Source organism: Athene cunicularia (assembly GCF_003259725.1).
Source record: "Athene cunicularia isolate RWA chromosome 3 unlocalized genomic scaffold, athCun1 chr3_part1, whole genome shotgun sequence".
NCBI lineage: Eukaryota > Metazoa > Chordata > Aves > Strigiformes > Strigidae > Athene > Athene cunicularia.
The window spans coordinates 40780125-40838491 of record NW_020799097.1 but is presented as its reverse complement, the minus strand read 5'-3'; the positions used below and the strand labels follow the sequence as shown (position 1 = coordinate 40838491).

Sequence of the window (58367 nt, the reverse complement as noted above, 5' to 3'; positions counted from 1 at the left end):
ACCTGCCCGGGGGTGCCTTCCCCGCGGGATGCTGCGGCGGTTGGCACCGGGGAACAAAGGCGGTGTGGCTGGGGGCGGAGGTGCCAGCTGACTTCTGCCAGCCGGGCGCCGCGTCCTGGGGTCTTTAAGCGGGATAACTTTAGTCAGGACTTTCATTTTAAAGTTTCGCCGCCCATTTTGCCACCCACTTTAGTGTGGGTGTCAAACGCTGTCACAAGAGCGACCTCTTAATTCTGCTGTTTCTTTCGGGTCATTGTGCCCCAGCTTTCTCCTTCTGCCGCTGAACAGAACTGAACCACTCTCTGTATAGTTAGCATACCAGTGTTATTTGCTAGATTTACAGCTCTGCTAGCTATAAGGACGTACATTTTTTATTATTATTTTTTTCTTAACGTAGGCTAGTGATGTAGCACTCGTGGATCTGTAACGTTCCGTTTGTGACTTGTCCACGTTACCTAGGAAGTGACATTAAGTTGTCATATAACAGTTAGAAGCAAGTATTTCTTCTTCTGTAGTTCTTACTTTCATATTAAAATTGTTGCCTTAAATTCTTTGAGGCTGAAATGCAATGCATTAAGTACAGAGTTTAGTAGGTACCTGTCGTCTGTCTGGATTTCCTGTGAAAAAGTAGGACGGGTGTCATCCAGGATACCTTATATGCTTTACTCAAAGGCTCAGTAGTATGTCTATACCACAACGTTGTTTAACTCTCAGAATCACACAAAAACATTGCTTCTGTTTAGGTTTGGTTTTTTTTTCTTCCTCCCCTGCTAACATCTCTACAGGAATGAAATTGCTTCATACAGATCCATAATGAATTTGATGAGTCCAACTTGGACCTAACAGACACCCAAAACTGCTTAAACAGTATTTATCTTTTATTCCTAGATTAATATCTTTCTCTTTCAGTAGTAATTGCCCTCTTTTTCTTAAATAGTGCATGTGGAAATGAATTTAGTTTTGTGTGGTAGCTTTTATAAATATGGCAACCAGTGTCTCACATTTTTAAAGTGGTTTGCTAGATACTGGTTTGTTCATAATTATTATGGTGGGCTCTTGTGGCCTGGAAGAGTTCACAGAACATAAAATCTGCAATATTTTCATAGAACACCATGGCGCTTTCAGCTGTATTTAAGTAGTATTGTGGTAACTTTCGCTTTCATCATAGAAGACACTGGAAATTCTCAGAAAATAATATTTTTCTGAAAGATGGCCTTTCCCCTTTCTGTGGGCAATCATGAAGATTTTTGGCTGTAAGTCTAATCGTTCCTCTTCCCTTTATTCATTTAATTGTACAGAAGCGAGAACATTTATGGTGTTTGGGAACTGAAAGTATTTTTTCATTTGATAATACGCTGACGTTTTTGCAACACTTACTAATGTACAGGGATCAAATCACATGCTTTGGGAGAAATGGCTTTTCTCACCCAAAGAAGAAAATAAAGTTGATAGGAATTTATCCATCAGAAAAACATGTCCAGTGATGGCTTATAGAAGTGAGTAGCACATCTAATATGTTAGATATAGCACTTTGAATTAATAAAATATCATACAGATCTTTAATCCTCATGATAACCTTGGGAAGGCTGTTAGCAAGGATTATACTGCTATGTTTTATGTAGGAAATGTGGAGCTGCATGGTGTGTATTTGGTATGACTAGAATTTATCATTCTAAGGTTTAGCGTTCAGGGCTTGACTATGTTCTACATACCTGTATAGCACCTGCTGAGACAGGACTATATGCTTGAATATATATGTAGAGAAGATGCCTAAACAGTAATTTGTGCTTTAGTTAATGTGATTGTGGCATTATCCTCAGAGTAGTATCCCTGTTGGAGATATAAGCAGGGGAGCTCTGATAGTGTCCTCTCTGTGAGAAAATCTGATGACAGCTGGTGTAGCATTTTGAGTTGCACTCAGTATACCTGTCCTACCAGAAATTCTTATATGCAGTGGGGATACCATAGAGCTGAATGCAGTCTAAACATCATTGCACAGAGGAAGAAATAAGATCTACTTTACAGTAAAACAGGTGAATTAAAGACCATACCTAGACCTCGCTTTTCTCAACTGTGAGTGTTGACCTCTTAGTTATGATGCAGTTTCAGCACAAATAGTCAACTTTGCAGTCATAACAAAATATACATTGCTATTGAGGATTTTCTGTGCTCTCACTTCAGGATTGGAAGTTTTCAAGGATTTTTAAATGACTGTAAGGATTCAAAATGGTCAGATTTTAATATGCTTGGCAAACTTAAGATGTTTCAAAATGGAGTGTCAACAGATCTACACTGGGAACTCAAATGCTTGTATAATCATAGCTTTGCTGTTGTATTATCAAGGCTGTCTTGTCAGCAGATAGCAGTCCCACTCTGCCACTGGTTTATTAATAGATATTGAAGTTCTGGAATACTTGTAGGCCCTGAGTCCTTGCTAATAAATGAGAGATCCATAAAGCATGCTTTCATTTAGGTTTGGTTAAACTCGTGAATAATATCAAGAATATACCATGCAGTGTTTTAGCTACCATGCACACGATGAACTGTACTGTAGTGATACTTCCCACCAGTCAAACATGTCTCCAATGCCAAGCTGCCTGTAACTATCTGAAGTGCTTAGGTTGAAGTAAAATATAGATATAATAATTATGAATGAGTTGGAGTCAAATCAAAATTGATGTGACACAGTGGGACCATCTTCAGAACTAGAAGGGGAAAAACAATGTAAAACTTCTGTTCAACAGAAATGTTCCCTACTTTACCATGCAAATTTTTGACTGTAAGAATGTCCTCTCTTGAGTTTTCAGGAATAAAATAGACAAATTGTTAGAAACTGAATAAATGAATAAATAAAACAACAGAATTTATCTGAAAAGTTAATGTAACTGAAATCAAGTTAACAATAAAAAGCCTAATAACCCTGTTTTTAAATCTAGCTTAAATACTCTTCCTCCCAGAGGAGCTTTCACATCTAAGCGATGAACAGACTTTGGTTTTGAATTGGTCTGACAACCTGCTCCCTGCCACTCTTTCCTGAAAATCCCACAGCCCTTCCTCCTTCGTGTAACTCGATAACAGTCCCATACATGACCAAAACGCAGACCTCTTCATCACATGATGTGTGTATGCCTTGGATTGCATGGCCAAAAGATGCATGTCTGGTCATGCATGCTGTGGCCCTGCCCAGTCACTGTTTGATGTGACCAGGTTGAAAACCATTGCCATACTTGCATAGTTGCAAGCTACTTCTGAACAGTCTGAAAGTGTAAATTATTTGAAAACCGTTGTTTAATGGTCTGTTGGTATACTGTAGTATACACTGAAGTTTATTTTTAACAATCTATTTGGGCAGTAGTTAATTCTAAGGGATTTAGGGTAATGTTTTCTTTAAGATGAACAAGTAAGATTTCTAAATATTTAATTTGGAAAACCTAGTTAAGGTGCCAGCAACCAAAGAGATGCAATTTATGGCATGTTCGCCTACATTTTTGAAACGGTTGAATAATTTCATTAACTGTCTGAGAAGTATGCTAAGAACTGCATGTGTTCCTTGCAGGTATGGAGCAGAACAGTTCAGAGACAAGAGAATGAGGAATACAGTGAGACAACTGGTTTTTGCTCCCCTTTCTATTAGTTAACTTTTTAAAAGTTAATGAGATGCAGTGACTGGTTGTGTCCATTACACTACAAGGTAAAGCAGATTTGCATAAGCTGCTGCTGAACATGGAGTTGTTACTACTTCTATTGTTTTCATGTCGGGGGAGATGGTGTCCAGTTGTATAATACCATTCTGCAAAATTGGGATAAGTTTGGATGAGAACTGCAGGTGTGATCTGAGATCTGAACAATATTCTTGGCTATCTGACATGAGCACAAAAGGCTCATGAGCCAAGGGTGGTAGTTAGGAATCTGTCTGAAGTCAGTCACATCTACAATTTCTCAGCCTTTTCTGGAAAGTGAGCCTTCAAGGTGTGAAGTTGCGCATCCAGAAGCAAAGGCAAAAAATTAGTATGTGGTGAAAACTTACATCAGAATTTTCTGTGGTTTTACTCTAAATACATTTCTGATTTAATTCAAATCACTATTTAATTTTGTTTAGTTATTACGAATGTAAGATTTTCTTTATTCATCTACATAAGAAAATATCTGAATTGTCAGCTGGAGTGTGAATTTATAGTGGAAGTTACACAACACCAATTTCATGGGGATGAAATGTAGTGTGCAGTAAGTGTTAGAAGATGGCTAATAAGCTAGTTAAACTGTTAATGTAATGTAAGACTTTACACTTATTTCTAGACATACAGATTTATTCAGTGAATCAATTTGCATCCGGTAAAATAAATTCATCTTTTACTCTCATAAAGAATGCATGGGAAAAACCTCACAGGCTCTTCTATTCCATTGATGAAAGCAAGATGTGGATTTATGAGGAAATAATAAAGTTCCAAGTCTAATGCATCAGCTAAAGTCACAACTGAGTGACAATGTAATTGCTGTCAGAAACTGGGGGGTGCTGGGAAGGCCTCTCCCTAAGAAAAACCAAAAAAAAAAAAACCAAAACCCAAAACAAAACACAAAACGAAAACAACAGAACAAGCTTCGCATATCCCTTATTTATCCCACCCAGTGGATTCTAGCAGTATTTTGCTGACCACAGAATGCTTATTTGTTTTTCAAAGACCAGTAATTTTAGACTGTGCCAGCCCAGCAAGCCCAACTCATGTTGGAGTCCTTCACCCTGAGTGCCTCATTACCCAGCATTTTGTGTCTAAAACTAGAATCTCCTGTCTGGGCTGCTAGAATGGAACAAATTGATTCATACTAGAGCATCAGACAAGTGTTTTGTTAATGTTTTTAAATTACTGGTAATTAAAATTAGTTCAGTTCTTGAGACAGATGTGTAAAAGGCTATCAGTATTTAAAAAGCTGGAATGAAAGTACAACCTGATAAATGGTTATCTTTGCTTGAGATGGACACATTTCTTAGAACGACTGAGCTATCGAAAGGGGTTGGTTGTGTGTTTAGAGCAAAGGAAGAATTTCTGGAAACACCACTAATTCTAGGAAGATACATGATGATACTTTAATTCTCAATAAATATGCTCTGAAGAAGTTGAAAAGAGAATGATTTCTTAAAACAACTAAATTCACATAGCCAAGTCACTAAATAAAAGCTGCACAGGATTGTGCAGACATAAGAGATGATGCCTTAAATACAGACCAATGTATTAGTTTGTGGCAAGAAGTTATGTATATTTGTTAAGAAAGTAAATTGATTTTTAATAACCAGGTTTTTTCATTGAGATTTTTTTTTTTTACGATGTTTTGCATAACTCAAATTGAAACTTGGAAACTAAATCTAACCTCAGTGACTTATTTTACTTAAAATTAGTGGGATTGGGGGGGGCAGCAGTTTTGGTGTTTGGGATTTTTGTCATTGCTGTATGAATCCCAGAAAGGGAAAGGGACGTTTACAAATGAGTTGCGTACCAGTACAAATAAACTTAACCAGTCAAAGAATGTAGCTGTAAGAATTGGCAGATCTAAACTCCTTCCTAATAGTGCTGCCAGGGTATTGGCCACAGTCATCTGTGGCACGGGGCCGATTTGCTTCAACCTGCTTAATAAAGCATAGCACACACAGAGGAAACAAAGTTGGAATTTGAGGCTGGTTGAATGAATGATAGAAAATGTAGGCATATTATTTTTAGGGACTGTAAACTGTTCTTCATGACCTCCCCACCCCCAGTATCCCCCACCCTTGCATTGTGTCTGAAGCTTGAGAGATCTAAAAGTCAGTTTGCATAAACCTTTCATTTACAAATATACCAGTAACCAAAGGAACATAGATATTAAAGATAATTCAGAGGCTGCTGTCTGTTTGGAAGCATGAGGATTTTTGGGTTTGTGCTGGGTTTTTCTTTTTGGTTGCTGGTCTTGCTTCCCAAAATCGTAAACAAATTTGTCATGTAGATACTGCAAATTATGAATATAATTCTCCAAAGAATACTGTATCTGCTAACCAGGGAGCTGTTATATTTTATTGCTGTCTTACATACACAGCCAGGGTTTTTTAGAAGGAAAAGCACTAGGTATTCAGCATGCAGAGCTAACTTAACATGGAAACCTCATGGATAGAGGGAGAAAACTTTGCATCTTTATACTTTTGAGTGAATAGAGAACTTGTGCAGTTAATACAAAGTTGAAAATAATTCTTCCAAAGTTTTGACATCTGATAGGGTAATAGGGTGCCCTGAATAAACAGAGATGATTTTTGTTTTGGGGTGGGGGATTACTGGTCCCATCCCTTAGGACAAGATACATCCTTAACATATCTGCAGTCTCTATTTCCTGCATGATTTCTAGTCTACATACTTACCAGTCAGTATAGTCTACATACTTACAAGTCAGTATCATGTATCTTTGTTTATGTACAGCATTTGATACTATTTGTACACAGAGACAATGTTTGTTCCAGAGTTCTTGTATGGTTCATATTCTTTAAATAATACTCCAAATATATTATCTGGAAAACATGCAAACAACACTTTCTTTTACCATGTCACACAGTAAAACATAACTGTTTATTGGTATGAATTTTATGGGGAGAAGAATAAAGTTGTATATACTTTCCAATCTTTAAATCTTTAAGAATTGTTGCCAGTTTAAAATATGTCTGTCTCATGTACTAACCAAGTGGTTCTTGACAAACTTCATTCTCTTTTGTGGAAAAGTAGAAGTAAAAGCACTGGTGTTCTATTTCTAAACATGTCATCTGCCCTATATTTTCCTTTTTTCTCCTAGAAGATATTTAGAGGGCCAAAATCTTTTACCAAAAGAATGTGTTTATTTTTAGATCATTTTCCAACCATACACAGTGCTACAGATCAACTGCTGTTTATTGATTTGTTGTGTCAATAATTCCATTAACTGTGCTTCATATAATTCAGAATATGCACTACTGCCCAAACATATGGTGTGGCACCAACAGCAGGGGACAAGAAGGAATGAGCATGAAGAAACTAAAGTTCAGGCAGCGCCTCCCTCCTGTGCTATTAAATTACTTAGTTCCAGTACACCGTGTTGAAGGAAACAACGTAGTGTGTAAACTGTTCAAACAAATTCTAAGACTTACTCCTTTAAAGAATAAGCTCAGTGAAAACTTAAAGGAAGAAAATGAAATGTGAGTGGAATCCACCCACAGGCTGCATTCTGTCAATTTTAAAGGATGTTTTTACGATAAATAAGATACTTTCTCCAGATTAAGTAAGAAAACCGTACTGGGCTTTCACATATGATAAACTTCAAGTTTGTATCAGATCCATCATTGCTTCTGATGGTTGCTTGTTTCATATGCTGTCCAAGAGTGTAAACTGCTTTAGTGGAGGGTTGCCCTCCTCTGTTTTCCCTGTATCCTAGGTAAATATTCAGTGCATTTGTGTCCTCTTCTCAAGTTCAACCCTCTGCCTAAGCAGGCACCAAGTCACTGATAAATTGTTATGAAACCTTGACTGCATAGTCATTTGTCAAACTTTTCACCAACGGTAAAATTTATGTATCTGATGGTCTCTCACAGCTTTCTACTACATAATTAAGATTTAGATTGCCTGGTAAACTCTTCCTCTTGGTATCTGACACTTGATTACGGGGTGGGGGGAAGGGGAGGTTTTTTTTCCCCAGTCATTAGCAGGACTTCAAAAAGTACATCTGATTCTTGGAATTTATTCCACTTTTCAACTAGAGCCCAAGTATTGTGACATCCATGGCATAATGTAGAACATCACATTGGGCAGTATACATGTCAATCTTAGTTTCTTCATTGAACAAAACTGTTATTGAAAAATACATCAGAATTGAAAAATGATGGTTCCTCTAGTATATGAACTAGAAATACATGTACCGATTCTTGGTATTAAACTTGCAAATAGCCATGGATTTCTCTTCAGGGGAACAGTATGCAATTGTATTGACTTATGGGCTGAATTTGACCATGTGGAATTAAATGCAAGAGATACTAGGGCTTTTTTTTGTTGCTGTTATACATGTGATATTTTTATATATATGTGAAAAATATTTAATATATCAAAATATACATAGTACATATTGCATAGTCATAATATTAAAGTTATATCCATAATACATAGAATACGTTTGTATATATGGACATATATGAGTCTTTTCAGCAAGGAAAGATATGACTAGCTGAAGAAAGTAAGCCTGATCCATCACAAACCGTTGTAAATTATTCAGGCTAAGTAAAAAAAAAGTCAAATTGCTTCATTCAGTTTTATCAAATGTATCTGAGACCAGTCTTAACTGTCAAATATACAGTTTTCAAACAGCAATATTTTTTATTCATCACTGGATTAAATGTAACAGAGCTGTAGTCAAACACCATGAAGGAGTATGAGGAAAGGTGCATTAAGAGGAGCCTTCTAAAAGGAGCTTTGCTCAGCCTTGAACTGTAAGGCTAATTGTATCCAGCTAGGAGAAACTATATGCACACCTCTTCTTCCTGAAGTGAAGGGGACAGTTCTTCCCAGTTTGGGTTCTTTGATATTGTAGGGGAGCAGCAGACCTGGAACTGAATTGCTGTTGCCAGTGCACTTCATCCTGCCTGAGTTGCTCTGTGGCATACTTCTCCCCTTAACTGACTGCCCTTAGTACTTCTCAGGTGTGAGCAAGATGCTCTTTTTAAGTTACATGTGCTTCCACCATGGATGATTTCAATGTGCTCAGTAAATCGACACTTCTGTGAAATGCAGATTTAATGGGGCACACACACAGACTGATGAGATTTTTCTTAAACTGTAGGTCTGGTCATGAGCTGTGCAAGGTGGGTAGAGGGGTTGTAGTGCACAGCTCTCTTATGTGTGTAGAAGAAGGTGGGAAGATGACAACCCCAGTGAATTGGGTAATTTTATTCAAAACATGGTCTGAGAGAGAAGAGGAAATATCAAGGGAGACTATTTGGGGACTTTTAGGTCTTCAGGTGACTCACTGTTTCCAGTTTGTCTATATGCACTATTTTCATAGGCTGCTTGACTATCATTCCTATGGGTTGGTGTTTCTAATCTCAGTTATGGACTGCAAGAAAATAGTTGGTGTGTATTATATCAAGAGAACAGTCAAGGCCATATACTGTAGCTGGAGGAGGAGGTTACAATCAACAGGTTCCTTTGTACACCGGGCAGAATGGGGCACGTTCTGTGGATCTGCTGTGGATGTCTTGTGGTAGACTCAGTCTGTGAACCACTGTAGTGAAGAGTAAAGGTGAGAAGCCAGGAGTTAGTTCCTGGAATGCAAAAGAGAAAAATACTACTTTGTATGTATTAAGGAAACCAGAAGAGGAAAATGCCATTGATCATCGTGGCTGGGCAGCCATCTCATATCCTATGTGAGATTTCAAAATTATTTCAAAAATATTGGGTATACTTACTGTTTTATCATCTTTCGTAATGCAAAATCTTGATTATTTTTTAAATTTATATTTTTCCCCTTTTCAAACTGGATTCTTGATTGCAGACTTTCTCATATTCATCATGAAAGTTTAGCAGGTCTTGAGCTATGTACCTGCAGCCTTTTCCACCCCATTCTCAGGAAAAATCAGCTTCACTGTTTGTTTATTTATTTATTTATTAGGAAAGCATGTAGTGAGAGCCTAACCCAAGCACAGTTTACATAAATGATAGTCAGTTTGCTTTGGTGTGGAGCCTTGCCAAGTACAGTCTGATGCTTGTACATTCCTGTCTACCAGGTTGCCTTCTCTGGACCAGCACTCTTAATTTGTATTCTGGATTATTGCTATATTGGGGGGCATCTAAAAAAAAAAAAAAAAAAAAAAGAGCATTCAGGCAGCAGGCAGTTTGCTTTGTTTCAGCATCGTGAATGTGTGGTTATTCACTGATCTCCTACAAATCTTCTAACACCACACTTTTCTTTCAAGAAACCATTCTGTTAAGGAGTAAATTCACTGGTGAACCTATAAAATTCAGTGTGACATTTATAATGTGGATGTAATATGCCTGAACATTTTGTGGGTCTTTTAGTTATGTTGCATCTCTATATTTTAACTTTGACTATTTCTTCCTATGCCTCCGACCCCAAGAATCTTTTCCAATTTTTATTGGATAAACTCATTAGTAACTATGACTTTCTAGTGAAGAGCTTTGTAATTTTGTGAAGTGTGTTTTTCTATCCAAGATAATATTCTTGTTTGTGCATTATCTGTTTAAGGAAGACAATCAAATCAAATTCTGCCCTAATAAGCTGCTATGATAATCACATTTGTAAATGCTTCCACTCCGCCCTCTCCTCACTCCCCTTCTTTTCCCTTGTCTTCTTGTTCATCTCCCAGGAAAGTGTTTTATTTCATTAGAGGTGTCTGCTTTGTTCCTCGGGATACATATATTACTTGAAGTCAATGACGAGGAACACAAGCACAGAATGCCTTTAAAACCAGCGCAGAAAAAAGGCTGCTAGGGCCAAATAGAGAATCCAGGACTAGCACACCTAGCCCCTTGTTTCTCCCTCACCCCTATCCTTCTCATCTGCCCTGCCTTGCAGTTTTTGGAGTTGGAGGAGGTCTTATCTTTTGTATGCCTCCCATTTCTTCCTCCTCACCACCTTTCTCTTGGGCATATGTGTAACAACTTGCTTGTCTGTGCTTTCCTGGAGTGGTTACAAGTCACTGTGTTGGTGACACCCTAGTTTCAACTTTACATTGCATATACATGTTTTGTTGTTATTTCTGTATGTTGCCATTTTCCTCCTTAAGAACTCAATTAAAATAAGTGAAATTTCAATTAACCATAGGTTATAACTCACCAGTAACTGGAAGTGACCTCATAGAAAAAGGACATTTCTCTCTATCCTGCTTTTGGTTTTGTGCTTGGTTTTAAGGAGCTACTTCAAATAATGGTAGTGTTAGAGCTTCTTCACATTCAAGGGTTCTTGAATAATACAGTATGCAGAAGCTGCTACTACTGCTTCTGTGAAGTTACACTGATGAGTTGACTTGTCTGGTTTTATATAGTTTTAGGCAATGTTAATTCCAAATATATTAGAAATCAGACCTCGACAAAAATAGAGAAAGCATGGTTTATACAGACACTCCTTATTTGGAGGACTCTTAAGAGAATTTCCTGCTCTCATTACTGAGGCATCTGTGAGAAAATTAAAGGATCATTTTGAGCACATTAAACACCTCATCCCAACTTCATCATAGTCCTGTGCAGTTGTTTGCACATGCATTTAAATTGCAGTAGTTTGAATTCCTATTAGTAGCAAGAATAAACAACAGCAGATAGATATCATTTCACTGGTCAAATCTGGAAAAAAAAATTTGCCATCATTCCTCTGCTTTGTGAGCAAATCTTGTTTGAAATAATTAAGATCATATTTTTCTGAAATACTGTCCCTGCATGTTAATAATAAAATGTTTTGTATGTGTGTTTCCAATTCTTCCGTAGATGATCTCTGGAGGAAGCTTAGCTAAGCAGCATTTATGCTTTGACAGCATAATAGTAAATTGCTGCTGCAAAACTCAATTCTGTATGTCTTCAGTCTTCTAAGTTAAATTTTCTTTCAGTTTGAAGTTCCGTGCAGCAAATGAAACCAAGTTTTAACTAAGTGTTCCATGTTTTGTTCCAGGTTGTTGGAAGAGGAGCCTTTGGTGTGGTCTGCAAGGCAAAATGGCGAGCTAAAGATGTAGCCATCAAACAAATAGAAAGTGAATCTGAAAGAAAAGCCTTCATTGTAGAGGTGCAGTAAGTTTGCTGGAAAATACAGGGTTTGGTAGAACTTGTTTTCTTAAATTCATGGGTGCATTTAGCATACGAAGCTATGTCTGTATTGCAGGGTAAATGCAGCCATGGTACCTAGTACAGGCCTGGGCCCCCTGTTGTACAGAACAGGACACCTGTCAGAGCACATTGCAGCTCCTTTAGTCTGCTTCCCATAAAAGCTGGAAGGCAAGGCAGAGGAGAGAGGAGGGCACACAATTGGCACACCAGTTCCTAGATCCTGTCCCAGTGTGGAGTCAGGGTGCAGCTGAAATACTTGCCAAAATCTTGAAGCTGATTAACACTTGCAGGGGCTACAGCATAGGTTCTTCAAACAGTCAGGTCCATACTTTAAACTGGTTTTTAGTACTTTCAGCAGTTCTAATAATTTTGTTATTTTTTCTTACATATGAATTTATTAATACATGTAACTCATTTAAGGACAATCACTCTTTCCATTCAGTGTCTACTTCAGGAAGATCTTGAGTAGTTCAGATATAATGATAAACTTTCCAAGATACATAACATTTTCAAGAATCAAAAGTTAGCTGTGTAATGAAATATATTGTCATATGCTGCTTAGTATTTAATCAGTAAGAATCTAGGATGATCAAGATATACAGTATATGTTAAAAACAAATCTTAATTTTGGATCCAAAAATGTAATGAGCTGAAGGGTTAAGGGAAACATTTGTAATAGGCCTCTCTGAGTAAATATTTGTATGTTGTTCATTGCCATGGAAAGTTTTTAATGTTATTAATCTGAGTGTAATTTAATACTGAGTAGATTTGATCAGTCGCTTAGCATTTTTGTGGTCGAAAGAGATCTGAGAAGATAATCCCACAAATACTTCAGTAATTACTGGGATTCAGGAAACCCTACACAGTGCATCAGTTATAATACTCCAGGTTTTTTAGAACTTCTGAAGTGTACAGAAAAAATACTAGCTCTCTAGACAATGAACAGCATAAGATGCCTCAGAAGTCTGTGTAAAGGGAAGAAAATTCCTTTTTCCTTCCCTCTTACCTACTGGTAAAGAAAAACTCAGTGTGAAATAGTCTGATTGTCAGTACAGGCAGTTCTTGGTTCTATGAATTAGGTTCTTGGAACTATGTCACATTATTATTAAACTGGCTGCTTATAGGGTTGTGGGTTTGGGCTTTTTTTTAGAGCAGTAATCTTCTATTGTGAATAAAGCCAATATGAATCAGATTGTTTATGTAGTCAGACAATCAAGATTCCCGAATTTGGAGGTTCCAGGAAGAGCACCAAACCTATAAAGGTCATAACTGTACAGTGCTTATGACTTGAATGATTTTACTACACCATGAAAAAAATACTTTCTTTTAAATTTAAATTTCTTCAAAATTTCTTTTTAAAATACAGTTTCAGTTAGATACAAACCTAATTACATAAATTAAAATGCAAACAGGGACATCAGTCATGTAATTCCTAAAATCACCATCTAGGGTTATGCAGACTTACAAAACTGTAATTGCTGTTGTGGTGTATGATTTATAGATGTGAAAAATAAAGGAGTAGCCTTTTTATCCCATGGTTTGAAATGAAGTGTGGTTTATATTGCAGCTTCGACAACTGTCACGAGTAAACCATCCCAATATTGTCAAGTTATATGGAGCCTGTCTAAATCCAGTAAGTTACACCTTTGTCAGTATGACAAAAGGCGACTAGCTTAACATATGCAAACATCAATTCACAAAAAGTGTATTTTATATATAGTTTGTATGGTTTAGCTATAATAAGAAAACATACAGATACATAGATTGGTTGATATTTTCAGGGTTTTGGATTTTTTTCTTTTCAGAAAAAAACAAAGCTATTTCTAAACACGGATTAAACTTCAGTGTGTCAGAATGGCTTCTGGTGTATTACACACATAGCATCATTCATATTTACAGTCTTATTAATTGCAAATCAGCAATACAAAAAGAAAATACATTAGTGACACATGATTCACAGCTTGTAAATCAGTTCCTATTCTCATATATGCAATTTTGAGGATTTGCTTTCTTTTTGCCACAGCTGCAAACAGTCCCACAGATTCTCAAAGCAGAAAAGCAAGTACTGTGACGGGACAGATGGATCCTTAGCTAATTCTTGTATGGACTATTTAACTGGTTAAAATAATGCTGCATCCATTTTTTTCTTAGTATTAGTGAAATTCTTTTGACATGGTATTTAATATTTTTTTGTAAGCCATTAAAAAAAAAAGTAAAGGTGAATGAGTTGCAGTTTGAAGATAGCATTTGCTTTTCAAGACTAGGGGGGAGGGAGGTCATTTTCTTCTTTCCTAACTTACAGTGGGAACCAGATACAAAACTGATTTCTGTTTCTTATATGTAAATATGTACCATTCAAACTGACTCTTTACTTCATAGATAAATTTTCCATTAGCTTAGGTATGGAGACTTTGTAGTTCCTCTCAAAGAACTTTCCTTTCAGTTTAGAAAATCTGTTTTCCACCCCTACATTTAAAATATCCCTAATTTTTGTCCCCTCCACCCCCCCCAAAGGTGTGTCTTGTTATGGAGTATGCTGAAGGAGGTTCTCTATACAATGGTGAGTATCATTTCAACATAGTGTCTTCCTGGAGCTGAAGTGCTAGTGTTAGAGCAAACGTGATCTGAAACATAGTCATTTCATACATATGTCTCCATACTTGGAGATACTTGGAAGCCACCTGGACATAGTCCTGGGCAACCAGCTGTAGGTGGCCTGCTTGACCCTGCTCGATGGACCTCCAGAGGTCCCTTCCAACCTCAGACATTTTGTGGTTCTTTGAAATTCTTAAAAATATTTTAAGGAGAAAAGAGTGTGCTTTTAAAAACCACTTTTCAGTCCACTGGTTTGTTTGTTGATATCACTTTGTTATATTTTATAGAAGTCACTTAAGGTTTTCTAGTGGAACATCTGGAAAGATTCTTCTTTAACTTGTAAATTCCCTGAGCATTTGTTTAACATAGACTTTACCAGCGAAAGCAGTACCTTTCATATTAACATCAAAAATTATGAAAAACATACTAAAAAATGGAAAATATTTTGACATTTCCATTATTTTAACAGTCTGCAAAAGGTTATTTCAGTTGCAGTAATGGGGCATTGATAATTAATTAGATTCCATAGAGCTTTCTGATTGGTATGTTGTTAACTCCATTGTATCTGTTGTAATATGCAATAAAGTTCTTTTTAGTTTGTGCCTTTGTTTTGCAGTGCTGCATGGTGCTGAACCTCTGCCTCATTATACTGCTGCACATGCCATGAGCTGGTGTTTACAGTGTTCCCAAGGAGTGGCATATCTCCACAGTATGAAACCAAAGGCTTTAATTCACAGAGACCTGAAACCACCAAAGTAGGTTTATGGCTCATATTCCACATTTTCTTACAGTTGGAATTTAAGATAATTTGTAATAATTTCATTGCATTTGAAAGAAGTACCTTTCATTGATACTGAATTTATTGAATGTACTATATTGTAAATGAAAGCTGTGCATTTGAAGCTTCAGTTACAGAATAATGGTGCATAGTATATGCAATGAACTGTACTCAGTTACTTTCTGTTAAACTGGAAAACACATCCTGCTCCTCTCCTGCATCATGGAAGAGGATTTTGATAGGGATTCTAATCATAGGCATTTAAAATGCCCGAATTTTACAATGAGTTGTGGTGTTCAATAAGAGACCATCAGGTAAGGGGATTGTTTGATTGCTTGATTTTAACATCATGTTTAATCTGATGTATTAGAGCTCTTACCCCACATGGCCATCCTCTTCTGTCCCCTCCTGCCTGTTCCACTGCCCCTGCCAAATCTCCCATCACCTTCCACTGAAACAAAAATGAATAGTTTTCTGCCCAGTCAGTTTGTTCATCTGACTCATTTTACAGCTTCAGATCTGGCTTTGCAGATTAGGTGGAAACAGAGATTGTGGGAGATCGGGAGGATTATCCCCTTTTGGTGGTAGCCTGCAGTTATTACCAGATAAAACTAATGTGAAGCCACGCTTTGAGTGCTTTCATTTAAATAAGTAGCTACATTGACTGACATTAATGGGAGTTGATCATTCTTCTGATAAAATTGTTACAGTACTTGCTGGTTTTCAACCTTTGACATCTGAAAGACTAATTTTGTTTTAGTGTTTTACTATGGCTAAAGATACTTATTTAAAATCTAGCATGTAGGAATATTAATAAATTACAATCTTCAGATTATGCACAAGTGACCATACTTATTTCTCAAATTATAAAAATAAAGCACAGGGAAGCAAAGCCTTAGGTATTCAACTATATTTGAATGACTGTTGGGATTAAAAAAAATCAGTGGTTTATTACCAGACTCCTTCATACTACTTTTTTTTTTTTTTCTTTGACAGTTTGCTCTTAGTAGCTGGGGGGACAGTTCTAAAAATCTGCGATTTTGGTACAGCCTGTGATATTCAAACACACATGACCAACAATAAGGGAAGTGCTGCTTGGATGGCACCTGAAGTTTTTGAAGGTAACAAGAATTTACAGTGTCAGTATTATGTGTTCTTTCTAGGGGTGCAACTGTGAATGAATTTGGTATAAAAAATAAGAGCATTGTGTACTCCTTATTGCAGTCAGTGTATTAAAGTTTGAGGTAACAGCTGAAAGAGTCTTGGCAGAAGTCTAACGTTTAGTTAAAAATCTGTATGATTGTATATTGCCAAATAATTAAGCACAGTTTTGAAGAACAGCACTGAACTGACTCTAACATGTTAGTAATAAACAGTTAATTACATGAAGATGTGGAATCTTCGTGTCATTGCTGAGACTTCCACAAGGGAGTACCTTTAGACAGCTCCTGCTTCTTATTTTATAAGTAAATAAAACACAGCCAGAGAGCTATTTCCCCAGGACTCTGCTGGTTTTGAGATCCTTAAGTAATTTCAAACTCTTCTGACATTTAAATACACTGTCATTACTTTCACTCCCTATTCTGATCACCTTTTATCTTTAGAATTTCCCTGTTAGTGTCTCTAAATTGAGCATAATTGCCTTCATTTTCAACTGCTCACTTTCTTTTAACTTCATCTTTGTCTGCTTTTTGTGTAATCTAAAGATTTGATGTACTTCCCCTTTACTACATACTGAGGAACTTGTTATTAACAGGTAGCTATGTAGGAAAACAAAGTATTTCTTTTCCCAGAGTGTGGCTGGGGAACACTGATGATACTTGATAATGAGATAGGTATAATTCACAGAATCCTGTATGTTGGAAAAGACCTTGAGATCATCTTGTCCAACCATTAACCTATACTGACCATATTCAATTACACCATATCCCTCAGTGCTATGTCAACCTGAGTCTTAAACACCTGCAGGGATGGGGACTCCAACACCTCCCTGGGTAGCCCGTTCCAATGCCTAACAACCTGTTCTGGAAAGAAATGCTTCCTAATATCTAGTCTAAACTTTCCCTGGTGCAACTTGAGGTGATTACCTCTTGTCCTATCACTTATTACTTGGTTAAAGAGACTCATCCCCAGCTCTCTGCAACCTCCTTTCAGGGAACTGTAGAGGGCGATGAGGTCTCCACTCAGCCTCCTCTTCTCCAGACTAAACACCCCCAGTTCCCTCAGCCGCTCCTCGTACGACCTGTGCTCCAGACCCTGCACCAGCTCCGTTGCCCTTCTCTGGACACGCTCGAGTCATTCAATGTCCTTTTTTGTAGTGAGGGGCCCAAAACTGAACACAGGAATCGAGGGGCGGCCTCACCAGTGCCGAGGACAGGGGTAAAGATCCCTCCCCTGTCCCTGCTGGCCACTCTATTGCTGACACAAGCCAGGATGCCATTGGCCTTCTTGGGCCCCTGGGCACACTGCTGGCTTCTGTTCAGCCGGCTGTCAATCAGCACCCCCAGGTCCCTCTCTGACTGGCAGCTCTCCAGCCACTCCTCCCCAAGCCTGTAGCGCTGCTGGGGGTTGTTGTGGCCCAAGGGCAGCCCCCGGCATTTGGCTTTATTGAAACTCCTCCAGTTGGGCTCAGCCCATGGCTCCAGCCTGTCCAGGTCTCTCTGCAGAGCCTCCCTACCCTCGAGCAGATCAACACTCCCACCCAACTTGGGGTCATCTGCAAACTGACTGAGGGTGCACTCGATCCACTCATCTAGATCATCAGTAAAGATGTTAAACAGGAGTGGCCCCAAAACCGAGCCCTGGGGGACACCACTCATGACCGACCGCCAACTGGATTTAACTCCGTTCACCACAACTCTTTGGGTCCAGCCATCCAGCCAGTTTTTCACCCAGTGAAACGTATGCCCATCCAAGCCTCGAGCATCCAGTTGCGCCAGTAGAATGCTGTGACAAACAGTGTCAAAGGCCTTACTGAAGTCAAGACAGACAACGTCCACAGCCTTTCCCTCATCCTCACCCTGTTGTAGGAGATCAGGTTTGTCAGGCAGGACCTGACTTTCATAAACCCATGCTGACTGGGCCTGATCACCTGGTTGTCCCACATGTGTTGTGTGATGGTACTCAGGATGAGCTGCTCCAACAGTTTCCTGGGCACCAAAGAAGCTGACAGGCCTGTAATTTCCCGGATCATCCTTCCGACCCTTCTTATATATGGGCGTCACATTGGCCAATTTCCAATCTGTTGGGACCTCCCCGGTCAGCCAGGACTGCTGGTAAATGATGGAAAGCAGCTTGGCAAGCACCCCATCCAGCTCCTTCAGCACCCTCGGGTGTATCCCATCCAGTCCCATAGACTTGTGTGTGTCTGTGCGATGCAGCAGGTCACTGACTGTATCCTCCTGGATTGCAGGGGGGTCATTCTCCCAGTCTCTGTCTTCTGGCTGAGGAGACTGGATTCTCTCAGTACAACTCGTCTTGTTATTAAAGACTGAGGAAAAGAAGGCATTAAGCACCTCGGCCTTTTCCTCATCACTCGTTATCATATTTCCTCCTGTGTCTAGCAGGGGATGGAGGATCTCCCTGGTCTTTCTTTTGCTGTTGACATAGAAACATTTCTTGTTATCCTTGATTGCTGAAACCAGAGTAATTTCTAGCTGGGCCTTAGACCTCCTGATTTCTGCAGTAAAGTATTGTGACTAACGTGGAAGAAGTGAGTTGAAGAAGAATGTTTATAGGAAGTGTAGTCAGTTAAAACCTGAATGCAAGAGGTCTTTGAAACTTAATAAATTGTGATTTATATTGCATAAGAAAACTGATGCATTTTATCATTTCAGGATGACTCCCAAGTGAACAGGATTTATTTCCAGAGAGAGGCATTCTTAACATTCCTACTGCCAAATGATTGCAGACTTAAGTTAGCATGAATCAGCCAGCTTTAGAAAACTTTTTTTCTCAGCAAAACAAATGTTAAGTGAAAGGAAGCATATAGAGCTATTTACCAGCTCAAACTGTACTTCTTTTTCCTGTGTTCTATAGAAAAGAGACAAATTATATTGATGGCTTTCTTCCAGGTAGCAATTACAGTGAAAAATGTGATGTTTTCAGTTGGGGTATTATTCTCTGGGAGGTAATTACCCGTAGGAAACCTTTTGATGAGATTGGTGGTCCAGCTTTCCGCATAATGTGGGCAGTTCACAATGGTGAGTTGAAAATATTGCTTTTTAAGTTCTGCATTTGACCTGTAAATTTGCTAAACACTCTTAACTATGCAGCTTTAAGTTACTAGTTTTTCTGGTTTATACTTTATTAAATATGCATTTTTGTCATAAAGACTAATAGTTAAGACTGCCACTTTTGTGTTAGTGTGCAGTTTGTGTTATTTGGCTGTTCCAGTGCTTGCATTCCCTGCTTACATGTACCTACCACATGAACAAACAAGGGAAAAGAGCCATGTTCTTTTTGTGATGACATTCTGTTTTTAAAATCATCTGGATCATGTGCTACAAAAAATCCCACAACCCCTTTGTCTGGATGAATTACAATTTTATTAGTCAAGTTGTCGTTTTTTTAATTGGGCCTCTACAGTAAATACATGAGTTTTAGTAACTTGACCTGTCTTTAGAAATGCTGGAAACCATTAAACTCCTGCAAGACCATTAGTAATTAAAATTTTTTTTTTTTTTTTTTTTATCTGGTGGGTTTTTTTGTTCTGCTATTTGAATTGTTTTACCTTTGTGTGTAGGTACCTGCAGTCAGGGAGCAGGACATGCTAGGTACTATACAGAACAGATTCTCAGGAGCTTGGACTATAAACTGGAGACAATGGTTGGATTCACACTGACAAAAGAAAGCAGTGGTACAACATTGGTTAGAATAATAGACTGTAGTATCTTCATGATAGTGGTGTAACTTTTTTAACAGTGTGTCTTTAGGTATCATTGCAAAGCAGAGTTTTAAGAAGAGTAAGGTAATGATAGTGAAGTAGTTCATTGAATGTCTGCAAAGAGTTTCTGCCATTTGCAAAAGACAACATCAAAGAAAGCACAAACTTTTTTGGAAGGTGTAATTAACAAACAAGCAATGAAGGCCAGTACTCTGCCTGAGCATCATGCTTCAGTACTAAACAATAGAAGCTTAAGGTGAGCACAGACATCCTGTTCAGTGAAGACGAGAAGTGAGCATCCATGGGATGGGTGAGCATTATAGTCATAATAACGCACAAAGATAGATGTTTGCAAATGGCATTTCTGAATAAAGAAATTCTCTATTTCAGTCTTTCAACGACACAAGTCATTGAGATTAGGACTGATGAGTACCTTGCATAAAAGCATTAACTGTAAAAGTAAGTGTAAATGTAGTCATAAATCAGAAAGGTGTGAGAGTATTCTTTAGGGGAAGGCAAATCCCTATCTGTCTTTACTTTTGCTTTAAAAAGTCTCCTTTTTTAAATTTTTTTCTCTTCCCCTCCCCCCCCTTTTCCTACTTAGAAAGGAATTGTCCAGGTACATATCTCACTTGAAACCATTGTGGCACTCTTAGTTCATGTATTACTTCTTATAGTTAATACATTTTTAAATACTTACTGCTTTCAATGAAAATGTCGCTGTATCTCATGTATTAAACACAACTGGATGTCCATTAATTATGCTTGTTGAAATAGTAGAAAGAGTAGAACCTTGAATCAAAAAAACAGCTGAATAGTTTTATAACAGTTAAAGTAAAATACGCAAATAAAAATGCATATAGGCCATGAAAAAGTCACATGAAATTGGTACTTCCAGTGCTTAATTTTTTCAGAAAGTTCTTAAGAACAAAATCAGCCCTCAAAAATGTTTTTTTCCTTTCTTTTGGGGTTTTTTTCTTGTAAGTACAGCACTAGGAACCAAAGACTGTTACTACTTGCTTCCTAGTCTGGTCTAGAGCTTTATTCTTCAGAAAGTGGTAACATACTTGTTAGCCATTGTAATATGTTGTATTTGGTCAGTCAGTATTCAAACCACTACTCAAGGAAAAGTTTAATTTTCATTCTACTTGTTTGTATGTAACTGTAACTTGTACATAGTGCAAAGGAACTTCTTTTGTCGATTTTTTTGTTTGTGAAAGAGAAGATTAAGTACAGGCCAGTTCTTTCAGTCTACAATTAACTATACATTTTCCTGGTTTTATTTAGCAAAATATCAGAGAGAGATCAGTCACTCATTCATCTTACAGTCTGTTTAAGAAATTAAAGGGGTTTTCTAATTTCAATTATAGGTACTCGGCCACCACTGATCAAAAACTTACCTAAACCAATTGAGAGTTTAATGACCCGTTGTTGGTCCAAGGATCCCTCACAACGACCATCCATGGAGGAAATTGTTAAAATAATGACACACTTAATGCGGGTATAAAAATTTAATTTAGTATCTTAATCATTTCTTAACCTAATAAGTTGGGAAATTAAATTATAAAAGGTATGCCTTTTATCACCCTGTAAAGGTGGACTTGCATGTTTTCTCCTTCTCTCTCTTTTTGATAAAAATTATCAAATTATTACAGTAGAGAAGGGAAAAAATTCCTCTGCTTATGGGAGTGGTATACTAACTCATAACCAATTTGGGGAAATTAATAAAAATAGTCATAGATTTGTTTTAATGTATTACTAAAACCAGTTGCATTTATTTCTCATCAATTATTAGAAACATAATATATAATTTATATTTATAAATTACTGTATGAGGTACTATTTAAATAATTTTTAAACAGTTAATTGCTTTTTAGCAAATCATTGCTTTTTTTTTTCACAGTACTTTCCAGGAGCTGATGAACCTCTGCAGTATCCTTGCCAGTATTCAGATGAAGGCCAAAGCAACTCTGCAACTAGTACAGGTACACTTATATAAATAAGAGAAAAGAACAGTAACATGAAATTATACTGATGGGTTATAAAGCACATTCTCATATTGATTTTGAACTCAAACTGGGAAGGGTAACCTTTCCAAAATCTTAAGCATTGGCAGGAATGTATTTTTTTATTAAGACCTCATGCTATATCATATTTAGTGTTCTCTGCCAAATGGTTTTGCTGAAGTCTACCTTTAAGGGAGAACAAGTATATAATGAAAGCTGTCTTCAAATGTCCAGGTTTAAGGTCTCCTCCTTTCTTCCCCATCAAAGTTGCTAGCAGTTCACTCATCTTTCACTCAGATGTAATGTTGAGGAGTTGGCATTTTGAAATTTTTGACTATTCTTGAAAGTTGCACCTGCTTTCAGTTACGATCACCACAATTTAAACTTGCAGTTGTTTTACATTAAGATTCAGTAAGCAGTAATTTAAGTGCAAGGAGATCACTAGAAAAGTGAATGGAACAAAATGTGGGCCAGGCTTTCAGGTAGTCTTGCCCTCAGAGAGATATTTTTAATCGTAGAAAATAAAGATTATACGGTCTTTTCATTATTTTAGAATACAGTTTTCCTACTTCAGTTGTTATTAATCTTAGGTATCTTCACCTTCCACTGCTTGGTTGGTTTATTTTCTATCTCCAAACAAATTGATGTTACTTTGGATAAAGTTTCCTTAGCTACTTTGCAACTTAGTGACGTGTATATTACAAAATCTTTCAGCTGTAGCGTTGTACTGACTTTACTAGCTGTTCTCCACCCCACAGCACATGATTTTAAAATAAGATTTACCACTTCAAACTGTGAATAAATATATATTGTCTGTTATTTTTCAGATATCTGTGCTCCTCTATGATTAATGATGGATTATGTCATTAATTGTGAATAAGGTTGCTGGTTGTGTTGTTAACGTAACATCTACCCCAACAATTTCAGAGCAAGCTAAAGACTGACTTCAGAATGGAATCATAGTACTTAGTCATTTATTTCCATCTTTTTCATTCCTTTTATTTTTTACATTAACGGATCTGTTGCAATCATGCAGCTTGCCTTTCATTAAAAGTTTTCAAAAGTGTTGCTTTAAAGCAGTTAGGCTTCTGAGAATGCTCAAGTGAAGAGATGCACTTCAGTATTTTTAATGGAGAAACTCAAATTTTTTTTCCTCCTTAATGATTTCTAGGTTCATTCATGGACATCACTTCTACAAACACAAGTAACAAGAGCGATGCTAACATGGAACCAGGTGACTTCCAAGGACCTTCTACCAATGACACTATTAAACGTTTAGAGTCAAAATTGGCACAGCAAATGAAGAATACAGCCAAGCAGCCGGTAAGCCAACATGTACAATATTGAACCATAATAATGAAAAGGACAAAGGTGGAAAAAAGTGCTGTAACTGCTACAAAACATTAGTGTCTTCTTTCAAAAATAGTACAAAATTGGAGCCAGTTAGTTACAGGAAAAGAACGTGACAGGGGATGGAAAAATATCAAATGATTCCAAAAAGGTAAACTGGAAAGCTCTAAATAAGATCTCTAATGAAATAAAAAATAAGTTCATTTTATTTAAAGGAATTTACTAGAGTAAAAAATACTATATTTGAAAATCGCAGCCTTAACTTAGAATTAAAATATTAGTATAACGTGAAAGGATTAAGCATTTATGTAAATTTTGAAAATACTACATTTTATTTCAAGTAGGATGAAAATATACAAAGATTTTCTTGTGACAATATTGGCCTAATTCTACTCAATTTTGATCTGCATAAAGTGAGATTCTTCTGCAAGTTGCAGATAATTTGGTTCTTGTATGCCAATAATAGTTAAATTATTACTGTTTATTGAATTATAAATTTTAAATCTTGTCACTTTTAAAATGCACATTACAGAAATACATTTTAACCTACATACTGTGCATATCATGGAGGCTTCTGCAGAATTTTTTTTTTAAAAATGTGACTGTTGAAACAGGGTGATCCTGGCCGTTTGAGTTTACCCCCATCTCGTGGGAGCAGTGTGGAGAGCTTGTCAGATGTTCGCGCACGACCACAGTCAGCTCTTGTTTCAGGAGAAGCCAAAAGGATGAGTGCTGACATGTCTGAAATAGAAGCAAGAATAGCTTCCATCACAGGTAAAATGAAAGGACATTTGGGGGATAGACTAAGGAACTGGAAGGAAGATATAAAACATGCATAGTGTTACAAAAGGTTAATACCGGTAGCCATATGAAAATACTTTAAATTTTCATATAGTCTTTATTAATTGCAGGGGAAAATGGCTTAATTCACAGTTGTACACTCAACAAGGTTGAGTATACTAATTGGGTACTTCTAAGGTTGCAGACGAGATTACTTTTGTTGAATTAGACTTTACCTTTTTAAAAAATCATCATAAGACTTCTAAACATCAGTCCTATTTGAAATGTACAACTTTTTCCTTTGCATCTCAGATAATGTTATTCCAATTCTGCTAGCATAAATATTTCTAAAATAACATTTCCTTCAAGGTTATTTCTATAACATTTTTGAAGTTGAGATAGGTTTAAAGTTCAGCATGTTCCCAAATAAGTTTTAAAATACACTTTGACAGATTAAGAAAAGCATAGTTAGATTTTTTTCATCGGATCAGATTTTATTCATCAGACTAACAAAGCATAGATATCTTCTGTAAAAAAAATTTTTAAAAGGTACAGGTGTTTTGCCAGGTTTGCTTCAGGTAGCTCTAAAATGTTGTGTCTAAACTTTAATCCTTGAGTGAATTGGAATTTATGTGTAAGTATACATACATAATTTTATGGTGAAAGCAATCTTTATCCTTCCCAGAAGAGTGAATTAATAAAAATGTGTATACGTGGCAAACACTTTCTTGTCTCTTTTCTTCATCAAAGATACTATTTGTTAAGAAGTTTGTATAGATTAAAATATGTGAAACTTTTTTTGTTATGGTATATAACCACAGATTTAAATAATCATACAAAATTACTTTGGTTAGTCCAGGGTTATTTAGCTGTTCTAGTATTTTCCTACCAATCTGGAAATTAGAGTGATCAAGTAGCTGTGATTAATAAAGAAATATGCATCATATTCTGGCTTTCTTGTGCACCATGACTGTTTCATTTTTGTTCTTCATTGTATTATGATTACTTCAGGATCTTGTTTTACTAAATGCTGAAGTTACTTGTGAAATAATATTTATCTTGCCCTAAACACTTTTTATGTTTATATTCGTATATATTATTTTAAAGCCTTATTCCAAAATTTGTCTTTTGTATTGTCAGTCTTTGACTGGATGATTGTGTAGCACATCTCACCCTGAATATATCTAAAGGTTTCCTAACAGAAGGCAGCTGTATACTTACCTGATAAGAATAACATGCTGATTTAATTTTAAAATATGTCAGGACTCACTTTGGTCAGTGACACTTGAAAGTCAGTGTAAGTTTTTGATATTAGTAGAGATAATCTGGCCCTCCTTTGTGTGAGGTTTTAATTTTCCTGGTTTGTCTTCCTTAAGTACATTGCTCTGAATAATAATTATTATTTCAGAATATTTTAAGACTTCTTTTTGTTATGAGTGTAGAGCTTCTTTTTATTGAAACAGAAGTAATATATTGAACATACTAGTTAATTTTTTTAAAGAAACCACTTCAGGCAGTAGTGAATTACTAGAAATGAGGTCAAACCCATCTGACTAATTTTTTTCAAAAAGAGCTAAACCAGCACTGTATTGGTTTTGCTTTTGTTTTTTAAACTGCATGGCAGAAATAATATGCTGTGAACCTATGGCTGGGTGAGAATTGGGATGTTGTTAAGAGTAAATCAGGTCAAGAATTATTTAATCCTCTTGTTCCATCTATCACCAGATTAAGTGTAAATCACATAATGCACCATTACTTAATAAGTTTGAGGCGGATATGCTGCAGTGTTCTACCTTTAGGTATTAAGACTTTCTCTAAACGGGAACTATTTATCTTAAACTACATAAGTAGTAAAATAAAAGATGTATGACTAGCTTTTATTCCAGAGTATGTAACTTGAATATAATTCAGAAATGAAGAGGTTGGTAGTGATACCCCGTTTGCAAAAGAAGAAATTTTCACTAATAGGACAAAAGAATGGAAAGCAGGAATGATTGTCAAATGTAGTAAGAGTAAGCTTTTTTCAGAGACAGATGAGATTTCCTTTAAAAGGAGGTGGTTTAAAGAAACAGAAGTACCCAACTATTAATCTTGTTTACAAAATAGTTTGTACCCAACCCTAAAGAGAAGAAGTTTTATAAGTTCAGGCAATCAAGAATTTATTCCAAATATACAGGTGATCTGAAATAATTCAGTTTGTTCTTTGTTTTGGATAATTACATTTGGTTTTCCCTTCCTTGTTGCCATGCTGCTTTCTGTGTTTGACTTTTGTGTTGCTAACTATTAACTAATTACACCTTGTTGTAATGACAGCTAGTTCTGCATTTTTTGCTTTTTAACAGTTGCTTTACTCTGTGTAAGCATGAGTGAAAGGCAATGCAGTTTATTCTGCATGACACATTTTTGCATGAACTATAGTTTAACCAAGTTTATGAAAAATGCAATATTAGAAACTTAATAATTTTGCTATTGCCATTTTAGTGTTTTGCATGTGTATTGTATGTGTGTATTTTTTCAGCCTATTCCAAGCCTAAACGAGGCCATCGTAAAACTGCTTCATTTGGCAACATTCTGGATGTCCCTGAGATCATCATACCAGGTATCGCAGACCAGGTGAACGGGTCAGTTGGTTAAGATGCCGGAATAATGATCAGACTGCTAAAAATACTTCTTGCTCCAGTTGCGCTAGGACAGAACTAGAAATTATCCCAAGATTTTTTTTTCATAACGTCTCTGTAAAGAGGAGCATGATTTTTTAGTACAAACTTACTTTTATCAGTAAAGGATTCCATCTTCAAGTTTGAATTGACTTTTACTGATAAAGGATTTTTTTCCTTTATGATCTTGATGTTAAGAGTCATCTTAGAAAAAAACTATATATGCAGTCTTTTGTTACAATACCTAACTTGGTGAAAATGGACAAGTTGAAAAATCCCTGTCTAGGTAATTATCTTGCCCTGATCTTTTTTTGTGTTGGAGCACCCATTTTTAATCTAATCAAATATTAGTAGAACAGAAAACTTCGATACATTATGTAAAGACGTTCAAATCCATGTGATACTTGTGATTAAAAAGAATTAACACAATCTGTGTAATTCTTACATTTGACTATGCTTTTTAAGAGCTAAAATGTGTCTGCAGAAGGTATTTCTGTTGTGTTTAAGTTAATGCAAACTAAAATTATTAGGAGAGGCTTCTGACAGGAAGAAAATCAGTATAACCAGACATCATAGCTGGTGATTTCAGCTGGGACTTTAATGAATATTTCTCATCCATCCCAGGCTAGTGAGCAGCATATCATTTTCCTTTTCCATTCTATTTTTTGCAAAGTGGATTTCCTTCTTTCCTTTCATACTTCTCAAAGCCTAAAAATAAGCATAATCAGTCCCAAACTGTGATAGGTATACCAGTAGTGGTATGCAAGTCACTTCAGAATAATTTGTTAGAGGCAGGACATGCAAGGCATAGTATCTGCTGCTAATCTAGAGATCCATTAAAAACTGTGGACCCCCAACTATAAATTTGTGTCATCTGAGGAAGTTTTCTTATAAATGTTGACACTGTTTGGTATTTCAAAGTTGAATGCAAGAGATAATTTCATACAAGTTTCTTTCAGATAACTTTATTGAAGTTTACACATAAAAATACAGAACATCAAAAAGTAGATCCCAAAGAACAGTAGCACATGACCCATTAAAAGAAAGCTTTTTGGCATTGAGGTTAACAAATCTGCAAGAATGTTTACTAGCATAGCTTTCCACTGTAATTTTCAAATGGTTCTGGCCTGCCATGACATAAATGAAATCCTGAGAGAGCAAAGAGAAAGTGCAGAGATCTGTCAAGTTTTGCAGTTTCGACATGTAATGAGAGCCTGACAGATGACCTCTAGAAGCAAACAGAGTCCCTCTTGTCTGTGTACGCTGTCTACACGTATCAGCACAGAGGCTTCCAAGAAACCTTGAAACTTCTAGAGAATAATTAAAATGTCAGTAAAATAAAGTGCCACATGTCTTTCACAAGATAGATTGTACCAGTCTATTGGTTTTACTTATTTAGGCAGAGGAAGTCTATAAGATATTCTTCACCTGAACTATTTTAATTGAACTTGACAGGAAGTGAATACCAAGGGGAGTTTCAAATAGATACAAGAGAAATAGCAACCTGTAGAAATGAAAAAAGGTATAAGATTGAAGCAAGCATATTAATGAATTTTCTGAAAATTTACTCTTAAATAAGTGATAATGAAATTGCCTGTTAATGCTTTCAGAAGCAACAATTCATAAAGAGGAGGATTATGGTACTAGATAGGGAAAATTTTGTTACAACTGGAGAAAAAATAGAAATAGGGTAAAATTCAGTGTCATGAACTGTGGGCCATATACTAGCAACAATCTCTTTTAATAAAATGACAAGGGACCATAGCAGGTGAATGCAGATTAATCCCAGTTAGTATAAGCCACTAATGTAATGCAGTTAGAAAAAAATGTGAAATCTTAGGATTCGTTTCCAGGCAAGATAAGGAAGTGCTAACACTATTTACAGGCCTTTGCTGAGGTTTAATCAGGAATTCAACATACTCTTCTGGGCAGCCATATAAAAGATCCATACATGCGCTCTGAAATAACAGCAAGATTACTGAGATTGATGGAGAGTATAAAGAAGAATCTTGAAAGCATGGCTTTTTTAGCCCACAAAAGGAAAGCTGAGAAATGAGTATTTTTCTTCAGCTGCACATTCTTCTATAGACTAGGAAAAGAGAACTACTTAAGCTAAAAGATAGTGTTGGCACTACAGAAAAAGATGTAAATTGTCTGCAAATAAGTCTGGTCCGTATATTAAAAGTTTTCTGGTTGTCAGAACAGCTTTCCCTTAAGAATCCCAAGGCCAGAAAAAAGGATCAATCATTATGTGACAGGGATGTGATAATCAGCCCAGTAAACTAATTAGATTTATCTGTATACTTAAGGAGTTATTCAGAAGTACCTTGCTCAGTTACTCTTTTAAAGACAATATAAGGTGACCAATTTCTCACCTCTTTCCTTTCCTTATTCTCTCAGCATAATGCTTTTAGTCCTGGACTCTTAAGACACTTTCCCCTTCTAGTTATACTTCCAAGATACCCAAACTGGCACCTCCATCTCGATCCCACCCCATTACACTCCTTAGCACTTCTTCTACATACCCAGCTCCTCCAGACTTCCCTGGGCAAGTCTGTCGCTGGGGCGAGCAGCCCATCTCCATCCTCAGGCGAGCGGGAGTGCTGACCCACGCTGTGCTGCTGCCTGAAGTTCTGCTGAGCACATGGTGAAGCAGCTGCTTCCCGTAGAGGGGAGGAACCGTGCAGGCATGTTACCATGAGTCAGCTGCTTTGGGCAGGGCTATTTTAGAAGTATGAGTATTACATCTGCTATCGTTGGGGTTTTTTGTAATGTGTTGCTTCAGCTGCTTTTCATCCATGAACTGATTATGCTGCTGAGGTCATAAAATACAAATTTTCATCAGTTGAAGGTAAAATGTTGGCAGAAGTGGAAGTTTTTAATACATATTTGCTTCTCCTTCTGAATAGGTTTAAATAAGGATGAATAGAACTTCTTTTCATGTAAAAAGCTGGTTTGTGTTACTAGCTTACAAAAACTTAGAAACTGAAAATAGATCAATGAATTCTTTTCTTGCCTAACAACTTGGCAAATGATTTTTCAGCAATGGTATCCTGTAACCAGATAGTCAAGTGAAGTATCAATGTTTTTTCAATTTATATATAATGTATAGTATAGATAATAAACAACAAGATTTTATTTATCGATATGAAAAGTAAAAAACATAGTAAGTACAGAAGGCTTAAGTAGCTATATGTTTAAAGAAACAGCAAAAATTAAGTACGGTTTGTAATATAATCAAGAAAAATAATCAGAACACCTTTTTGATACAAAACAGTCAAGCAGCATGTAGTAAATATACCTTCAAGTGCAGACTTTACTCCACTGACAACATTAGACATCTCATGCATATAGCGTGCATGCATTTGGCTTTGTAACTTTGTTGTCTGAAACTGTTCCACAGTGTTAAGATTTTTATAGCATTGACACCATATAAATGATTACTCAGGATAGATACACTTTAATTGCCTTTAGAAAGTAGATAGGAATTATAGATGCTTTAGGTCTGTAATTTTTCCATGTACTTTTAAAATCGGTATAAGCCAGAAATCCCACCCTTGTCTTCCCAGCTCACTTCATTCTTCTGGAATTCAAATCAGTGTCTTAACTTCTTTAAAATGTGTTCCAGCGCTGTTACATTCAATGATCATCCTGCCCTGTGAGAGAGGTTTGGGTCTTGTAGGTGTGTAAGGAAGAGCGTGTACTGTGCACAAATAAGAAAGTGTAAAAGGAGACGCAAGTATCTGCTAAAGGGCAAGGAGAAGAGTTCATAGCTGGTCTTGGATATTTGCAGGGGGTGTGATCAGAAGCCTTCATAAGTTGTAGAATTTGTTTTTGCTGGAGTATGGGACAGCAAATGATGGAAGTTTCCTGTTCCTTTTGAATTTCATTTTAGATATAAACAACAGTATGCGAAATGGGGTTTTCTGAGGCCAGGAAGTATGTTTGTGATGTTTTATTTTTAGTCTTAAAAATCCTGTAAACCACTGAAATCCCGACATAGTGCATCAAGCTACTGTATATTAACTTCTGTGCATTTACAAGTCTCTTCATTTTTGTAACAAGGAAAAAAATTAGTTTTAAATGGACATAGAAGTAAGAACAAGATCAAAACTGTGAGAGGAAAGCATAGAGAAATAGCAGTTATTATTTCAAATAAAGGTCATATGTTGTATAGTATATTTTTCAATTGAAATTTGTCTTGAATCTGGAGCAATAAGTATTTGTCAATTTGTAGTCTGTTTCTGCTTTGTCTAAGCTATTTGCCAGATGTCTGCAGTAGTTACACTAATTAAAGTGGCATTGCCTAGTAGAGCTTGCTCTTCCCTCATGCTACTAACTTGAAGATATTTTATTTAAAGATGTTCATTTATTACAACACAGTAGTTTTGGCCCCTCTTTCTCTCCCCAAGGCATTTTCTTTTCTTTCTTGCACCCCACCCTTATTATTTTAACATTTTGGCAGCCATGTTCTAATATTTCAGCAACACATGTGCCGGGTTCTTTAAATTCACAAATGTTGCTAATCTGAAATGAGAATTTCAGATATTTTTGCAAGCCTATTTCAGCTGAGCTAATTTTATAACTTGTTGAATGAAACGTGCACATAATTTTGTATCGGTCGTGGGTGGATCGCCCATATCTTAAATATTGAGATGAGCTGTGGCAGCCAGATGAAGTATCCAACAGCACAGAATTTTATTAAATGTATAATCTTGTTTGTTAAATGATTTAGTAGAAAAGTTCACTGCAAATGGACAAGTTCAGAAATTTTGACAGATCTGTCATTCACACGATCTCTAATATAGAAATATTAAATATAATGTAACCATTGTTGCTTAGGTAAGTATATACTTTCCCTGAATTTCAGAAGCAAAAGACCAAGACCACAGAAAATTTGCAATACAAATTGAAGTCAAAGCAAAGAATATATTCCCATTCTAGAATCCTTCTTGATTTTTATATATGCTTGTTTCTCATAGTACTTTCTATAAATTTTAGACCATAAAATGCCATCACAAATTGTAAAGTGACACTGAGAATTTTGTATTGATGTTTTGTGGTAATGTGTTCCTACATGTAGTAGTACCTATATTTAAAAATTTAAAGTATGGTAGCATTAAATGTATTGATTAATATTAAATAGTCTTACATTTTTGTAGTAACTGTTGCAACTCAAAACACCTGTCAAGATAGGCTGTGGAGTCATATGGAAATGATGCTGAATAAGAAGTATCTAAAAGGTTAAAAGTGCGATGCCTGTTACAGGGTTTTGAGTGAGCTGGGTTGGCTGTTGCATGCAGGGTCACTGGGCGAGGGGCTGCTGCGGCTGCAGGACATGTTTCAGATGCTCCCCTCCAGTAGAGAAGTTACGTAATGCAGAGTTTAAGAGCAAGAATTTTGAGCATTGTCAGCTGTTCCTCAGGACGTTTTGGTGTTTCCTTTTGGACAGCTGACCTGCTCTCAAGAGACAATATAAACAATCACCGTAATAAAAATCAAAGTAGCCAGGGAGATTCCATTGCATAATCTCCTTTTATTTTTAAGAAGACACTGTTTCCTGGAAATGCCTTTGATTGCGTGTCAGTGTTAAAAATTAAACTGTTTTATGTAGCTGTCACTGGTGGATAATTGCTAACAGGTGGAAGGAGAAGAGGAAAAGATTACAGCATTGTGCTCAGTAGGTTGATGGTGAGATGTGATTTAGCTGAACAGTCCCCTTTTCACACTTCTCAGAGCATGAGAATAGGACATATTTTTGTTCATCTGAAGGAGACAAAGGCAAGAAGGAAGTGTTTTCGCTTCTTAAGTTTTTGTGAGAGAGCGGCACATGGGCAGAAGTCCTTGCTGTGTTCCTTGGGCACGCCAAAGAGCAACAGGTTAAAGCTGGCAGCCTGTTATCTTTGCAGTCTAGCTTTTAGAAATCCCCATAACGTAACGCACTTGAAATAGATGTCGTCACCAGCTCCTGCCCTGAGTACTAAGCCTGACCAAATACATGTGACAGAAGATGGTGGAGTAGAGTGCAGCAGCTATTCATGTGGTAGGAGTGGTTATTGTATTAGGATATACTTTTTGTTGACAGGCCAGCATGTTTTGAGTTAAAATTCTGCAGCTGTCTCTCTCTCCCCCCCCCCCCCCCTTTCTCTGTGTGGATTTGTACAAATTCCAAGCTCCTCTGCAACAGTCGCACCCTTCTTATTTTGTTCTGAATAGATTTCACTGGTTTGTTTTTGTTTTGTTTTTTTCCCAGCAGGAAACGGACAGCAGAGGCGCAGATCCATTCAAGATCTTAGTGTTGCTGGAACAGAGTCCAGTCAGGTAACGTCTTTCTCGTCTCTTCTTTATCTTTCATTAAAGTCAACACCAAATCTGTACAGGGAAACTGGTCTGGAATTCTTCACCTTTGATGCTTTCATTGAAATGATGTGGAAGCTTGGCAGATTGTAGTGTTGTTTGTATTGCATTTAAATGAGATTCCATGAGGGTAATCTATGAATGAGCTCTGGATGAGAAGTATTTTCTGTATAGCTTGTGCAGCATTTATCATTTTTATATACACATAGCTTTTGTGTACCACTTAATTTGACTGAGGGCACATGTTACGCAGGAAAGCCTATTCCTGTCTCTATATGTAAAAAACATTTGTAGTTACTGCAAACGATTGTCTGGAACAGTTATACATACACTAGACTCACTTTTTGTATAAAAATAAGAAGCCTGTGCATCAGTGTTAAACATATATTTATCATTAGTCTCTGAACGCTGAATAGTAACTTAGAGTATTATCTACATTTCTTGTGAAAGGTTTACAGGAGGGTGCTGTCACAAAGTTTTGTTTAAAAAAAAAGTCTTTCTCAATAAGCTGTTTTATAATAACATATGCTACATAAAATTTAAAGCAAATTAAGAACATGTTAAATGAGAAACGTACAGCTAATGTTTCATTCAGATGTGTTTATTTTGTGGTTTTATGTGTTTCATTGTCTTTCAGTAATTCACAGAGACTATTTGGTCGTTAGCGTGAACTGGCAATTTTGAGATCCTTACTATTATTTGGATGTGGGAAACTGGAGCTTAGCATATTCATCAGGTTTCCATATTAAACAACCTACTGCAATAATCTAAAATAGGTGATAGTTTTGGAGTGTGTAGTTATCAGGGAGATCAACATTTGATTCTTTTTTAATTCTGTGAAGTATGATAGCCACAGAAACCTCATCAATCCCCAAGGTAGAATTTAATAGAAATTGCTATGTACATCTATCAGAAAATAATAAATTAGTCTTAAATATATTTTAATACCTTCAGGGAAGGACAGGTTTGTTAGAAATGAATCTGCAAAATTTAATAGCATATTCAGTTAATTGTAGAACTAAAGTTATGCAAGATTAGGGAGAAAAAAATTGTGACAGTACATCAGTTATGCCAAATTGCACTGATTCTATTCATTTTTATGAATGGTTAATATTTTAAAATACAGAATTACACCAGACACTTCATATCTTAATAACTATTACAATAATCTTTCTTTGAAAGCTATTCTGCTGCTTGTATGGATGTTCTAGCTAAATTGCCTTTGTGATCAGGGGAATACAGAAAAGGTTTTTCGTTTACCTCACCAATTTCTGATGAGGGTCTATAGAAGCACCAGAATCACATTTTACTATCTTGCTTCTGATGGTGTACATATTGAAAATTACAATTATTTTGCTTCTATTTTGCAGTTTTTGGAAACATGATAAAATCTGGAAAACATATTTTAATAGGCATGAAAAATGCTCTTTGGAAGAAAATTTTGCACTGTCAATATAAGCAAGTAACTAATTTTCATCCCCTTTTTGGTGTGAGAAGAGACAGAAAAGTCTGATGAAACTAAAGATAACTTTTGGCATAGATATATTTGTATTTTTTAAAAAAAAAAGTTGCAAAACAATGAAGAAAGTGAGCACAATATAATATGACAGAAGACTTTACTCTTTATGGGTTTCTATAGCTCTGGACCTCACTGCCTTGAATTTTTGTTGAAAATCTTGAACCTGCTATCCATATAAGCTAACCAAAGCAGAAAAACCATCTGTGACTAGCGTAGATCTGGTCAGTTTACCATATCTCCCTATATGCACCATACCATATATAGCTTATCCTGTCTAATGTGAAGATCCCCTTCCCCCTCCCTTCCTTCTTTGCAAACACCCTTCTTCCCCACATTCCATTCTCCTTTACACCCACCCTGCAGCACAGCCTTCTTCACCAAACCACCATGGTACTGCGTGCCTCTGCTCCCACACCCAGCCCTTGTAAGCCCCTATTCCGCTCAAAATTGAATGATTGCCCTGGTGCCACTTTTCTTTTTTTGACTATTTGACTAGACCTGATCAGAAATCTTTTTCTTAAATGTGTTTTTCCTGAAAATTGCTGCTGCATCAATAGGAAATTATTTTGGGTTTTTTTTTTTTAATCGGGAAGATATTTCCACTTCAGAATGGAATTTTTATGGAGGTGGAGGAAAACACTGGTATTGATGATAATAAATATATCAAAATTTGGGGTGCTTACCTGAAAGGGTAAACCAAGACTCTCATCTCCCTGTTTAACTGCTGGTCTGTTTTAATCTAACCTTCTTGTATGTTTTATGATTGTATGTATATTTTATTTGTGTATTGTTAGAAGAACTTTTTGTGCGGTTTTGTATGGCTGATGATTACTGGGTTTAGGTTGTTGAGACACGGTATTTTTCAGTATTGATCTTGCTGATGTTATCAACAGCAGACAGTGATAGTACTTTGCAGATTATTTTACTACTCAACTGACCCTTTTACATCAACAGTTAAGATGGGAAAATACTCTAAGCCAAAGGTTTTCTATTGTTGGATCAGCTGTTGGAGTAGTTCAGTGTTAAGAACATGTGTTTAAGTCTGATTTTTCACAGATTTCTCTAGTGCTTGGTGACCTTAGACTGGACCTTAACTCCAAGTGACGTGAGCAGCACTGATGCAACCCTCTCTGTACAGTCAAATGCTACATTTCCATTTGTTTCCATCTATATACTGTGAAGCTCTATTCATTTTTCCACATAATTTTTTTTTTTTGGCACTGAATTGTTTCTTCTGCCTTTCCATTTCTTTGTACATGCTTTTTAAAACATTGTATTGTGATGTCTGTCCAGCACTACTGCTCTTGCCTAGATACCTGTGTAACATGTGTATACTCTGAACTGCAGCCATAAAAACTTTTGGGGGCTTGAAGAAACTCGGCGAACCTGATGTTTACTCTGGATAGAGTCTTTACAGTATTATATAGATTCTGAGAAACTTATTTGGCATAATCACCCAAGAACTGCAGGTTGTGATCAGATGCCTAGTAAGGTATCCATGTCCCTACCTGTGCATCTTGATTGGGTTGGTTGTTTTGGTACATAATCCTTCACAGTGTTATCATAACATCAAAACTACCTCTTTTAAACCTTTTTTGTTTGTTATTAACTGTTGCTGGGCCTTCATTAACTCTTACAGTTTACGTTGAAGTGGAAAGAAAAATTAATATATTAAAGAAAACCATTTACTGTACTGAACAGTTGTGAAACAAGGTCAGAATGTACATGCCCACATGCATGCAAGCTAAGTGTGATAGTTTGGAGTATCTGATATTAGACAGATGAATCATTCTGTCCGTGAGATTGTGAAATTGGTCACAGATACACTCTTTTTTTCTCCTCTTTCACAGCAAGATAAAATCCACAGATGAGGAGACAGGGCTAGTAATAATGATTTCTTTAAATTGGGTTGCCTATTTAAATTAAACTTGAGGAGGCGATTATTCCTCAGCATGCCAACTTTTCAAGACTGCAAATCTTTGAGAAATAGAAGTCAAGAAGCCAACAGTGCTGTTGGCATTGGTCACCTGTCAAAGATGATTTGAGAGTAACCTGATAACAAGTCTGTTGAGTGATACCTGGAGGAAGCAAGGATGAAAGGATACCCTTGAAATGGTGACAGAAACTGATTGCTGAAGAACAGCCTTTAAAGAGCAGCTGAGAACTCTGTGAATGAGCATGGGTTAGTCTTAAACCTGGGGTAAGACAGCCAAACAGTAAAGGAGCCGGGGGGGGGGGGGATGGGACACACACGACACACACATTGTTCCCATTATCTGCCAGTGGTTGCACATCTGCACTAAAAGTCAACAAAAGGGCTTTTTTTGGTGCAATTGTACATTATGTAATAAGATAAGAATAAAACTAATTCACATTTATCTAGAATTTCTCAGAATGGTGGTAGTCCCTGTAGACATAGCTGACTTTATAAAATGTGAAAGTCTGAGTCACACCAGCAGATTGTACATGGCAGGGAAATTAATCTGATGTAATAGAAATGTTTACAAGCCCAGTAACCCTTCTCCCTCCACCCTCCTCCACTTTAAAAAGCCACATAAGGCCATGGATGAAAGCGATGCAGTGGCAGCATGCTGAACACTGAAACAATAACAGCCCTGACTTCGTCAGGCATCAGTAGTACAAGTCTGACTTACCTGTCAGAGAGGCTGGTGTCCAGGAGGCCTAAAGCATCTCACACAACACACGTTCAAATGCTGTAATCTAACAGGTGTTCAATTCTGGGAACTTCCTTGGACTTTGTAATGCTTTTTAGATATGCTTCAGATACGAATCCTTCATTTGTATCACTAGTAATTTTGTCTAAACAGTGTTATCAAGGAAATGGTGGTTTTCTGTTGATGGATCAAAACAATCTGGTACAGCAAGCAATCTAGCACAACATTGTAAAGTTACTGTAACCAGAGTACTTCTTCAGTGCCCTTTGCTGTCAATTGTTGACACTAAGCAAATCTTTTTTTGCTTAAAGGACTTACATGCTGTTAAAAGTGCTTGTTCCAGAGTGTGTTTATCGTTCATATCTGAGGACACTGACAGTAAGCAGTAAGCTCAGTAACTTAAACCTTGCTAAAGTCAACAACGACTCCAACACAAAAGCTTTTTTCAAAGTGTTTGATGCCATCATCTGGATAATAACATCCGTTGGATTATTTCTACAATAGTTTGTTGCCCCGTTCCTGACTACTAACATAAAACACGAAATGATTAACAAAAATTAAAGGAGAAACATAATTCAGTTGAAACAATATTTTGGTGTGCAGAATCTTATTACTCTTCAGATTGTTACTTGACTGAAATCTTGTCTTTAAAATTCAAACTAAGATAGGATATTTGGAAATTAGAGTCATAAAGTAATACATTTGCCAGGTAATGTATATTTGAGTGCCTTTTTTCAAAAATAGGGACATTTAATTAACCATTTCATGATAAATGCAACTATTTTTAATATGGTGTGTTTTAATAGCATTGTTTCTTTTTACTTCATTTTTTTCTTGCAAAACTCACTGAGGTTTTATAGTCTTATGTCCTTTACTGTGTTAATTTTATGTCAGTGTGGGGGTATATGAAATACAGGAATATATACTGTAAATAACCTTAGAAAGAAGCTCAGTAGAATAATGAAGTCTGTATTATGTTTTTGTGCTCTGGTAAACAAAAGGATTTGAGATGTCAAGCTATATATAAAGGAACTTTCTACAGAATTTTGGTTTAGTTCTTAATTTTCTTTATGAGAGAGACTGTACTCATTTCTTAATGGCTTTGCTTTACTTGATCCTTTTTGATTAAACACTTTTTTTCATGTTTTCTGAAGATGAATTACGTAATCTCAGAGTTGACATAGGAATCATAAGAAAACTGATAATACACCACAGTCTAGTGCAGTTCCTAAACTGCATTCATTTCGTTGAATGTAGTTCTATTCATTGATTAAACATTGGAAACAAATTTTATTTTTTCCTTATGTTATGGAGCTGCTAGATTTCTGCTGAATGGTGGTGTGAAAATTACTAGACATAGTGTCATGCTTTTATATAAATCTTGAAGATATTGTCACCACTGCTTTTTATTATGCTGAATAGCCAAATTATATCCATTTCTTTTTATACAGTAAAGATGGAGTAGAAATGGGGATGAAATTATCCCTGCAATGCATGTAAAGTTTATCAAACTGTCCGGAAAACTTTCTGGGTAAAAAACTTGGGGAGGAGAGTATTTGGGAGGATTATAGTTTCAGGTTTCTTCACATTTATTTTTTTAATCATATTTTTTAATTAATCCTAAAAAAAAAAATCTTATCTTTATTTTTCTTGTTGTTTTATTTTGTTTTATCATTTCAGGAGAGTAGAAACAGCAGTAGATCATCTAGTCCTAGTGTGAGAATGATCACTACCTCGGGACCAACCTCTGAAAAACCAACTCGTAATCCATGGACACCTGATGATGCAGGTAATCCTTAGTTAACTTTTTGCCTGTAAAAATATATAAAGTATTTGATTATGGTGTGGGGTGTGTGCCTAGACATTAATAAAATTAAATGGTGAAAGCCACAGTCCATTTTAGTTTTGTTTAACTTAAATCATTACATTACTGCTTTGTTTTGCACACTGGCTTTAAGAACTTTTTTTATATAGATTACATTAAGTTACATAAACTAGTAAGTATTTTGCTTGTAAGAAAGTACATACGCAGTGATCGTAGTATTTAATGCAGACCTTTTGGCACCAGTTTTTGATTGTAGTGTAGTTTGGGGGAATTAGAGAAATAGACATCTTAGAGCATTTTAGCCTTGTGCATTTGTATTATGAATGCACAGTTAAAGCTTTCATTGCTCTGACTTCTGGAATAAAATGCTTTATAGGTGAGTATCAGATGGAATACATTAATTCTCGTTTTTACCTTTGTTGTAATTTTGCTTATGCAGAATGTACATGTGCGCATAGTCTTACTCTTTTTAAATGAACTAACATAAGTGTGTCTGCAGGAGTGTTGTAAATACTTCTACTGTAGCATCAATGTTCTTTTGTTATGAAATAGGGTTAAGAATAAACATAATTTAATAGCTGAATTCAATTTTAAATGTCGTAATGCACTCCACTTATGAAAAGAACCAGTACTGGACTGCATGAAAACAATGGATCCCCACAAATTCCTTTTTACAATATAAAAAAGAATTATATTTTTGTTACCAAAATGAACATGTTGAATCTTAAACTTAGTCTCAAGATGGTACCTCATAGTGCCTTAAATTCTGAAATCTTTTTCCTGTTATCTCTTTCATCTTTGGCTGATCAGACTTTCATGCTTTTCCTGTAACCAACTGCAAAATGGAAACTCACATGTGGACTGACTCTTGCACAAGCATATATATATATATATATATATATATATATGTATGTATATATATGCGCTCTTGTATTTTACCAAATATAAGGTGATTCTGTATGTAAGATGTGTACTTTTCTTTCTTTTTTTTTTTTTAACCCCTGTTTTAGTGGGAGGAAGGCAGCATACTCCTGTATTGCTTCTGTGCATTCTTCTTTCTGTCCATTGTCACTTTGCCTGATCATACTCTATGCCCTGTCACTGATAATTTCCCAAAGCCCTTGCCCACTGTCACAGCCCATCCTGTGCCCTCTTTTGTGTAGCGTGGGATCTGAGTTGCTTTAAGTAGTGAGCACTTATGGGAATTGCTGCCTCACATGGAAGCAAGCTCTTACCCAGTCAATAGTTCATTGGGGAAAGTTGCTGATCATATGCGAGTGCAAAGGCAGTTTGTCCCAAGTCTTTGACCTTAACGCAGCACAGCACTAGAGCTAAAAGTCAGGTCGGTTTTCTGGCCCACAGAAATCCCTCACCTTATACTCAGGTAAATACAGAATGTACCACATGTATATTTTTTCCTGTTAGGTTTATGCAGTCCATGAACAAATAATTGTTTGAATTTCGAAAAAGAGAAATAATTTTAGTTTTCTGTAAAAGAGGGTACTTTTTTAAGTTAATGAGGCAAAATGATAAAATGAGGATGCAGCCAAATCTGGTCAATCACGGGAAAAGCTACAGTTCTGTGACAGTGCACAAATGCTCAGGAATGTAATCTGAAGTATTTTGCATGTACTGATGTATTTGAAACATTGCAATAATTCCTTTGCTGTAACAGTATTCCATATATGGCAATAGTCTAATGTAGGGAAGGACTTTTTCTATTGTTCTCATTTAAGATACTGTGGTGATTAAGTCTCTGGTTTTAGGGTTGTTTTCTTTTTTTTTTTTTACCACCTTCCAGTTTCCTTACAAGCATACACTTAACCACTTTTTCTCCATTCCCACCCTCTTATTTCTGTTTCTTTTTGAAGCTGCTCTTGGAGATAGCATAGTCTTTGAGGGCAACACCTTAGTTTCTCTACCACGACTACTCTGTGGCAGGTGCTTTTGGGGTATGGGTAAGCAGCCCCTTTTTTTTCCAACCTACCCTCCTCCATATAATCCTCTAGTAGCAATAATGCAGCTATAAAATCAGTAGTTTCTCCATGTGTCTTTACTCCTATGTCTCTTAAAGCTTAAGTAACCTTGTGATCCCCAGATTGTGGGCTACCAAAAGATAGGATCTATAAGAATTCATAAATGTTAAATCTGGAATGAAAGCACTAGAGAAATCCAGAGTAACTGCACTATAAGAAGAGAGCAGCCAGGCCCAGGAGATAGATTGTTTATTGGGTTCCTTGCTACCCACAAAGTATCTCTACAGTACAAAGAAGATGACCTAGAGCATGTTGTGGGGAAGATACTTACAGACCTCACTGGGAACAGGTTTCAAAACTGAGCAGGAGGTTGTGCTTATTTTATTTTGGCAGAGCTGGTTTGCACAGCTTCTAATTTTAAAATCATTAGATGCATGGGCTGGCTGGCTGATCCTTCATAAACAAGAATGAAATGGCAATTTTTTTATAAATAGAGAACGTGATTGCAAACTGTACCAAAATAGTCCTTTTAAAATGTATGCTGTTACATGGCTTCTAGAAGTGTAGGATGATAACCTTAATCTTTATTTCTTCTTGGTGTGATAGACCATGCTTTTGAAGTTCTTAACTTTATCAGAAATACAAAATGATTCATCTGCCTTGGGATTGGAACGCTGCTATTTCCATTTGCCTTTCCACATTCAGATTGTGTATTGTGAAATGATTTAGAATTCTTGTTTTTGTCCTATAAGAATAGAATTAACTCTGAAAATACATTAAAATTTCCTTGGTATTGTTACAGAGACCAATGGGTCAGATAACTCCATCCCAATGGCATATCTTACATTAGATCACCAGTTACAGGTAATAAATAAATGCTTTGTTAGATTCTTTATTTTGCATTTCATTCTAATGTGTGATTTTGGACCTGCAAAATACAGTGTTGCATATTTACCTGTGTTTATATTCTGTCTAACTTTTGACCAAGGCTAAAAAAATATATTATGTAATCTGAGATTGGTTGTCTCAGATTTGATCAAGCTATTAAAAACAAGCCATGGGAAACATGATCCCTAAAACCAAGTGTAAACTGAGTTTGACTGTCAAAATAAGACATTATTTGCTTGAGTGTTACTGAATTAAATTGTTGTACACACTTTATTTGTTGTGTGGGGGATTAAATACTACTTGGATTTTTGTGACAGATTAATAAATGCAGATTTGAGGTTTGAGTCAACTTTGACATCAGTGCAGTAACATTTTCCAGGGCATGGTTTAACGCTTATTTTTAAAAGGTTACTGGTTTTTAAAAGACGTTATAAATACACTGCAGGGACATTCTAACACACTATATACTAAGATATCAGTTCATTACTTTTTAACATGTCTGATTTATTTTCAGCCTCTAGCACCGTGCCCAAACTCCAAAGAATCTATGGCTGTGTTTGAACAGCACTGCAAAATGGCACAAGAATATATGAAAGTTCAGACAGAAATTGCATTGCTGTTGCAGAGGAAGTAAGTGAAATGTGTTTAACCTTTTCTGTTCTGTATGTTTCTTTTACACAAACCCTGTTATCTGTGACTATTATTTCTGGCTTTATTAAGTATTGTTTTATAGGGCATAGTTATTTTCCAACCTTAATCCCAGAAATACTGAGCTGCTCAATACAGATAAGATATTTAGAGCAGGTAATTGACAGTTTTAATCAAAATCAAAACTCTTCTTTTGGATAAGTCCTACTTTAAAGTATGTGGCACATCTGTATATGTAACATGCTAGTAATGTTTGTTTGTATCATCTCAAGTGAAAGACCTGGACTCTTGAAGAACTTTGGCATTTTCTTTCCAACACTGTCCAGTAAAAGATTTTCAGTTGTATTTTGCAGATAACCACTTGGATAATGGATTATAGAATCTTGAGTAATACATCAGTGTTACTCTCTTTGCGGTTAGCTTTTGTCAATTGTAAATCATCACATTTACAACAGTATTATCAACGCACACCTTACATTTTTCTACCAGGTGTTTAGGACCTAAAAGCCGTCATGTATCTTTTGTGCACTAGAAATAAACTCTTTCCTCTTACATTGTGTATGCATATAAGTGAAGCAACAGCATGTATTGTTAGATTAAGGCCAGAGTTACTGGTGATTCAGAACTTCAGTTTGCAGTACGGTCTGTTGTGTTCTGCTTTTCATAGCTTCTGTTTCCTGATGCTGGGGAGCAGTTCTGAGAGGTCATATATATTCCCATGCTAGACCAAATAACCAGTTTGTTGCCCACCAGTGTCTGAGCCACTACAGGCCAGCAGTTGTTAATGAGAAGCTTGCCTTGTTGTTTATAGAATAGCTAATGAGAAAAATGTGTGTATAAACATTTTTTACATTAGAAATAGCATACAGAACAGGGGAAAAAGCTACTGTAAGGTTGACCTCCTCTATACGTTTTTGGTTTAGCATCCTGAGAATAAATATTTTTCAAGTGCAACTAGAATTTTAGACTTCATGAGGAGATACTGAAACTAGGGTAAATATATTCAATTTGGGTTTATTTCTGTTGTCCTTAAGAGTCAATAACTTAGATAAAAGTCTGTTTCTGTCTCAAAACTGTTAATTCTGTGGCTTTAGATTCCTCCTTTAACTTTTTTTTTTCTGGGAAGTCTGCATACAAATTTCTCCTAAACTGTTTTTCTTAGTCAGAACATAATTGCCCATAGGTCTGAAAACAAAAAACAGTACCAGTTGTGATTGGTGAATGCTTCTTAAGGTAGCTATTAGTTCAACCTTTATTAGAAAGATTAAGTTTTCTTTAACTGTAATTGCAAACCATATGGCAACAATTAATTAACATGAACTTTCTCCTCTACTATTTGTTATTAAAATATTGCTGACAGCTTGCCTTCTTGCCACCTCATAAACAAACAGTAAAACAAACTGCTGTATCAGTTTTGCAGGATAATTTATAGCAAGTTTATCTGTGTATTTGTTCCTCTAACATTGTTACTAAAAACATATTAAAACACTTATAAATTAAGTGAAACAACAGTTACAGATATAATCTGCTTGGTTCTGCTTTTCCACTGCTTTAAGAAGTTCAAGTCCACTTGGAAGACAGCACTTCACTAAAAAGTTAACAAAATTGTTGCAATTTTGTCTTTCAAGTTGCCTTTTGAGTTTTTAAATTTATATATAGTTAAGCAAAATCAGAGTTTAATATATTTATGAAATTCTTTGTGGATCCTTTAGATGTTTTACTGTGACCTGTAGAACAACATCTGAAGGACATTATATAAAGGACAATTTTAGAGGCTGTGGCTTGCAGCTTTTTCAAATTTTAAACATGGTTTTGATTTGGAAGAGAATTTTTCCACAGTTAACAATGAAGAGTAATTTTTTTTTGTCAACTTATTTTTTTGTACAAAATATCAGCAGCCATGAGTTCAGACTGATAATCAAATACTGATTTGAAACATATGAAGTCATTTACACACAAATAGAAATAGATTATAAATTACAGTTATGGTTTGTTTTGTTGTTTTGTGGTTGGTTTTTTTTTAGACAAGAACTAATAGCAGAACTGGACCAGGATGAAAAAGACCAGCAAAACACATCCCGTCTGGTACAAGAACATAAAAAGCTGTTAGATGAAAACAAAAGTCTCTCAACTTACTACCAGCAATGCAAAAAACAATTGGAGGTCATCAGAAATCAGCAACAGAAACGGCCAGGCACATCATGATTTCCTGGGACCTTTCAAATGAAAAATATGCACAGAAAAGACTGATATTTTTTTTATTGTTATTATTATCCCTTATTATGACAACTCATGAGTGTTAGCTTCTTGGTGTGATCTGTATTTGTCTGCTACACTTAACATCATTTAATTTTCGTTTTCCTATGGTGGACATCCAGTTCAACAGGTTAATCAAATAAGGTGAGGAAACAGTGACTTGAATTAACCAACAGCCCTCAATTTAAAGCAAGAACAGTGGCTGTATGCATGCTCCTTGTGTGAAGGCTAGCCTAACAAGTGTTAAAGTGGCTGCTAAATTGTAAGATCTTGTTTTTAGTTTTTGGTGTTACCTCGATAAGAGCAAAACAGAAACTTTCCTGTTTAAGAATGGTTTTGTTCCAGTGTTTCATCTCAAACTATTAATATGACAATTATTTTCAGGACTTAAACATGCACCAAGCTGCAGAGGTGATGTTGACAGACCAGAGTAATTCATGATGCATTAGTGATGCCTTTTACCTGTAGACGTAGTGTATTTTTTCCACATGCAAAATGGTAGGCAACCTGATGCCAGCATCCTTGGTTCAGTGCTTGATAGCCCTGCATTTTGACTAATATATTTCTTGTAATCTTGCATTCATAAAATATTTGAAGTAAAAGGCTGTATTTTCTTTACTTTCTCGGGGGGAATGACATGCAGTTTCATTTAGTTCCTGGGCAAAAGTTATGGAAGTGGTTCACGGGGCAAAGTTGGTCCCTTGTATAAAAGAGGGAAAGAATCAAGAATGTGTAAAAGTGTGTTTTAAACCTTTAAAGCTTTTTTCACTGTAGCATCTTTGGAAGGAAATTCAAAAAGCAAATTAATATGGAACTTTAAATACTTGCTCCCTTTTATACCACTTGTTTGTTTGATATTTTTTTCTTACAACTTATTTGCTGAAAAGCATTTACCATAAATGTAAATAAGTTTGTTTTAGAGAAGGAGAGGAGGATTTGGGGAAATGAATTTATTTTAAATAGCAAATTATGAAATGGAGTTGAGTATGCAAATAGCGGAAGCTATTAAGAAAATGAGGGAAATGGCTTAGATCTCCATGAGGAATCTCGGTTATTCCACTCATTTGAACGCAGTTCAAAGGAAGTCCATCACAGAATGCCTGCTGCCTTTGTGAGTGAAGAATTGCATTTAATGAACTCAAGCAGAATATGTAATGATCAGTGTCATTATTTACCATTATTACATGGGAGAAAATGACTACTTGTTTACATTGCAGATTGATTATTTGGATTATGAATTAACGTTTAGCTGGTACAAAAATAAGGCACTTCTAAATATAATGAGAAATTATTCCTTATATAAGATCTTGGTGTGCTCAGTTGTGGGCAGGGTTTTAATAACACTCTTTTGCAAAAGGAGAACCAAAAATTGAAGTTCAACTGCTGAACCCTCAAAATATAAGAGAAATATTTCAAAATATAATCTGAAATTTGACACGCTCATTTCAAATGAATAATTAGTCATAAGAGCCCATGAGCAGAACTTGGAAAAACATGGGCAAAAACCTCGCTGTTTTCTTTTCACCTTCCTGCCCGGGTGATAAAAAACGATACTACTGTGCTTATCTGGGAACAACAAAGATGACAAACAGTTTGCTGAACAGTGTCATCCTGTCTTGAAAATAAATCTATTGTTGGCAAACCTTTGGGAGTTAGAAACCTTTCCCTCATTTTACTTAAATAAAGGAAGGGTTTTCATTCCCAAAACCTTAGCAGATAATTTGATTAGTTAGCTGAAACTGATATTGGGATCAACTTAAGGGCACACATATTTATAGCAAAATGTAATTGGCAGAGAAAATAGCTGTAGTATTAGGAATAGCACAAGTTATCCAAAGTATTGCTGTTCACATACATCTGTCCATCTACCAAAATGGACACACTCGGTGATCAGCAGCTTACTTAACATGTGCCGAAGCCTGAAGCAGAGCAGCATTAATACTGATGCTCAACTTCAGATGCATGGTTGATAATTAACAAACAGAAAATAATTTCCCAGGGCAGTTTTTACAGTTTGCCTTGTCATAATCCAGATACGCTTACGGTAAATCAGTACTGTATATGAAAACTCATGGCAAAGTTTGAATAATGAAAGTGAATGCAATGCTGACTTAATGGTACATAATACAAAAGTCTGTTCTAACCGTTGCTTATGACTCTTCAGGGTTTACATTAAAAAGGGTCTCAGATTGTAAAATAAGTACTGTGCTATCATGCACTGTTGAACTCGGCTCTATTCAATAGTTAGGTGATGTTGCTCTTGTAATTTTCGAAGGGAATTTGGAGTTTGACCTTTTGCCTTCAAACTGTCCCTTTCTTAATTCCACCAAAAATTTAAAAAGTATTTGCCTAGTTTTCTCGATGATCTGTGTGGCAAAATCTGTGTATACTTTTTTTTTTTAAAAAAAAAAAAAAAAAAAGGTAGAGTATAGCAGTTTGGGCTAAGAAGAGTTTTAACAGCTTAACTTTCAGTGACCTTTATTATTTTCATAAGGCTCTTGTTTTAGAGTTGTTTACAAATGTACTTTAAATTTTCAGTTAAACCATCTGGAGTGTTCAAGAATTTTTTCATGTACTCTTTTGTCCAGTTAAAGCTGTTCCTCTAATAATGGAGGTGAAATATTTAGTTTTGTCTGGGCACTGCCTTCTCAGAAAAGGTAACAGGCTCTGCTTTTTGTTACAAAATGTGTTCTGTAATATATTATGTAATTGAAACTATGCTTCTGTACACTCTGCAGTTCTGCCAAAAATGCTTTTTTTAGGCTTTGGGGTTTTTTTTTTCTGATGAGAAGTTGAAGATTGTAATTCAAAACTTGTACATAAAATGGTGAATGATTTCATATGATTCAGGAATGAGCAGTGTGGCTTTCTGCTACAAGATTTTTATTGCGTTGTCAGGAATCTAATTAATAAAAGCTGAGAGACTTCCACAAACACGCAGTAATGCCCCAACGCTTGCCAGGGCATCCTTGAGCTCCCGTGGAATCCCATAGAGGGTGGGGGATAATCATCATGCAGTTGTTCCCACCACCAAAAGAAATTCTTCTGCTATTAGCTCTTCCCTTCCTGTGTGCGAAAGTGGGGTGTAGGGTGAATAGTCTTACTCATAACTGAGTATCAAGATATTTTAAGAATGCCACATCTTTCATACGGATGTTTTGCAAAAAGATAAGTGCTTGTCTTTCATTGTTCAGTTTGGACAAATTCCATTCCCCAGAACTTCTCTGTTTTGTTCATAATGGATTTTACTGCTTTAGAGTTTCTATACAGACAAGAGGCAACCCCTTAACACTCTCATTGCCTGTGAAGAACACCAGATCGTGCTTTGCATTTGCTCTGAGCTGCTTTGAATAACTCAGCTGTTTCAGATGACCTGCAGGAAAGTTTGAAAGGATAAGGACAGAAAAGGTGCAGCACACGCAACCCCTCAAAATACAGATTTCTCCATGGTGAACTGGTTGAAGAGGAGGATCTTGTGAAAGTAAACCTGTGTACATGTATATGCACACATATACACACTGTTGTGACCTTAACATGTATAGGTGTAGAGAGCTGTATATATCAAACCAGAACTGGTAGATGTCTTTCTATTTCCAAAATCTGAGCTTTCTGTAGTTAGCTTTTATTTACTTTAATAATGTCACTAGATGAGTGGTGCTCTAATCCTGTGAGGTTCAAGTTCTATAGAGACAGATAAATACAGGTGTGTGTATGTGAGAGTGCATCAGTTACTTTCTGTGCCGATGTAACCCTTTTCTGCTTCTTGCAGGGACAATTCAGATCTCCCACTGCATTTGGACAGATTTGCTGCATATGTTTTGTCTTTGAACTGGCATCCTGACTCTGGTCATGGAGGGGTACATAATGAAAAAGGAAAACTGAATTTAGACCAAATACATTAAATTTTTAATTATTAATGAAACACTGTCTTAAAATGCTTAGAGCACTGCTAATCCTAGGGTTTCAACCCAGACAGGCATTAATGAAAAAATAGGGGGGTTATTCATAGCTATGTGCTTTACACTAAGTAGCTAAAAATTTGAGATACTCCAAAGGATAAAATAGGCTTGTTACATAATTACAAGTACTTTGTTGATACCCCCCTTCTAACTTGGATAAAGGCAGCCCAGCTACTATTGCACTTGAACTGTTGCTTTCTACAGAGGGAAAGAGAGGAGCAGATTGTTGTCTTGTAAGAAGTTAAAAGCATATCCAGCCTTGGGAAGCAAAAGGCACTGGGAGAGGCAGACGTGGAAGCGGGAGGAGTGGAGGCCCTCGTCCTTGCTGCAAGAGCACAGCTCTTTGCCAGTGCTGGGGGAGATGGGGGTGCCACAGAGCACCCTGGCTCTAGCTCCCTAGCAGTGCACAGTCTGTGGCTGCGAGTTTTGGCTTCCCTCAGACCTCTTCCTGTCCTTAAGCAGTGAGTGCTCCCTGTGTAAATATGGATCTGCTGACATGAAGACTGGTGAAATGCAGTGGTATTCCCTTTTCCCGGCCACGCTTTTCCTTCCCACTGTTGTTGAACGGTAGAGGCTGTGGAGCAGCTGCATGTAGGCTGCTCTCCTGTAGTATTTAGGCAGAGGACCAACCAGGGACTTGAATTCATATAACCTATTGGCTCAGCATGTGGGCTGGGACATGTTTTTAGCTTGTAGCAGAAAATTAGAAATAAATCCCTAGCTGTGGGTGATGAAGATCATATGATGAGGTGGGTGTGCTTAAGAGCTCTACCTGGGTCTGTTCCTTTCTTTTTTCATGAGGAGGAGCAATGTGGACTTCACCTGTTGGGACATCTTTGAGTGACATGCAAAGCCACCATGACTGTCCTGGTAGCCCCTGTGGTGTGAAAAGGGGTAGCCAACAAGCTGCTTAAGAAAAGGAGGAAGAGCCGTTTGCACTGAGCCTTTTATGCTGCATCGCTGGTGTCAATATGATATACATTTAAGATCATTCAGAATTCCTTCCAAAACTGGGCAAAGTTACAAAGATTAGGCTAGGAGAGGGAATAATTTGTCCTGTCATCTGAAGATGTCCGTATTTGCCAAGCTGCCGCTGCAGAAGTGTTCCTGTCTTTGTTCTCCAAGTCCCCAGAAGAGCCTGCCTGTGCCTGTCACTGGAGGGTTCCTCGAACAGCTGTCTCCAAAACGTTAAACCTGGTACGTGCAAATCAGACTCTTATTAAAGTTTCTTACATCATTGTTAGCAACGTGGCTAGAGCATAGCCGGGAATTGTTCATGATGTAGGAGGTGAAGCTAATTTAGCTCATCCTCTGGGGGCTGCCTGGGGGCTGTGGGGCTGCTGGACATAAACTGCTTCTGTCATTGAAGTGCTTGGATAGGACCTAAGAGGGAGAGACGGTGCAAGGAGCCGTTTTGGTCAGTGCAGCTGTGCTTTACATCAGAGCATGGTGCCATGGCTGAATGCTGAGAGCCAGAGGTCTTTAGCCACCACTTCAGGTGTCCTTGAGTGCTGGGAGACACTGAAGCTCTAGCAAAGCGTGAGGTTTAGAGTGATCTTTTTATGCTTATCAGAAACACTAGGTACTAAGAGATCAAGAGATGGCTGAGGGATTTGTTTTAGGAAGAAAAAAAAAAAAAACACCACGAGGGTGGGGGTCATTGAGTACACTGTATCCCACCTCTCTGGATCAGGGGAACACACCCATAACCTCGGCATGAGCCCTCTGAGTGCACTACTAAAGGAACCACGTGGTGAAACAAGTGCTGTGGTGGAGGCTTTCGTGGTTGCTCTCCTGAATGCTTTGATTTCTCAGACCTGAAAGGAGAAAGAAAAAAGCTGTACCAACACAACTGGGGATCTGAATGTGACTGGCTTACTGTTTACTTTGCATATTATGGCATGCCCCCCAAAAAAGTGCTATAGGTCAAGTGGAATTTTCAATCTCAGATTATTTAGTTCTGTGGGTTTAGGACAATGTAACCTGCACCTCCAGGGCAAACCTCAGCCTTCACTGGCTTTGAGTAGGCACAGCTGAAAGGGCTATTCATTTCCAGGAGCAGATGGAGCTGGTATACCAGCAGCAGAAACATCTTTTCTCCAAGTCAGTGACTTGAGCAAGGTGGAGGGGCAGAGGAATTTTCTCCTCCGTAAACTAACTTTTTATCTATTCTGGAGCAGGGCCTTAGGCTAAGAACTTGATCTCTTTTTAATATAATCCTTTTGTGATAAATCATAAAAGGTGCAAAGAGGGATGAACATTGAGATTGTAACTTAGTTTTGTCTTAAGATTTGGGGGATTTTTTTTCCTTTGCTGGTGCCTAATCTCAAAACTAGAAGAGGAGCTAGCTGATATAACCAATTGCACGCAGCTTTTCTATATTCAGCTTCTACAAATTTCATTTCTGCCAAGGAAACTCATGTGTAGAGATTAGACACTTGCTAAAGAAAGTCATAAAAGCTAATTGCAAAGAAGATGGCTCTAGAGAAGTTTAGTTTTTACTTGATTTGTTTGGGAGCAGATTTTATAACAATGAATTGACTCATTTTCAGAATATCTTTAGTAGGGAGAACATCAGTCTAATGGCAGATATTGATACAAATTTTTAAGCAGCACTTTATCTTCATTTGCCTGAGTGGTTACTTCTAGTCTGGATATTGAAGTTGCTGGGGGAAGGCAGAGCTGTGGGTTCACAGAAAGTGAACCTGCGAAGTCCCTTTCTGAAAACAAACAAAATGCTAAAATGTCAAAAATTTGAAAGAAAAGTGGAGAATGGCAGTGAGGAAAACTAATTTGCAGTCAATTTGTCATGTTAATCCAGATGCCTAAAACTGTCTGGTCAGGAAATCAAATGGTGTATTACCCTCACACCTGCAGGAGGGAGATGGCGTTCTGAAAATTTTGCTTTTTCCAGATCTGTCAGTTGGTCTGAGAGGTTCTCTTCCATCAAACCATGCCTGGCTGAGGCCCTTTTGCTGTCAAACTACAGACAATATCACACTCTTTGCTCTTCAACAAATATCAGCCTCACACGACAGTACAGTCCCAGATCACTAACGGCGTGTGCAGGGATAGGAAGAGGGTATGTTCTTCCACATGTCCTTGGCAAGTCTCGCTAATATCACAGCAGCAACTCTAACGGCCAAGTTTCTTACAAATGGTTTATGATAAGCAACTTGCCGCTTAAGGTTTCTTTGACTAAATTGTCTCTTGTACAAAAAGATGGTATTTCTCATAATCACTGCCCCTCCCCAAGCAAACAGAATCAATTGAAATTACTCTGCAAATTAATATTTATGAAATCTGGAGTTTAGATCACTTGTTAAAACAGAAGAGCTGTCCATGCTGGCAGTGTAGTATAAAATTAGCTGTAGTAGCCCTCTGTGTCAGCCAGTGCTGCCTGGTCCCAAGACCCCTTTTTTTGCTTGCAGGATGAATGAGCTGAATGTTTTAAAAAGTGCTTAAAAGTAGTTTAAAAGTGCTGACTTACTATGTCCTGGTTCAGTGTCCCTCCTGCTGTGTAATAGACAAGTGTGCTCTAAAATACCCCTTAAACACAGAATGTTCAGACAAGGCATTTATTGATCTGTATGCAAGCCACCACAGCAGCACTCTACGTTGTGAAGACTTTTGCAAGCTCATCACAACGGGTTTCTCAAGTCTCAGTGCTATCGACTCCATTGTCTGCCCTGCGGTCCAGCCTGAGCATGTCAAGAGAAGAAAAGTGGCTGCCTCCACAAGCCAGTCAAAAATTGAATGCAACATCAGTGTTACTGCAGTCAATTGCACAAAAATATTGCTGTATAGTATGGCAATGAATCGCAGGCTATGCTGTTCACTTATTAACTTGGCATAAATACAAATCCCTTAAGAATCAGATGATGAACACTAAGCACTTTGAGCTCTCATGAATCTTTATGATCCAGTGGCTGGTATTTACTTGGACTAATGTTCCCCATGGTATCTGCTCAGACCTAATCGTTGTTCTGTGAGTGATGATAATGCACTAATGCCAGCTCCCCTTTCTTTCAGGCACAGCAGAGTTCAAAACTTTTCGGTATAGTTGTAAGCAATCTGTGACTCTGGGGATGTTTCTGGGTTTGCTCTGAAGAGTCATGGGCAAGAAAACTACAGGTTTCTTTTTATTTCAAGAGCTTAGTGTACTTGTCACGGTTGGAAAGCCTCCCCCAGTGTATCAGGGCGACCACTAATGGAAGAAGTTCCTGTTGCTGTGAGCTTGAAGATACACAGCCTTTTCTATAACAAGGATCAGGACTGCAGAGGGATGATGCGGACTCTGCTCATGGCTATTATTCCCATACTGACCATTTTATCAGAGCTCAGCCTTGGAGCAGGTAACTGGAGGGGTGGTAGAAGTATTCACAAGGGCACTTTCTCCCACTTGCTCTACAGGCAAGGAAGATGTGTTCACAGTAATTCAAGCCGTGAGCCTAATGGAGACTCCTGAAGTGGATGATGCAGAACATGCATCACTTTGCCTTGCAAGCCAGCCTCCCTATAGACTATGCAGGTGGATCTGGGAGAGATAACTCTCAGTTGCCTTTAGCATTTGTGAATACCCTAGGAACTCCACATTTGTCAGCATCTGCCAGTGAGGAAAAACAGAGGTGATACCTATACCCATTGTGACCCATCTGCTTTGTTTGCTGAACATGTTCTGGACCTTAAAATTATTTAATAGCCAAACAGACCTGCAGTTTTCACAGGAAGAGTGCATATCGTAACTTGCCCTGTTATTTGGACCAAGGCTAATGTTTGACATCTAGTAGCCAGGTTTATCTAATTATCCCTAGAATTAGTAGTATCAAGAGCAGCACAGGCCAGCTGTACCCTTGTGTTTTCAGGCAGGCTCCAGGAGGCCCTATGATACAAGAAGGCTTGTAGCCACCACAACTCTTCACCTCAAAGAGCAGGAGGGGTGTTAAATTGTGGCAGTAGTTTTGCAAAGTGAATGCCTATAATCTGGGCTAACATCGCTGATTCACTCTGTGTTTGCCACCCAGCAGACAAATTAACGGCATGAGTCATTGTCAACTCCTACTGAATAAACCAGTGACCTAGAGATGAAAGGCTCTGTATCCAGATTGTTTTCATTAATTGCACTGTGGGGCAAGGATAGATTTAATTTCAAGGACAGGAATATTAACCTCAATTCCTTTCCTTAATTGAGTGTGGAAAAACAAGAGGCGTAAGCAAGGGAAGCAGAGAGCAAGGACATGGGTCATTAGCACTGTCATCTGGTATCACAGGCAGCAGCATCTTATAAAAAAAAGTCATTGCAGCAACGAGGAGGCAAAAGCTTATTTGGCAATGTACAGAGTATAAGTAATAAGAAAAATTACATCAGTGATTGGATTTTCACCAGTATTTAGATGCATAAGTCTCAGCACAGGCTTCTAATGATAAACCAGTGACTGGAGCCCATCTTGCAACAACTGGACCCTTGCAACAACAGGGTAGAAACACTGGCAAAATGCTGCAGAGTGGTCGCCTTAGGTGATGCTGGCCTCATGGGAAGCCTTTAACAGAAAAAGATGTGGTCATTAGGCCTACTTTTATTACCCATATATAACATTTGCAGAGTATTTTTCACTTGAAGGCTTCAAATCACTTTCAAAAAACATGATTACAGGAAAATAGAGGTCCAAAGGAGTGTATCTGACCTTCCAGAAGGTCCATACCCAATTTGGGAATAAAATTCATGTTTCCTGCCTACTCATACAGTAATTTATATAGTAGGCTCCAGTGATTCTGTCCCTGCTTAAATACCAGTTAAGCAGCACAATTCTGGAGAGGTTTCCTGAATCTAGCTTGACTGGAGAATACATCCTTTTAGTTGCAAGGATTGGATACTTTTTAAATTTTTAACTGCTGTTTGCAGCTAAATTCATTAGACTGACACACATGCAAGGAGACCAATTACAAACCAGGTCAGCTGTTGTTGTGAAAGCGGGATAGCCATGAATGAATGGGTACATCTTTTGGATATACATAGCAGGGTGATGAAATTACATCCTAATATGAAATAATGTGTCTCCTATGTAAAAAAGGCTTTGATAAAAGACCATGGGTTTCAGGCTTGCTACAAAATAGCTGACTCAGCTTAATCTTGCTCAGGTTCATAACTATTAATGAAAGAAAACAATCTGAGACAACTTTCTGATAATGCCTTAAAGAACTTTGTGATTCAGGGACAGAGTAAAATAGTCTAAACCAAGCATATTGTTACTTGTTAAAACATTTGTAAAAGCATTTAAAAATTATAATATTTTTTAATTGAAATAAGAGGTCAACAGAGCTCTTCACAATTGTCCTTACAAGTCACTGTGCTTAATTACATTAAAATGCTGTGCAGTTAGGAAAGAATGTGGCTAAAGCTGTATCTCCACATGCAGTGCTCATAAGAAAGAATTTCTCAGTTCTTTTTTTTCTACTATTTAAAACACAGGAAATGCAAGGTCATCTTCCTTTGATGAATCCAGCAGTGATTGCGAAGCCGTAAATAAAAATACATTACTTTCTTGCGACAACAGTGAGAGAACAAACGAAAAATTGAATACATGTATATCTCACCTATATCTGGAGAAAACTTTTAAGGCTCTACAAAATAATTCATTTTGCTAGTCTCTTGACTTAGCTCAGTTACTCTTGGGTCCCTGGAGGCCTATCGTTTTGAGAGAACTGTGGCCTACTTGGCTTGAGAAACTGCACCAAAATTTCTTCACTTAAAAAAAAAAAAAATTAATGCCAGAGTTTCTTGCGGTGATCCAGACAATATAGCTGAATTCATGAGAGTACAGCCAAAACCCCGCTGAAACCCACTGTGTTCTGTGTTTTCTCTCAGTGTACCATTGCTGTTAGCAAAGGTCTGATTTGTTGTCTCTTGCTGGGAGAATCGCCTTTTTGAGTCTTGCAGAAATTTCTATACATGCTTAGCTTGGGGTGCTCTTACCCTCCTTGGCAACTCTCACCCAGCCCCAGCCATGGAGCCAGCCAAGGCCAACATCTGTCCACTGGACCATGCCTGCTATCTGCACAATCAACACCCTAAATTATGACTGATCGGTCAATTTTTTGATCAATGGCTTCTTCATGCCCAGCTTCAGGTTCTTTTTCCCATATTGTTCATCACTGAAGTTTAGGCAACTACAGAGATCTCACACAGCCATCTTTTACTTGTCATCTCTGTCGTAAGACTGGACATGTGCACAGATGGGCTTTAAACTACCTTGACCTTATTTGCCTATATATAGAAATATAGAAATAAATATGTAGAAATAAATATACAGAAATAAGTACATGATAGCCACAAATTAGCCTCTACATTCAAGGAAAGCGAAAAAGAAAAATGTGTTATTCCTCTTCTTATTGTGCACGCTAGTAGACAAAAGCGATATATTTTCTCTACGTAAGTGGTAATAAATACATGTAGTTTTTCTGCAAAATTTCTCAGTGTCAGCCTTGCAGTAGCCAAGACACAGCATTTACGCTGGATCTGCAAGAAACCACAATAAATTTGAAAAAGTTAATTAAACAATACTGAGACTGCCAGCAGGGGCTAAATTACATCATGCTATAACCTGGGTCTCCTGGAGGTGAGAGAGACGTCTGCTGAAGGAGGGCTGAGCAGCAGGAGGAAGATTTTTTTTTGAGCTACATTGCTCACAGAGCCCTTCAAACTGTGATGCTCCACTCCATAAATGTGAGACCCTGAATAAAGACCTAGCAATAGAAAAATGGCACAAAATAGCCCTTATAATCTCTTCTGCGCAAGGCAATTTTCCCCTTGTATTAGCATGTCAGAACACTGAGGACTTCATACTTACTAAGACTTTTTGTTTTGTAATTTCCCACAGAGCAGTGAATTTTGTACTACTGAAAGCTGTGATTATGCAAAAATATGGCTTTATTTTTTTTTCCTTGCCCCCAGAGAAATATCACTTCTTTTGAAGAAGCATCTCAGCTTTGCAGAGAGAACTTGGCAGGCCTGGCAACTTAAAAATTTGATTGCCAATGAGCGAGTCTTCAGTTGTGCACACATTTCATTTCAACGTGGTGGCCTGGGAATGTTCCTGAGCTAATTAAAATGCACTAAGTAGTCAGCTGGTAGTGCTGAAAAGCTGCTTTACAGCTTGAAAATGGGAATTGCAGTGGTTTCCTCCTTCTGGTCTGGAATTGTTGAGAAGGAACGTCACATGGAACCTGTTCAATGCACAAAGCCTCTCTAATGGGTGCAGAATGATTTTGTGTCTGAAATTAGACACTGTTAATTATTTAAGAGCAGAGAAAATGTGGGCTTTGGTAGAGGCTGGGGTTTGCAGGTACTACAAAGAGGCTACTTAAAACCCAGGATGACCTTGATGACAGCTGGATAGGCTTGGACACACACAAAAAAAATTGGATTATAGCAGTTAGGAAGAAGTAATCTTAGAAGTATCTGAAATTAGTCTTTACTTATTTTTAATAACCTTGGATGTTACTTTTGCTTTAGGATTTTCCACATTTTAAAAAAAAAAAAAAAAAAAAAAAAAAAAAAAACAACAAAAAACCAACAAAAACAAACCACTGCAATGTGCATTGCACCTTGAGGATAACACCTGTAACAACAGCTAATGCTGGGCTCCTGCAGCTGGGTGCCAGTCTGTGCTCTCCAGGAATGATTCTTCATTCTGAGCTGCGTTGGAAAAAATGCTTACAAACAGGCAAATTTTTGACACCTCAGCAAAGAAAGAGAGAAGAGAGAGAACCTACTAGGATGACTGTTCAATGGAGTATTTACAAAAAACCCTGCCACTAAGTCACAAAACACGACAAAGTCCTGGGGTAACGTTAGACTGTGCAGGAATCAGGAAGCCAAGTATATGATTTTTTTTTATTATTTTTTTATTTTTTTAGCGCTGAATGAGCAATTTGAGTGTGAACCTAACTCTAAGTGTGCAGTCCCATTTGCCTCAGTGGGAGTTTTCATATGCTTAAATTTAAGCATATGCTAAATATCTTGTACAATTGGGACCCATTTACATCTTTAAGTAGGAGAAGCAGCGTGGGTGATGGAGTAAGTCATTTCTGGAGCTCAGGCAGGGATATACATAAAATTAAAAATATGAAGAACAAATGAGTAAGTGGTGTATTAGAGTAGTAAGTGTCTGCCTGTAAATTGTTAGCAAACTCAAGCCATTAAAAAGCAGTCACATGATTCCAAAAAGGCAGTGTGGAGAGTTACTGTTAATGCATGTCATAAACATCTCTAATTATCAACAGACATAAATGCCCTCAATGTTAAAAAAATAAAAACAACAAAATGAGTACGTGGCTATGCATAGATAATTTTCTCATGTCTCACTGTTAGCAGAGATTTTCTTCCTTTGATCCTTGCACAGGAGGCTGT

At 37.1% G+C, this 58367-nt stretch overlaps 1 protein-coding gene across 5 annotated transcripts; it reads left to right on the top strand.

Moving 5' to 3' along the window:
• Positions 1 to 11650: 11650 nt before the first annotated feature.
• Positions 11651 to 47393, top strand: MAP3K7 (mitogen-activated protein kinase kinase kinase 7). 5 transcript variants are annotated; one of them, XM_026844817.1, is made up of 17 exons: positions 11651 to 11763; positions 13372 to 13437; positions 14319 to 14364; positions 14996 to 15154; positions 16174 to 16298; positions 19251 to 19379; positions 21433 to 21563; positions 21966 to 22047; positions 23240 to 23391; positions 24033 to 24192; positions 26717 to 26797; positions 33109 to 33176; positions 39087 to 39195; positions 41103 to 41189; positions 42010 to 42071; positions 42610 to 42725; positions 44768 to 47393. In XM_026844817.1, the coding sequence occupies exons 4-17, from the start codon at positions 15063 to 15065 to the stop codon at positions 44946 to 44948; spliced, it is 1575 nt and encodes a 524-aa protein (XP_026700618.1). In that variant the 5' UTR covers positions 11651 to 11763; positions 13372 to 13437; positions 14319 to 14364; positions 14996 to 15062; the 3' UTR covers positions 44949 to 47393. The 5 variants fall into 5 exon arrangements, with proteins under 5 accessions (XP_026700618.1, XP_026700615.1, XP_026700616.1 ...); XM_026844814.1 differs by having other exon boundaries at positions 11655 to 11768; positions 15016 to 15154; XM_026844815.1 differs by having other exon boundaries at positions 11657 to 11763; positions 15016 to 15154; positions 41103 to 41183.
• Positions 47394 to 58367: the final 10974 nt, after the last annotated feature.

What these genes read in the sequence shown, in the direction of transcription:
- MAP3K7 (XM_026844814.1), top strand. Translation starts at nt 14,331, where the DNA reads ATGGAGTATGCTGAAGGAGGTTCTCTATACAATG. An exon ending in AGAATACAGCCAAGCAGCCG is followed by an intron (nt 23,392 to 24,032) that starts GTAAGCCAACAT and finishes CTGTTGAAACAG; the next exon opens with GGTGATCCTGGCCGTTTGAG. An exon ending in CCCTGAGATCATCATACCAG is followed by an intron (nt 26,798 to 33,108) that starts GTATCGCAGACC and finishes TTTTTTTCCCAG; the next exon opens with CAGGAAACGGACAGCAGAGG.